The 67958-nt window shown below is 40.2% G+C and overlaps 1 protein-coding gene and 1 long non-coding RNA gene across 6 annotated transcripts; one reads left to right on the top strand and one right to left on the bottom strand.

Moving 5' to 3' along the window:
* Positions 1 to 7968: 7968 nt before the first annotated feature.
* Positions 7969 to 27113, bottom strand: yipf5 (Yip1 domain family, member 5). Of its 5 annotated transcripts, none has more exons than XM_060837250.1 (6): positions 27005 to 27113; positions 24696 to 24820; positions 20461 to 20621; positions 18314 to 18459; positions 15602 to 15783; positions 7969 to 10190 (listed from the first exon to the last, which is right to left on the bottom strand). In XM_060837250.1, exons 2-6 carry the CDS (start codon positions 24806 to 24808, stop codon positions 10028 to 10030), a joined length of 765 nt encoding a protein of 254 aa, XP_060693233.1. In that variant the 5' UTR covers positions 24809 to 24820; positions 27005 to 27113; the 3' UTR covers positions 7969 to 10027. The 5 variants fall into 5 exon arrangements, with proteins under 5 accessions (XP_060693233.1, XP_060693234.1, XP_060693232.1 ...); XM_060837251.1 differs by lacking the exon at positions 27005 to 27113 and adding an exon at positions 26792 to 26874; XM_060837249.1 differs by lacking the exon at positions 27005 to 27113 and adding an exon at positions 26773 to 26861.
* On the top strand, positions 26895 to 36911 carry LOC132823424 (uncharacterized). The gene is made up of 3 exons (XR_009645547.1): positions 26895 to 27165; positions 35727 to 35761; positions 36317 to 36911. It is a non-coding gene; the product is annotated as an uncharacterized LOC132823424 (long non-coding RNA).
* The last annotated feature ends 31047 nt before the right edge of the window (positions 36912 to 67958 follow it).

Here is a 67958-nt window from a genome sequence, read left to right as displayed (position 1 = left end):
CTAACAAAGTCAAAAATCATAATCACATCAGGTTATAGTCCAACAGATTCATTCGAAACCACAGGCTTTTGGAGCTCCCACTCCTTCTCCAGGCAGCTAGTGAGACAGAATACATCAGACACAGAATTTATAAGTAAAAGGTCAAAGGATCATACAACTTCTGCAAATACATTGAACAAACCTAGATGGCTGTTAAGTCTTTAAGCAGTTAGAATGGAGGTGCAGGTTGTGACTGATTTAATATGTAAATCCAGAAATAAAACCAGCCTGACTCCAGGTTGAGATAGAAACAGACTTGAAACATGACCTCACACCTAAAATGCATTGACTGACCTGAGGTGTCACCTTTATTCTCAAAAGCTGAAGTTACCTTGGGGCAGTGACTTGAAGGTAATTCTGGGACTTACATATTAATCAGTCGAAACATGCATCTCCATTCTTACTGATTGAAGATTTAATAGCCATCTAGATTTGTTCAATACATTCACACAAGTTGTATGACCTCTTGATCTTTCACTATAAATTCTGTATTCTCTCTCACTAACTGCCTGAGAAAGGAGTAAAGGCTCCGAAAACTTGCAGTTTCAAATAAAACTTCTAGGCTATGACCCGGTGTTTTTGTCTTTGTCCATCCCAGTCCAACACTGGCACCACCATATCATGGATTCTAACAAGGCAATCCTTGTGACAAAAATGAAGTTCATGAAAGGAGAACATTTTGATGTGAGAATCACAGTGCTATTTTTCTCATTAGTATTGATACTTCAATCATAGTCAAGGTTCTAGCTTCCTGAATGAATAATATTCAAAACATTCTGCTCAAGATAAGCAGACATAAATTTCAGGTGTCAGCTTTTACAAACTATGGATGTCCAATTTTTGAGCACAGGAGGACATTCAGCCCCTCGAGCCTGCTCCACCATTCAATAAGACCATGACTAGTCTGATTATGGTGTCAACTACAAATTCCACACTACCACTGAAGACTTTTTTTCCCTTGTTAATGAAAAGTCTATTTGGCTCTGCCATAGGAATATTTGATGAAGCTGCCTCCATCATACTTTGGGGAAACATATTCCAAAGACACTCAACTCACTAATGGAAAAAAAATTCTCATTTCTGACTTAAACAGGAAATTTCTTAGTTTAAAATCTATTCCCTTGTTCTACCCTACTTCATAAGGGAAACATTTAGACCCTTTTCTGCAGTGTATTACTTTTAGGGAATGCTATAAATCACACCCACAAGTGACATCGTACCTTTACTATTTTTCATCACTATCCAAAATAATTATATATCCTGATCTCCAGAACTAAAGTTATGTCTCTTTATTGTTATATGGATATGGCATTTATATGCCATCCTTAATTAATAGAGCTACACCTTTGTATTTTCCTTGTCCTTCCTAAATATTGTCTGCTCTTGAATATTCAGGTCCTAGTCTTTGTCATGTTGCAGCTGCATTTTAAAATGTCTACCATATCACACATTATTACTATTTGTGCTATTAATTAATCTGTTTTGTTGTGAATACTAATTGCATTCAGAAGGAGGATCCTGTCTTTTTACTAATCTTGTGAACTGTAACTTGATCTGCTGGTGCACTGTTAGGTTTGTCTGTTCTGTCCTTTCTGTCATTTTGCTCCCTTACTCCCTTGCCTTGCCTTCTCTATTTAGTTTATCACAATCATTTACACAAATTAGTTTGAAACTCTCTCTACAATCTTAGTTACATAACTTGCTGGTATACTGGTCTCAGACAGTCCAGGTGAACTGTCCCAACAACACAGCTTCCACTTTTCCCAGTACAGGTGCCAGTACCACAAATGAAAACTGATCTCTCCACACCAATCTGTAATCAGCACATTTACCTAATCTTACTTCTGCCACACCAATTTGACTATAGCTTATTGCCTTTGAGATTATTTTTTAGTTTTACCTCCTAGCTAGTCATACTCCCTCAGCAGAACCTCATTCCTGTTGCTACCTGCGACATTAATACCCATGTGGACCACGACATCAGATTGTCCCCTTTCACTGCAAGTTCCTTAACAGCCCAGAATACATGTTCCAAATCCTGACAACATATAGACAACACAGCCTTCTGGACTCTTGCTCTTTGCTGCAAAGAGCATGTCCCTGACAGGACAGTCCTTTACACCAGCCCTATAATTCATCCCTTTTGGTTTCCTGTATTGTGATGCAATGGTCAGTTTTCTTATTCACCCTGCAGCCCTTCCATACACGTAGCAGTAATCTCAAACACGCAACGCTGAGGCTCATCCATTTCAATTTTCTGGATCATCACCTTTCTCTCTCTCACGTTTCTATTGATCTATTCCTTTACTACATTGCTTTCCTGGTGTTTGAATCAAGGACATCACTGAATGGAGAAAGGTTTATAGTGGAGTTGCTCAGGGATTAGTGTTAGGACTCCTGCTCTTCCTGATGCATATTAATTACCTAAGCCATGGTGTGCAGGAAACAATTTCAAAATTTCAGGATGCTATAAAAAACTTTGAACTATTATTAACTAGAAGGATAGTGCAGAACTGCAAAAGGATGTGGAAATGTTGGAGGGATATCCAGTCAAGTGGCAGATCAAATTTAATGCAATACACTACGTCATTTATTTTGGAAGGAAGATCACAGAAATAAATGATAGAAAATAAAAAGGTATAATTATGAAGGGGATTCAAGGAAAGAAGAATCTGGTTGTTTATTTATATAATTTTTTTTGGTGGCAGCACAGGTAGAGAGTGTGATTAATTAAACTTTCAGTTTTTTGGGCTTTATCAATAAGGGCTCCCAGTATAAAGGCAAGGAAGTTATGTTAAGTTTATATTAAATATTGGTTCAGCCTCAGTGGAATACTGAATCCAGTTTTAGGCATTATACATTAAGGTCGGTGTAGAAAAGCTCACAAAAATTGTTCCAAGATGACAAACTGAGTTTACATATGAAGATTGAAGATTCTGGGACTATTTTCTGGAAGTAAAACAATTTAAGGAATTTGAGGTATTCAAAATTATCAGGGGTCTCCACAAAGTAGATAGAGAGAAATTGTCCCCATTAGTGGAAGGATCAACAACCAAAGGGGCACAAATAAAAACAATGTTAAAGTGTGAAAAAGCTTTTCCACATTTCAAGTAATTAATGTGTGAATGAGTGGCAGGGTGGCTCAGTGGTTAGCACTGCTGCCTCACAGCGCCAGGACACAGGTTCAATCCCAGTCTCAAGTGACTGTTCTGTGTGGAGTTTGCACATTTTCCCAATGTCTACATGAATTTCATCTGGGTACTCTGGTTTCCGCCTACAGTCCAAAGATGTGCAGGTTAGGTGAATTAGCTATGCTAAATTGCCCATAGTAATCAAGGATGTGTAAATTAGGTGCATTAGGTAGGGATAAATATAGGGTAGGTGGACTGGGTCTGGATGGATTACTCTTCTGAGGGTAGGTGTGGACTTGTTGAACCTCAGGGCCTGTTTCCATACTGTAGGGGCTCTATGATAAGTAGGAACTGAAATGTGCTACTTGAGAGTGTGGAAGAGTCAATTAAGGGTTCCAAAGAGTATTGGATCATAATTTAGGCGACAGATGAATAGCATGAGTTGAATTTGTCGATCAGACGGCAATCTCAGACATGACAGGAAAAGTGGCTCCTTTTTATGCTGTAGGCAATTAATGATTCTAGCTCATACACAGCCTGAAGAATTAAATTTTAAATGGAATGATAAAGCAGTAACGTGAGCTCAAGCCCCATGGAGCATACACTCCACACAAGAGCAGAATTTGTAGTAGAAAGTGGCAGAACACTTTGTATGTGTATAAAACACTCAGCATAAAGGGGCAGAACACTTGAAACAAGGGGACAGAACAATTAATATTGAAAACCACAAAATAAGTTTATTAAAATGAATGTTCTCTTTTTTCTCTCCACAAATTCAACCATTCTACAAAATGTTTTCGTTCTTAGTTTCCCATAATCATAGTATTGCTTTTGAGAGAACATCCATTAAATTAAAATTCAACATAGATGAACAAAATGCTTGCATAATGTAAAAAGTATCCACCATAAAATATGAACTGTTGTGCTTGATATTTAATTAATTAATTCATTCGTAGGATATGGGTATCACTGGCTGGGCCAACATTATCCATTGCGAGTTGCCCTTGAGTATGTGTTGGGAAACTGCCTTCTTGAACTACTGCAGGCCACATGGTGTAGGCGTACCCACAATGCTGTCAGGGAGAAGGGCCATGGTTCTGACTTAGTAATACTGAGGGACTAGGCAATACGTTTCCAAGTCGGGATTGAGTGTGATTTGGAGGAAGCTTGCAGGGGGTGGTGTTGCCATGCATTCACCACCATGTACTTCAAAATGGTAGTGGCCATAGATTTGGAAGGCATTATAGAGTCATAGAGATGTACAGTACAGAAACAGATCCTTCAGTCCAACTCATCCATGCTTACAAGATATCCTAAAGTAATCAAGTCCCATTTCAATGCATTTGGCCCATACCCCTCTAAACCCTACCTATTCATATATCAGTCCAGATGCCTTCTAAATGTTGTAATTTTACCAGTCTCCACCATTTTCTCTGGCAGCTCATTCCACACATACATCAACCCCTGCATGAAAAGTTGTCCCTTAGGTCCCTTCTCAACCTTTCCCCTCTCACCCATAAACCTATGTCCTCCAGTTCTGGACTTCCCCATCCCCAGAAAAAAGACCTTGTCTATTTACTCTATCCATGCCTCTCATGATTTTGGTGCATTTCTGCAATGCATCTTTTAGATGGTACACGTTGCTGTTACTAAGTGCCAGTGAGAGAAGGACTGTAGTGCCATGCTAGCAGGCTGTGCGGTCAAGCTTCTTGAGTGTTGTTGGAAATGCATCCATCCATGCATGCATCACACTCGTGACTTGTGCCTTGCAGATGACGGAGAGGCTTTGGAAAATAACTTAGTGAGTTACTCGCCACCGGATGCCTAGGGCTATCCTGCTTCAATAACCACAACCATCTTCCTTTGTACTATGACTTCAACCAACAGAGAGGAGCCTCCCCCTTCCACCCCCGCCCCCTCACTCCATCAAATTCCCATTGACTCTAGTTTTGTTAGGGCTCCTAGGATATTGAGGAATGACCAGGTAAAGTGTCTACATGTCAGGTTTATTAGTTATTGGATGAATTCTTTTACATAAACTTTGCCACAAAACTATACCAGACACTAACAAAAGATTACAGACCAAACTGCAGACATTAAAACATAAATCTGTTGATGCCCTTTAATAATAAATTCTTGTCTTTTCCTCTGCAGTGTCCAGCTCTCCTGGTAGGGCTACTTGAGGTTTCAGAGCTGTAATCTCTGGGGAAAATATCACATTCTGCAGCCAACAAATGGACCTTCATTTCACCCCAAGATCCAGGTCCCAAAACCCACAACAAAGTGCTTCTCATTAGGTCAGAACCCTGCTAAAGCTAACCAATTATAAGCAGTATTGCTAAGTAATGAGCCTATGTTCTCACTTTTTAAAAAAATCTATGATTGCTGAGGCCACAATCAGTAACTTACCCTTTACATGTTAAAAGTGATCCCAATCGTCATTCAGCATTATAACTAAAGGTTATTCTTGGAAATCCAGAAGAGCGAGCAATGAATGTGGACTGCTATTGAATTTAGAGATATTACGATAAATCATATCAAAAGTCTAACTCATTGGGTTTACAGTGATTTATGATAGTGCAATTCAAAATTCTAAGAGTCACTGTTTAATTGGAAGTAAAGCAGAGCAAAGACTTCTGCATGATGTGTGCCAATGATGTTGACATTAAGCCTAACTGCTTGTTTCCCATCTGCCAATCAACCTACCATTTCTTCTTGTTCCATCTGTCTACATTTTTGTAACTGGCCTCCTGTATATATATATTACTGAATGGTTTCTTCAGTCACGTACGTTTACCACATTCCTTTCATCTATCCTGTGTATTTTTCGATATTTTCTAATTGACCTGTTCAGAAGTATTACTACACACCCCTAGAGCAGGTGGGACCTGAATTTAGGCTTCTTGGCTAAGCGGCAGGGACATTACAACTACACCACACAATCTTCACAATGCCTTTCCCTTTTCTGTAAATATCTGGTTTTCTTTTCCTGCTATCCCAAATAGATTGATCCCATTGCAGTTCATGACTTTGGAACATCCCCGCTGCTGTTTTTCACCAGCTATAGGAACAAACTTTCACATTTTGCCCTGAAATGCGTAGAGGTGGGGCATATTCATCACGAGTGAATTCTTTTGAATCATCTCCACAAGCCATTCACACTTGCACTCAAGATCAATCAAGGGAAACAGCATAAATATTCTGGGAGCAAACCCATGGACGGAGTTTCAAAGGTCATATGGTTTAACAGGGAGCACAGAAAGATGAAAACACTGAAGAATGAGATGTCATTAGAAAGATTATTTTTAAAGAGACAATAATGGCAGTGATACCTGAAATAACTATTTGAAAACAAAATATATCTTGTTCCCAACAGCCTTTTAAATATTTGTTTTGAAGATATCTTTGAAATACTTAAACCACATTACAGAACACTCACAATTGAGAGTTTTTTACAAGAATGATTTTATGAAAGCACTGTGGCACAAATGTTTAGATTTATTTTATATAAAGAAAGCTAATCTGTCTTGAAAATGGACAACATATCTTACAAAATGACTCTCAGAAGTCATTTGGCACCTTCGCTGGATTTTTCTACAATCAAACAGATAGACTATATGTTAGTTTAACAGTCAACCGTAAAGGGTCAATAAATAATTCAAGGATTCCTGGTCAATCCACTCAAACGTCAAATGATGCAAAGACTCAAAGCTATTGGTTCGAGAAACACAAAACTGTAGGGACATCACAAGGAATCTCAACACAATTGGTATGCTTTGTGGAACAATAAATCAAAGTTAGCATTTGCAGTCTTTTGCTTGACTTACAAAAGTTGGCCAATTACAGCAATCAACAGGAATAGCATCTGACTTCACCATGAAAGACATTTAAATCTGTAACTGTTTCAACAGCTAGAGACAGGAAAACATTCAAAATAAACCCGTTAAAAGGGCTGCTTTTATAAACCAGTTACTGGGCCAGAGGTCAACACAGTTGCCTCCCTCTGCACCAGGACTCCTCAAGATTTTCTCAAAGGCTATGTTTTGATTCTCTGGTACTAATGTATCATATCATTTTACATTCTCACTCCTTTATCATTAGATGAAGTCATGTGGTATCATTAGATTTTGTGTTTGTATTGTCCTAATGAGGTACTTGGACTCATACAAAAGCAGAAGTGAAACGATGCACCAATATTTTCAACAGTAAACACACCATGACAACCTAAAGCCACATGTAAGTAAACACTAAATTTCTTATCGTTTAAATTGCAACAAGATAACAGCCAGTTTTCTTTTTAAATGATAACTGACACTTCTATGCACAAGAAGCTATCACTCTAAATACTTCTTCCACAGACTGAAGTTAGTTAAGTAGTTGCAAGTTTGTCTCCAACTGTCAGTACATCTCAAATAGATCACAGCATGGTGTGTTTTGGATTGTGATAATACATAAATGCAAATATTCATAGAACAGAACTGTTCAATATTGAATTATTCAATTGATAAGGTCTATTACATTGAAATTTATAATGCTTCTTCTCCCCCCATAGTAGTCCCTGAACTTTAACAGCCTTAAGCTAGAGTCTCCACAGTCAATTACCAGAAATTCATGATCTTAGTGTCTTCAAGATTTCCTAGTTTTCAGCCAGAGTATTCTTTTGTTAAAAAGTTTACATCTGTTTTACCCTTGCAAACTGACCTCATTTGCATACATAACCTACTGTTCCCTGAAATATTTGCATACAATTATTAACTAACTGTCATAATTTACAGAAATAACTTTCAGGAACAGTTGCTTAATAAATTAAGTTTTAACTTTATTTAAAACAAAACTGAGCTGCTTTTTAAAGTAAAGCACTCAAATTTTTAAAAAGGGACTCCTTAAAATACCCACATATCTATTCAGAGTGCATTGGCTACTGCATAAACACAACTGATTTATGGCGTAATATTCCACAGGTATAGACAGTCCTGCAGCATCTTACTCAAATGGTCTTTTATCAATGCATGATCTGAGATGGCGAATATCAACAGGCAGATATTGTGGATCAGGTAACAGCCAAAAACTACAAATAAATTTAAAGATTTCTATATAGACCAAAAGAGACAAAGTCTATGCTCTGAGACAATCACAGTCATTCTAAGTTTAAAAAAAAGAATTTTACCTATTAACACCAATGATTGGGAATTGGAATATATAGTAGTGGACAATTACATATCTCGAGCAAGATTGTTTTGTGCTGATTTACAGATTACAGGGACAAACTTTAATCAGATGTTGGAAAGAGTGTGCTTGAATTTTATCATGGACTTCTAGGTTGCTTTTAACATTCTGATGGACAAATTGCCTTCTGGTGCACTCTAATTATAAACATGTTTCATGATCAATTGCAACTTTTCATTAAGTTGATCAGGTCTGACTGATTAAGTCTCTATCGTGAACAGGGTTTGTATTTCAATTCAGTGCAATAAATTAGAGTTCTTGTTATTGGAACTTGTTCAAAATAGTAGAAATTTAAAACTTACAATGAGTCATAGAGATGGACAGCATGGATACAGATCCTTCAGTCCAACCCATCCATGCCGACCAGATATCCCAACCCAATCTAGTCCCACCTGCCAGCACCCGGCCCATATTCCTCCAGACCCTTCTTATTCATTCACTGCTCTACAATTATAGTAATTAGTGGCAGTAAGTTTTGTAGTGTGTATTTCTTTTATCAAACACTGTACACAAAGTAACAATGAATCTCATTTTACCTTCTCATAAGAAAAAATTTTTATAAAGAACCAAAATGTGCGTCAACACTGAATACTGAACGTTAACTTATGGTTGATAGAAATGCTTTCATTACTGGTACAGTAGTACTAAAATAGGATAGCCTTAGTACTTCCAACAAAGGGAATTCTATTGCCTAGGTCAGCAAAGGGTTCCACCAAAATAATTGCACTACTATGTGTTGGATGAGAGATTAACCAATTTATTACAAATGTACTGCACAGGGCAAGATGCTTAAACAGTAGAAACAAAATAAGCAGTCAATTAAAAAAAAACTAAATTATCTGTAATTGGAGCTGGAATGATTGTTTATTTCCACGGGCCAGATAAACACTGTGGTAAAATAATGTCTAGCTTGCAAACTGTAATTATGCTGTAAAGCAAGACATGAAGTTGCTCTCTTTACAATGGGATCTTACTTTGACAATGTCTACTTGTACAACACGTTTTCTAACTCCTCTCTTTCCTAGTATTGAATTTTGCTTGCTTGAGAGAAATTTATTATGGTTCATTGACCAAAAGTAACGGATGCCTATAGAATTTTGATTTAAATATTGAGTTTTGTTTTTTGGTATTGCACGCAGTTCTTGCTATAGATATAAATATCACAGGGTAATGTATATTTCTCTATTTACACTGCACGTGAAGGAACACTTTCCAGCGGTCCCAACATCCCAGCTAACAATAAAAGTAACTTGCATGCCTGAACCATGTGAAAATTTCATCTGAACTTCATAACTAAACTGTGTTTCAGGATAAAGGTAAAACCATTTAATATATTTTAATCCCCATCAGTAAAGCATGTTGAAAGCAAGACAAAACATTCAAATTAGCAATCTGTGCTTTACACACCTTCAATCAGTAAAATGGGTTTCTTTGTACAACATCTAAAGCAGGAATTTAAGAATGCAAGACATCTGTCCAATTGTTCCCCAGAAACTTGGAATCAAAAGAATTTCAACCACTTTGTTGGCAGGCAACTGGAAAGTTTTTAAACCACTTGAATGATACTTGAGACTTGCATCCATTGTCTTTTGAGTTCAGAACATGGACCCTTGTTCCATTCACAAAGACATTTAGAAAACGGAGATAAGAGCAAAAACTCCATACAACAAAGCACAAGGATATGCCACAAGTAATTGCTGTCCCTCCATGGCCAAGGCAGAGATGAAGATCTTAGAAGCTGACAAACTGCACCAGCCAATAATCATAGCAGCAATAATTACGCCCAGCATGCCTCTATTGGAAAAAGAACACAACAATATTAGTTGTTCCTCGTGAATTTTTTTAAACAATAATTGCCTTTCTGATTTAGCAACAATTTCCTGAAAAACACATCTTTATTTGCATATAATTTAATTTTGTTACAATATTAAGAACACATTTAGAGAACAAGATTTCCTATAATAAAATTGAACATAAGAAATTTAAATCCATTTCAACCAAAAAGGCAGCTCATGTAGTCTTGATCATTCCCAGCAGACTGCAGTGCAAAGATGGCATTGACAGGTACACAATTTTTCCGAATTTCACAGAAAAACTTTACTAAAAACATAGGATTGATAAAACTCCTCAACAGTATTCAGAGTTGAGAAAAATATTCAGATTTGTTATATTGTTAAATAATGATTGTATTTTACAATGGTACTAATGGGCTGAAGTGTGTTTATTTCAATGCAAGGAATATTAAAAGGTCAGGCAGATGAGCTTGGAACCTGGATCAGTACATGGAACTATGATGCTGCAGCCATTACAGAGACTTGCTTGAAAAAGGGGCAGGACTGGCTGCTCAACGTCCCAAGGTTTTGTTGTTTTAGACGAGACAAAAGATAAAAGAAGTGGAGGAGTTGCATTACTAATCAGAGAGTGTCATATCTTCACTCTGGGACATATTACCTCAGTGGCTGAGCCCTGTACTATGGATAAAACTCAAAAATAAGACAGGCGCAATCGCTCTGATAGGATTATACTGTAGCGCCCCCCCGCCCCCGCCGCCCCCCCCGGCCGCCCCCCCCCGCCCGCCCACGCCCCCCCCCGGCCACGCCCCCCCCCCGCGCCCGCCCGCCCCCGCCCCCCCCCCGCGCCCCCCCCGCCGCCCCCCGCCCCCCCCCCCGCCGCCCCCCCCCCGCCGCCCCCCGCCCCCCCCCGCCCCCGCGCCCCCCCGCCCCCCCCCGCGTTCAGGAACGACATGTTCTAGCAAGGAGGAAGGACAAGGATGACAAGGTAAGGGGTTCTTGGATAACAAGGCAGGTTATGATTTTAATCAAAAGGGAAAAGTAAGCAAATGCAAGGTTGAGGAAGCTAAAGGTAGGCAAGGCCCATGAGGAATATAAAGAAAGCAGGAAAGAACTCAAGTAGGGAATTAGGAGGGCAAGAAAGGGCCATGAAATGACCTTGAAAAATAAGATTAAAAAGAATCCCTATGCATTCTAAACATACATTAAAAATAAGAGGATTACTAGGGAGAAGATAGGACCACTCAGGGATAAAGGAGGGAACTTATGCTTGGAGACGGAGGTGAAATGCTAAATGAGTTCTGTGCGTCAGTATTCACCAGGAGAATGATATGGAGGATAATGGAACATGCTAATATGCTGGGGCATTTTGAGATCAATAAAGATGTGGTGTTGGGTCTTTTGAAGAGCATTAAGGTGGGTAAGTCCCCAGGGCCTGATAGTATCCACCCCTGATTATTGAGAAAGGCAAGAATGGAGATTGCTGTGGCTTTGACCAAGATCGGTGATTAGCTAATGTTGTTCTCCTGTTTAACAATGGAAATAGGGACAATTTAGGAAACTATAGACCAGTAGGTCTCACATCAGTGGTTGTGAAGCTATTGGAGAGGATTATTAGGGATACAATTTACCCGCATTTAGACAAACATAGCCATGCTGACTGTCCCTAATTTGACCTTGTTCAGGGCAGGCCATGTCTTTCTAACTTGACTGAATTTTTCAGGGACGTGACAACAGTGATTGATGAGGGTAGAGTAGTGTATGTTGTCTACATGGGCTTTCATAAGATTTTTGACAAGATTCCTTATGGTAGGCTCATCCAAAAGATTAAGATGCAAGGGATCCATGGTGTCTTGGCCATGTGGATTCAGAATTTGTTTGCTCATAGAAGGCAGAAGGTAGTGATGGAAGGATTTTTATTCAGGCTGGAGAAATGTGAGTAGTGTTCTGCAAGGATCCATACTAGGACTTCTTCTGTTTGTAATATATATAAATGACTTAGATGAAAATATAGATTGTTGGGTTAATAAGTTTGCAGATGATTAAGATGGCTGGAGTTGTGAATAGTAGAAGGGAATCAAAGGATACAGCAGGATATTGATCAGTTGCAGATATGGGCGGAAAAATGGCAGATAGCGTTTAATCCAGATAAGTGTGAGGTGCTGCACTTTAGGAGATCAATTGTTAAGGCAAAGTATATGGTTCCTGGCAGGACCCTGAACAGCACTGATGTACAAAGGGACCTTGGGGGTTCAAGTCCGTAGCTCCCTGAATTTGGCCACAGAAGCAGATAGGGTGGTGAAGGCGGCATATGGCATGCTTGTCTTTATGGGTCGGGGAACTCAGTACAAAGGTCAGCAGCTTTGTAAGATTTTGGTTAGGCCACACTTGGAGTATTGCATTCATTTTTGGTCGCCACATTACAGGAAGGATGTGGACATTTGGGAGAGGGTGCAGAAGAGGTTTACCAGGAAGCTGCCTGGATTGGAGGGTATGACCTATGAGGGGAGGCTAGAAAAACTCAGGTTGTTTTCTCTGGAGTAGCAGAGGCCAAGGAGACTTGATTAAAGCTGATAAATTATAAGATGCATAATAGATGGACGGCAGAATCTTTTTCCCTGAGTTGAAATATCAAAAATTACGGGGCATGCATTTAAGATGAGAAGGAAACAATTCAAAGGAGGTGCAAGGATCACATTTCTTTACACAGACAGTGGTAGGAATGTGGATTGCATTGCCAGAGGTAATGGTGAAAGCAAACTGGATAGGGGCATGTAAAAGACTTTTAGATAAGCACATGAATATGCAGGAAATGGAGGGATATGCACCAAGGGTCCACGGCAGAAGGGATTAAGTTTAAGGTGGCATCAGATTCGGCACAACATCATGGGCTGAAGGACGCGTTCCTGCACTGTACAGGTCTGTTTTCTAAAGTCGTAACGAGAGACATGGTGATAGATATTTACCACCTGCCTTGTGTGCCTACTGTCACAAAAAGCAGCCGCACAATAACATTAATGTCTGCAGCTTATTAGTTAATTAAGACACTAATTTGTGAAGTAACTTCAAGAAGAAATTAAATATTTAATTAAAATCATAGCTTGCATGAACACAGTTTCCTATTTTAAACTGTTCACTTTTATCAATAAGCTTTCTACATATGGAAATCAAACTCCCTTAAGCTGCAAATTAATTTTAAACAGTTGTAGTCTGATGGGTAGTTATAAGGTTTGGATATTTTTTCAAATAAAGTGTTTAATACCTCATCACATTGTGGATCTAAACCTGGATAGCATAGCTTTAGCAGTTTACAACAGAAGCTTTCATTTTGTCTTAGTCATTGCCAAAAAATGAGTCTGCCTTTCCAAGAGAAAATCATAAGCCATTCTTTGGATGTCTCATTATTATTCATTGACATTAATGGACATTCAATGACCCAATGTCTGATAGTGGAAGCTTAAATCCAAATAAATCCTCATGACACAATTAGTCATTAGTCACTAAAACCAAGCACATTCACAAGAACACTGCTTATGGCTGACCAATCAGATTGGATCAAAGATCGAACTTAAAAGCGAACGCAGAGGCCAGGATTCATCTAATTTGTCCTGATAAATCAACAAGTATAACCTCTAACTGACAAGGTGGTCTTAGTGGGACAAGAAGCAGGTCTGGCAAGCTTCCATGGATTTAGCTGGTTAAATTCTTCCAACAGTACTTTTGCACATCTGTTGGTCCTGAACTTTGGTTCTGCCAACCTACACACGAGCAATCTGTATTTGGCTTTCAATGTGAGGTGTCAAGATGAGATTTAGATTTATTGTCATATATATATATATATATATATATATATATATAACAGTACAGGGAAAAGTGTTTTCTTGCATGCAAAGCGCAAGGTGTCGTCATGCTCCAGCACCATCTTGAAATACTGAATATAATGCAAGATATTACTGATCTTTCCTCTCTCTCTTGACCTCTGCTACTCCTCAGTTTGCTGCTTGACATCGACCAGGGCCTATATAAAAGGGCTCCAGGATCTCAGTTACAGGCCCAGGCTGGAGGCATATGCCTAGTCTCATGCAGTTTGATCATCTCCGATAGAGAGAATCTCAGTCTGGAACATCTTTGGCATGAATATTACTCACCACTCAGTTGCTCAAGTCTGGATATTGTTCAAGTCTTGCTGGAATGGACCAGCTGAAAATGTGTTGCTGGAAAAGCGCAGCAGGTCAGGCAGCATCCAAGGAACAGGAGATTCGACATTTCGGGCTTATGCCCGAAACGTCGAATCTCCTGTTCCTTGGATGCTGCCTGACCTGCTGCGCTTTTCCGGCAACACATTTTCAGCTCTGATCTCCAGCATCTGCAGACCTCACTTTCTCCCCGGAATGGACAAGGATAACTTGCCTATTTGAGGAATTACAAACAACGCTGAACAATGTGCAATAATTAGGGAGCAGCCCACTTCTAACCTCATGACTGTGGAAGGGTCATTGATGAAGCAGCTGACGATCATTGGACTAGGGCACCATGGTGAGAAACTTTTACAGTGATGTCCAATGACGGAGATAATAGACCTCCAACAACTACAATCATCTTCTTTTCTGCTAGGTATGATGCCAATCAGAGAGCTTCCCACGTTTTGCTAGGGCTCCTTGATGCCATACTCAGAGGCTGCTTTGAAGAACAAGGGTAATCAAACTCAATTCACCTCTGGACTTTAAAAATCTTTTCCCATTTTTGGACCAAGACTGTAATGAGGCCAGCAGGTGAGTGGCCCTCGTGGAATTAAAACTGAGTATCAGTGAGAAGCTCATTTTGTTTGTGAGTGCCACTTTCTAATATTATCAACAATCACGTCCATCAGCTGATGATTGACAGTACACGTATTGGCCATCAGTGATTAGGTTGGGTTTATCCTGCAATGGCTTTGGACACACCAAAACAGTTTTCCATGCTATTGGATAGACATCAGTATTGTAGTTATACTGGAACAGCTTTCTCAGGGCACAGCTTGTTCTGCAACATATGCATTCAATACTATTGCCAGAATGTTTTCAGGACCCATCATGTTTGTAGTTTTTTGCAGGCTAATTTATCTGAAATGTTAAATCTGTGTATTCTTCACTTTAGCATACACCATAATGTATTTCACTATCCCACATGTTTTATTATAGCAAGACAATGTATAAACCTAAATATAAACAATCTCCATGCCTACTCTGTTCTGCAACAGAACTATGTACATATAACATACACAACCCCAAGATTTAATGAAACAGTAATGCTCACATAGGAATCTCTCTCAAAATCAGACGGACAGACATCATAAGTTTTTACATTTATAAGCGAAACATTATCTCTGGGAAATTACATTAAATAGTTTACGCTATTGTTCATATAGATACTTACTGCAAAGAGAAAATCACAGCAAAACTTGACAGGATAATCATTGGAAGCAGGCAATATCCAAGAACGCTGGCCACACAACCAAAGGACACTCCGGTCATACTCATCAAGTTCAACAAACAGTACATGCCGAGACACCCGATAGCACTGATCCCATACACATAACCAAACTGGATTTTGCCAACCTAAAAGGAATTAAAAAGGCGATATAAACTCTTATATAGAAATACTTTACATAATCACAAGGTAATGCAATTTAGTTTCTATATTATTTATTGGGCAATACTAAAACCATCAACTTGTAGGTTGAATTATCATATAATGTTGCAATTCTTTTAGACGAAAAAAAAGACGCTCAAAGCAGTATTAGAAGTTCACACGTGACCCTATGCTGCCCACAGTTGTCAGATTCAGTGTATATGATGGCACGTAAAGGACTGAAAGTTAACTACAAAGCAGAGGACAACCAGATTATTGATTAAAATGTTAAAAATTACATGCACTTTCTGCCATTAATTTTACTCCTTTGTCACAGTTTTTAGTTACATTTGACTGTAAATGAAATCATGAAGTCTGGCCATCGTGATTATCAGAAGGCTTTTCTCTTTGACTTGGGGATTTGCCCGAGGATTGCAACCATTGTATATATGCATAAACAAAATCCCTGGGCAGCATCAAAGGAAAATTACTAGCAAAGAATAAAACTGCTATTGTAAGTCTGTTTATGCAGTTCAGATATATGCTTTTCAGCACCTTAGAAGCTCTCGCTGTGACCTATTCACACAGCATCTGATCTTGAACTCAATGTTGAGAATTTGTGTAAAAATAATCTTATTTTCAGGACGACCGTCAGTTTCCTTGGCACACAAAATATTCAGTTTTTTCTTCTCTACAATTTCACTTAAAAAAACGCTCATGGCAGTAAATATTTGAACAATTGATAATTCTTCAAATGTGTATAAGCAACTTCTGACAAATGCAGAAAATATGAATTCAGTCACAGGGAATTAAGTATGGCCAAGTATGGCTACACATTTTGCCTCAGCTAATGTTCCCAGACCATTCTCATCAACAAGGGTCACTGGGTGGCAAACAAAAGCCTAAATCTTGGCTGGTTTCTCTGACCTTATAAAGACAGGAAATGAACAGTTGCTTTAGATGTCTGGGCAATTTCAGTCAGGTTAACAACAACTGTATTAAAAACGTCAAGGAAGTTCAAAACAGAATTAACGGTTGAAAAGCATATCCACTGAAGCCTGAATGTGAAGTCAGATCATATATCATTAGTACATTCTGAGATAGAGGAGCAGTTGCTTTTTTAAAATCTAAATAGCGTTTGGTTTAACTCTGGAATTACAATGATTTTCGCTTAGCGTTAACTATGCAATCCCAAAACAGGTACTGGAAGTGTGGAAAAATACACAGAATTTCCAATGTAAAAAAACACAAGACAAACTGCCTTTAACATAACACAACATCCCAAAACACTCGACTGGAATGTTGCCAAACAAAGTTTAACACAGAAACAAAAACAGAAGTTGCAGGAAAAGCTCTGCAGGTCTGGCAGCATCTGTGGACAGAAATCAAAGTTAACATTTTTAACCCTTCCTCAGAACTCTGCCACTGTCAGACCTGCTGAGCTTTTCCAGCAGCTTCTGTTTCTGATTTATAGCATCCGCAATTCTTTCCGTTAAAAATTTAACACAGAATTGCTCAAGACAAAATGCTGGACAAAATCTTAAAATGAAGGAGTTAAAGGAGCGAAGTGAGGTAGAGAAGCAGAAGATTTAGGGATGTAATTCTAGAGCATGGGGCTTGGCAGCTGAAGGAATGGCCATCAATGTTGGAGCAACAAAAGTCAGGCAAATGGTCAGGAGACCAGAATTGGAGGACTACAGGGATCTCAAATGGTTGTGAATTTAAACAAAGACTATAGAGAGAGGGAGCAGCAAAGCCATGGAGGAAACAAAGTCTAAAATATTACTATGAAGGCTCTTCTGCCTAAGAACTAATGAAGATCAATTAGTAGAGCAAAGATAGGTAAATAGGTTCAAGTTACAATCCACAGTTTTCAACTGACTTCAGTTTGTAGAGGGTGCAGATTGGAGGCCTGGTCAGGACAACACTGGTCCAGCTGAGTCCCAAGATATTAATACATAAGCATGGGACGGAGGCGTTGTAAAAGAGACCGAGGCAGGCCACCTTAGATATACGGTAGATATGCAATAGAAATTTAGGTCACTATCAAGTACACAGTTTGATTCAGATATTGACTAAGGAAAAGGATGGAATCAAAATAAGAATTGTCTGCATGCTAAAATTTTGAATAATGTAACAAAAATGCTGCAAAGATTCAATAGATTAGACAGGATGTACAGAGATAAAAACAGAATTAATGTCATAGGGCAATGGGTTCTGACGTAAGTCCACTATGTTAGAAGATTAACTCCTTTTTCTCCTATGAAGAGGCTGCCTGGCCAGCTCAATATTTCCAGTTTCTATTTCACAAACAGAGGTGAAGTTGGCATCAAGGGAATATTGTCTTCAATCTCTGCTGTAAGCTATATCTGAATATTTAGGTAGAGCATGTTTCTGTGTATTCACTACTGATTGTCAGACAGGCAAGATATCATCAGTATTGTGAACCTCTAGCCCAAAGGAAAACAAGATGAAATACATGATTAGTACCTCAACAAACAAACAAATATTGCATACCAGTAATAACGTGGCTCCAAATGCCAAACAGAACACCATGGGCCCAGCCAGGTCAGTTTCATTCATAATTGTTCCATCTGCTGCTTTCAGTGGATGGAGGACAGTCAGTGTTTTCTGCCAGATGTGGTCAAAATTAATTCCTAATTCTACAAAATTATAGAAAATCAAAGGCAAATAAGGCATTAAAAACACAAATTAAAAATTGCAGTAGCTAATTGATAAAAGTACTGTCAGATCAGATTATAGCTTGATTGCTACTTTGGATTTTTAAAAAAAACACGCAAGAAAACATAAATAAGATTCAAACCCATACTCTTCTCTGGACATTATGGTCAAAAGGTCTTACCAGTATTGAAAACCCTGTTTCAGACAAAAAAAAACACACTTGCATTTAACTTCTACTCTGGAAATTCTTGGACAAGGGTCTCTCCTGTTATGAAACAGTGAAGACATGTCTAGAAATAGTCTGAGCCAAAGAAGAAATCATGAAAACCAGGTCCTTTGTACAAGTGCTGCAGGCAAGCTATATTCTATGTTTAAACATCCAGAAGGCCATTTGATATTCAATAACTGGGAAAGGGCAGACAGAGCAAGGAAGCAGGGGCTGGGTTAGGGATCTCGAGGGCACTGGACATATTTGTTTTTTTTACCTGTAACTTGGATTGTGGTTTAGGCTCATTCTGGCCAGCCCAGTTAAAGACCATTGCTCACCTCACTTGTGACCGGGATTTCTCAGACCAGTTCATTGGGCTGGAAAGGGAGTGGTGGGTAGGTGGCCTGCTTTGACAGGGAAGGGGGTGCAGAGAGACAGAGTGCGAGAGGGACAGAGACAGAGAAGTAGGATGATTCAGTGGATTAAACAGGTGAGGGATAAGTAGCAATATGAACTGTCTACTGTTGTAGAAGTGGTCAGGTCAGGAAGATGTCAAATCAGAATTGGCTCAGGTTAATTTTTCACATCCAACAACAGAAAAAGGGTCAATTCTTTTGGGTGTGGGAGTGCTTATGTCTGTTTAATGCTTACCCTTGTGTTACAGCAGGCTTTTAATCTTCTCATTCCCACTGGGTAGTATTCCTTAAGTTTAACTTAGTTGCTGCCCTTTGAAATCTTTGACTTTGAGAGACTTGTACGAATATTTCCAGATGCAGGCAAAATGGCAATCAGAATTTCTCTAACAATTCCCTTGGAACCAGCTGCACTATGAATTCAGCAAAGTCCCAATGTCCAACTCCAATCTGAGCTGCTACAATGACCCGTCTGGTCATCAAAATGTCTGGGCTGATGTTGGTAAAGTAACCATTTAACAGAAATATTACTGTTTTATGGATTAAATTAAAAAGTTAAGATTTTATTCAGTAATGGATATGGATAAGAAGCCGAATCATATCTGACAACGGTACCATGTAATATATCCCTAGCCCAAGGCGGCTGAAGGTCACAAATTTAATTGTTAATCTACAATTGTTTGGTGCCAAGTTCAGTTTCTATATCTGATGTCAGCAAAGTGCAGCCTGAAACACACAATAAAATAGATATTCAACATCAAGGTCACAAAGATGAATGGGTGCTGTCCCTGTCCTGTAATTAAAGGTCTTATGTTGAATTTCAAAATTTCTTACTCAAAGTTATCAACTGCTAGTTTACAGAAGAATATTGGAAACAACTGCTTCCTTAGCTTTGGAATTACACACTTACATCAATCGAGGGTGAAGGAATAAAAATCAGGCAGAATTTTCAAGGGGTGCTCAAATGTTGTTTACCATTTTATAAAACAAATTTGTCAGACAATACTTTGTGCATCTGGGCAGAACTTTATGCCTGCTGCAATTTCATGTTCACTGTTCCCAGTGTTAAAACCCGAAATAATTCTGACATAACATGATGAAATTACAAAAGAAACTTAAGTACTCAAAAGTATTATCCAACTTCAGATCACTCCTAAGAAAAATGTTAAATACAGCATATTTAAAAATGATTGGTGAACATTATACCAATATGCTAAACTGAGGATCCACCCAATGGAATTTTGGTACATCCATCTGGATTAGTGAGCACAAAAGTTAAAATAAATAACATTCCAGCACATGTTTACAGCAATTTAATTTTTGTATGTTTCTTACATAGCACTAGAAAGCTGCATTTTTACCTTCCAATAATGGGGCTTCGTCTTCAAAACTGTTGCCATATACCGATTGTGGAGAGCTAGGAGTGAAGGTTGGTGTAGGTTGATAGATCTGTCCTGTGTATGGCTGTTGGGACCCTGTTGGATAAAAATATCCAGGCTGCTGAGTGTGACTGTCATACTGCCTGTATGCAAAAAAAGTTAAAACAGCATTAGAGGTCCTTGTTGTTAGAGCTTCTGGTCACTGTACCAAGAAGGATATTTGTCAAGTATTTAGATGCTGACATTTTCTAAATGTCCCATTTTTAAAAAGGTGGTCCATACCAGACTGTAACTTTGATAAATGCCCCTCTTGCTAAGAGATCACCTTTGAAGATTTCTACGTCTAACTTGAGATTTTAGGTGCAGAACCGTACCCAAACTGTCTTCAACTATAGAGAGATTGGAAAAGATGGAATTATGTCTAAAGAACAAAGAATATTAAAAAATGACTTGATAGAGGTGTTCATAACCATAGGGCTAATAAGGACGCATAGTTTGCTACAAGTAACCAAAGGACACAAATTTAAGGTGATTAGCAAAAGACTAGAGGTGCATTAGGACTTCTGCTTTTTTTTTAAACAAAGGGACATGTACCTGAAATGTATTACCTTAGAGTATGTGGGACAAATTCAATAACAGCATTAAAAGGTAATTTGATAAATACTTGAAAAAAAAACCTGCATGGCTCTGTGGAAAAATGGAAAAAATGGATTAACTGGGTGGCCATTAGATGAAGAAGAATTTCTTTTCTCAGAGTCTGGAATCTGTGGAATTCTTTATCCCAGAGGACGGTTGAGGTTGGGTTATTACGTATATTCGAGGTGGAGAGACAGATTATTCATCAGTAGGAGAATCAGGAGTTATGGGGTAAAGGCAGGAAATTACAGTTGAGGATTATCAAATCAACCATGATCTCGCTGACTAGCAGGGGAGGTTCAATGGACTGAATTGCTTACTCCTGTTCCTATATCTTATTCTCAAATGGCTTTCTGTCCTGCATCATACTATGATTATATTTTCAGCATCCTACGTCTCACATTGTTTTACTGTAGCTACTTTCCCCTTTAATTCTTTTAAATGTTTAACTTACTATAAAAAGAATAACAAAATTCTTTAATCAGTTTCACACTCCAAAATTATGCATCTTCTTTTTCATCTTCACATCCTTTTTCCAAAAAAAGAATGGTAATATGCAAATAAGTTAGCTCGCTGGGCTTGAAGGTTTGTTTTCAGACATTTCGTCACCATACTAGATAACATCAGTGAGAGTCTCCTGTGAAGCGCTGGTGGTATGTTCCGCCTCTCTATTTGTAGGTCTTGGTTTCTTAAGGTGGGTGATGTCATTTCCGGTTCTTTTTTCAAGGGAAGGCAGACAGGATCGAAATCAATGTGTTTATTGATGGAGTTCTGGTTAAAATATCGTGCCTCTAAGAATTCTGAGACCTTGTTTTGCCTGTCCTAGGAAGTATGTGTTGTCTCAGTCAAAGTGGTGCCCTTCTTTGCCTGTATGTATGTTACCTAGTATAGTGACACTCACTGATGATGTTAACCTAGTATAGTGATGAAATATCGCAAAATAAATCTTCAAGCTCAGCGAGCTAACTTATATATCATCAACCCGAGCTACAAATCTTCTCAAAAATCGCTAGAATAGAAATATCTCCACACTTTCGAACTTAACACAAAAACGGGAAAATCAAAAATTATTTTGCTCAAGGTTCAAAGTTCTCTCTGAATTTTGTTTTAATCCACATGTACATGTGGAAACAATGTAACATGTACCATTTCCAATGTTAATCATCTTTAGAAACAAAAATCCTACATGCATGCTTTTAAAAGTTACCAAAAGCATGGAAGAAATAAAGAATAAAACAAAGGATAATTAGCATGGTAGTCAAAATGATAATTCAATATGAAACCAAATAAAAACAAAACTAACATTGCAATATTTTCCATAGCCTTTCAAATCCTTCTGTACCTATTCCTTTGAGTACAAGACAAATTATCCATTCTCTTGTCATAGTTAAATACTTTAATTGCATTGACGCACAAGATAAGTTTGACACTTTCTTTATGCCAAACATGACAAATTGTTAGTAACTTACTTCCCTGTTTTGCACCTCACTGCCCCATTTGCTGCTTCAAGTCTCTCACACTCAGAAGCAGTAAGCAGGGAAGTCTGCAAGGCTGGAGGGTTTGGGCAAGGAACCAGTAAGTTGCGATTCTTTCAACCCAACCCAACCCGTCCGCCTTCTCTAAACAGTCATTTCTGTATACCCACACGCCCCTTACCCACACTAGATCTTTACCAGCCAATGTGAGCAGCCACACATCTAAAGAGATAAAAATCAGTCAAACAGAGCATTGTGACCCAAAAATATATTTACATCCAAAAAGCTAAGGATCCCTCAGAAATCCTCATTAGTTTACAACCAGACAAATTCCTCAAATGATAGCTCCTTTTTACTACCATCTCCTACTTTGAGAGCTTTCTGTATCCATGCACTCTAAATGAGCAAGCTGCCAATCAGCTATCATCTTGTGCAGCTTCAGACTTCCACCTTATCAACCTTCGCATAAACCAAATCATCCGCCGACATTTCTGCCACCTCCAAAAGACACACCACCAGGGATATATTTCTCTCCCCACCCCTTTCTGCCTTCCACAAAGACTGCCCCCTTCGTGACTACCTGGTCAGGTCCACACCCCCCCTGCAACCCACCCTCCCATTCTGGCACCTTCCCCTGCTACCACAGGAACTGCAAAACCTGCGTCCACACCTCCTCCCTCACCTCCATCCAAAGCCCTAAAGGAGCCTTCCACATCCAACAAAGTTTTACCTGCACATCCACTAATATCATTTATTGCATCCGTTGCTCCCGATGTGGTCTCCTCTACATTGGGGAGACTGGACACCTCGTAGCAGAGCGCTTTAGGGAACATCTCCAGGACACCCGCACTAATCAACCACATCACCCTGTGGCCTAACATTTCAACTACCCCTCCACTCTGCTGAGGACATGGAGGTCCTGGGCCTCCTTCACCACCACTCCCTCACCACCAGATGCCTGGAGGAAGAACGCCTCAGAACACTTCAACCCCAGGGCATCAATGTGGACTTCAACAGTTTCCTCATTTCCCCTTTCCCCACCTCACCCTAGTTCCAAACTTCCAGCTCAGCACTGTCCCCATGACTTGTCCTACCTGCTTATCTTCTTTTCCATCTATCCACTCTACCCTCCTCCCTGACCTATCACCTTCATCCCCTCCCCCACTCACCTATTGTACTCTATGCTACTTTCCCCCCACCCCCACCCTCCTCTAGCCTATCTCTCCACGCTTCAGTCTCTCTGCCTTTATTCCTGATGAAGGGCTTTTGCCTGAAACGTCGATTTTACTGCGCATCAGATGCTGCCTGAACTGCTGTGCTCTTCCAGCACCACTAATCCAGAATCTGGTTTCCAGCATCTACAGTCATTGTTTTTACCTATTCCATTGGAAGTTTGGCATTGCATGGTATCACAACTTCATGAAGCATCAATTGGTAAAACAGCACATTACTCTCCACAAGCTTAGAGAGCAACACTTATAACCAAGTGTGGGGCAGTTGGTGGACTGGTGTGCAGCTTAAAGAGAACTTGTCATGAAAAGAAAAAGGATCAGATGAAGTGATGCAGGTACTTAATTTCATAAAATGTCAAGGCATACAATTAAATATGACTGAAGGTGAACTATTTTATTTTCATAGATCCGATCTTTCTATGACATGGTAAGTTGCACACCAGTTCAGCTGCACTCCAGTTTTATTTTAATTTTCATGGCTAAGAACTGAAAGGTGTTTTGTTACTATGAAATACATTATTCAAATGAAATGGCTAATGACCCACAGAATGAGATAGCATGAGGCCATTAAGCATACAATACATAGGAGAGCATATTTATAAATTGGAATATGAAAAGCTTTGAAGTATTACAAAGAACACTGTAAACATTCAAACTGTCCTGCTTCATTGATACATCCTGTCTCTGTCAGCAGGTACAGAACTAGCACCAAGTCTAAGTGTCAACAGTGATGAGGATGCTCCTGTGCAATCAAGCCAATGATTTTAACTGCACATTTGTATTTACAAAAACCGGTCAGTATCAGCAGTAAATAGAAAGATACTGAAGCTTCAAATGAGCCTGTAACCGCTGAAAGGGGATTTCAATTGCTCACCTGTTTTGGAAAGGATCCCCTGCTGCATTGTAGTCATAACCTGATTGCCCTTGGTCATCAATGCTATAGCTTGATTGGAAGAAATCTGTGTTGAAATTATTAAACTCAGCCATTGCAACAATTCCCTTCAAGAAACAGAAACAAGTGTTTAAAACTTCGAATAAAATAATCAAGAATCTTCTTGATAGCTCTGACAAAATTGACAATATTGTTCACAATTCAATACCAGCTAAATATTAAAAGCACAAACATCTGGAATAGAGCAAACTGCATAAAAAACATCCACACAAGTATCTACTAAAATAAAAAAAGAGCTGCAGTCACATTCCTGATCAAGAGCTTATGCTTGAAACATTGACTCCTGTGCCCCTCAGATGCTGCCTGACCTGCTGTGCTTTTCCAGCACCACACGTTTTGACTCTGATCTCATCTGCAGTCCTCACTTTCTCCCTGCAATCTAGCATATCACTACCACTCTAATCCCTAATGCCTGGAGATTGAGGATGTGATAGAATAAAGATGTATTTTTAAGATACTGTGTGCTTATACATACAAGAAATCCTGCCATGTATGAAATAAGGTCAGGTATATTAGAAGGAATTAGAAGCTAACAATCAACACATCTAGTTACATTATAACACACCTCTGCCTGGCCATGTCATAAAATGAGACTTGAACCTGCCATAGGTCCACACATCATTTTAGCCACATACATTAACTTTATAAATCAACTTACATGGAATTTAGGAAAATGTTGCATGTAAATTTATTTGATAAACAACTACCACCAGGTTTAGAACCTTTGGCATAAACTGAGCACATCTCAACAAGGTTGGAAGTTTTTGTCATCTAAAGTCACAATTTTGATTTCAGAGTGACAGCTGAAAAGACAGACTTGAACAAAGATTCCATCTCCTCTTCATGCAGTTTGCAATTGAATGTTTTCCCTTTATCACAGCACTATGAATGTGCACAGCACTGGATGACTACTCAGAACTGCTTCCTTCACAGACTGGAAGCAGTTATTCCAGTTTGATAAATCAGCTCTTCCCCTCTCTATGTAGTGTACCAAGTGATTTCATGATGAAGTATGTTTTCACTAATTTTGTACACTATTTTAATAACTGAACAACATGTAGTAACCAAGAAAATAACTCACGGATATCAGTAACACTTCAATCGACTATTCACAGAAGTGAGAACAGGGTTCCACTGAAGTTTTATAGTTCAGACACAATTTAGGAATATTACTGCTCAAAATAAACATATGTATTCCTTATCTTAGCAGTAAATTACTGAAAGCACAAACACTGTGGGTGGCACAGTGGTTAGCACTGCTGCCTCACAGCGCCAGAAACCTGGGTTCAATTCCCACCTCAGGCGACTGACTGTGTGGAATTTGCACATTCTCCCCATGTCTGCGTGGGTTTCCTCCAGGGTGCTCCAGTTTCTTCCCACAGCCCAAAAGTGTGCAGGTTAGGTGAACTGGCTATGCTAGACTGCCCGTAGTGTTAGGTGCAGGGGTCAATGTAGGGGAATGGGTCTGGGTGGGCGCACTTCAGCGGGTCGGTGTGGACTTGTTGGGCCGAAGGCCTGTTTCCACACTGTAAGTAATCTAAGATATAAGACTAACTGCGAACTTGTGCTAACACCAATACCCACTGCAAAACTTTCACTGACATGGCATTTCCAGGACTCTGAGAAACACACTATGGCCTAAGTACACAGGAAAAATAATTCAAATCAAAAGGTTTATTAGACATATTACTGTCACTGACAACCCTCAGAGAACGCTTCGACGTAGTACATGCCTAAGACAGATTAGACTTTTCAGAAGGAAAAACCGTACAGAATAATGCGAGGCACTGAGTTGCCGCAGACAGAGCACTAATTCAGGGCACAACTTTGGGTTGTGAGATATTGACGTGGAACAGAGCGGCCTGTCTGAGTGCTGCAGTAAGGAGCAGAGAGAGAGGGGAGGGAAAATGCAGCGGTGCCTGTGCCTGGGTCTGGGTCTGGGTGGTGCAGCGGTCACACTAACAGGGACATCGATGAGTAGGCGCGGTGCGGCTCCTACCTGATCTGTATCCACTCACTTTGATACTTTGTTACAAACTGAGACAAAGCGCCCACAGGAAGCCGCTCGAGCGCTGACACCCTCACCACCACATCACTTCCGCCACTCGCGCGGCTGCGCAACAGCGCGAACCCACAGAGCAATGGCAACACCGGTCAGCCAACGTGAAAGACTAACGGCTAAAGTTTACAATTCACAGTCGGGTACAACTCCCAGCGTCGCAAGAACAAACCTGAAGTCTCCGTCAAGGATTGGGACGGAGGATCGAGTCACGCATGCGCAAGAACGGGCCTACAAGCAAGTCGACAAGTCGTTAGACGTGTCTATGTGGCGGCGGAAGTGACGTCAGATGTCCGAGCTCCCCCTCGTGGAGAGGACAGGCAAGGACACGAGGTGTCTCTTGTCAATGAGAATCTCACTGTCTGCCTTTCTGATGTCCTGCACAAGTCCATCCCAGTCTCTTTGAAATCAACATTACAACTGTCACACTTTTTAAAATATAATCTATTTTATATCCAAAAAGAATAACTTCACGTTTCATTAAGTACTCGCATCTTGAGTTTTACAGTTCAGAAAGAGGCACTTTGTCCCATCGCATTTATGCTCGTCCAGCTCTTCTAATCACATTTTCTAGAACTTTGCCCATAGCCTCGTATGATATGGCTCATCTAAATAGACCTTAAATATCTTGAGAGTTCCTACCCCACCACCGTTTTAATCAGTGAGTCCCAGATGCTCACAACCTCCAGGGTTGAAATTGTTTTCTTCAAATTCCCTCTAAACTCCTTATTGCTAATCTTAAAATTGCACCTCTTAGTTATTGAACTCTGTATCAAAGGGAAACCTGTCACTCTACCTATCCTATCTCTGCCCATCAGAACTTTATATATCAACCTCTTCAGCTGTCTCTGCTCTTAGGAAAACAACACCAGTCTATCTCGTCTCTTTTCATAGCCGAATCACTCCAGCCCAGGCAACAACCTGGTAAATTTATTCTGCACCCCCTCTAATACAATAATATCCTTCTTATTGTCATGGTGACCAGAACTGCACACAGCATTCCATCTAAAGCCTAACAAAAGCTCTGTAATAAGCTCTTCTTTTATTCAGTGCCTTGACTCAGTGGTTAGCACTACAGCCTCACGGCGCCAGGGACCCAGGTTTGATTCCCGACTCGGGCGACTGTCTGTGTGGAGTTTGCACATTCTCCCCGTGTCTGTGTGGGCTTCCCCCCACAGTCCAAAGATGTGCAGGTCAGGTAAATTGGCTATGCTAAATTGCCCATAGTGTTAGGCACATTAGTCAGGGGGGAAATGGGTGGGTTACTTTTTGGAGGGTCACTGTAAACTTGTTGGGCCAAATGGCCTGTTTCCACACTGTCAAGAATCTAATCTAATAGTTAAGTATTCCATATGCCTTATCTACTTGCATTGCTGCCTTCAGGGATCTATGGATATGCAGACCAAGGTCCTGCTGACCATCTGTACTTCCTAGGAACCTACCATTCCCAAAACTGTTGTCCTCCCAAAATGCACCATCTCACACTCTTCAGCTTTAAATTATGTTTGCCACTGTTCAGTCCGTCTGACCAGCCTGTTTATATTTTCCTATGGTCTAAGACTTTCATCATCATTAATTACCACACTATCAATTTTCATGTTGTCTGCAAACTTCAAGTTATACTTGCTCCATTCATGTCTAGATCATTAATATCCACAAAAAAAAAGCAAGGGACCCATACCTGCCCCTGAGATATGATACTTGACACAAGCCTGTGATCACAATAAACCCATCAACAATCTCCATTGCTTCCTGCCTCTAAGCCAGTTTTGGATTGGATCAGGTCTGGCAGGGATCTCAGAGAGTCAGACCTGATGGCAGAGGCTGAGGCCCATGTGAAAATTGAAGTGCAGGGGGGTTTGGGTCCTGTGGCGGGTATGTCAAGTTCCCAGGCTGTCAAATCCCCATAGGATTGTTGGGAGTCTGGGTATCAGGTCAAGAGTTAGTAAATGGTCTGTTGTGGAAGGTGTCATTTTGTGTGTGTGTTATCCCAGTCCTCTCTTGGTGAGCCTTCCTTCTACCAGTCCTCCATTCAGATATCAGCTATCAATAGCCTAACTTGACCTAGTTCCATTCATTCCTTTATTCTCTGACTTACAATGGCTCCTGATCCAGCAACATCTCAAATGTCAATTCTCATCCTTACTTTCAAGTCCCTCCTAACAGAGATAAAAAAAACAACAAGATGCTAGAGAGATTTGAAATCAAGGATGAAAATTTTATAATGAAGACGTTGGTTGTCAGAGAGCCAGCCATATGCCCACAAGGGCAGATGATAGGTGTGTTAAGAAATAAACAGTAAAGGTTTGATGATCTCTGCTTTGCAGAGAGTAGAATGAAGAACACCATGTTGTGCTTTTATTTAAGAATAGCTGCAAGGAAAAAACAAGGAACTATAAACCAATGAGTCTAATGACAGTGGTGGATATGTTAGATTAGATTTCCTACATTCTGGAAACAGGACATTCGGCCCAACAAGTCCACACCAACCCTCCAAAGAGTAAACCACCCAGACCCATTCTCCTACCCCATATTTACCCCTGATTAAAGCACCTAACACTATGGGCAATTTAGCATGGCCAATCCACTTGACCTGCACATCTTTGGATTATGGGAGGAAACTGGAGCACCCAAAGGAAACCTACACAGATACAGGGAGAATGTGCAAACTCCACACAGACAGTTGCCCATGGCTGGAATCGAGCCTAGGTCCCTGGCGCAGTGAAGTAGCAGTGCTAATCACCGAGCCACTATGCCTCATGGGAAATGCACAAAAGTTATGGTTTCGCTCTGTAGACTGGTTAGTAAAGATTGATCACATGGGATCCAGTGAGAGCTAGCTACTTGGATATAAAATTGGCTTGATGGTAGGATTCAGAGGATGGTAATAGAGGGTTGTTTTTCTGACTGGGGCCTGTGACCAGTACTGTGCCACATGAATTGGTCCTGCATCCCAATTTGTTTTTATTTATTCTTGTGTTTGTTAATTATATAAAGGATTTATATAATGGAAGCATGGTTTATGGATGGCATCAAAATTGGTGGTATAGTGGACAGTGAAGAAGGTCATTTAAGAGTACAATGGGATCTTGATCAGTTGAGCCAATGTGTCGATGAGTGGCAGATGGGGTTTAATTTAGATAAATGTGAGGTGTTGTATTTTGGTCAGACAAATGAGGACAGGACTTACATAGTTAATGGTAGAGAGTATTATTGAACATGCTGTAGTATTGAACAGAGAGAATTAGGGGGTGCAGGTACATAGTTCCTTGAAAGTGGTGTCACAGGTAGACAGAATGGTGAAAAAGACATTTGACACATTTGCCTTCATTGGTCAGAGCATTGAGTATAGGAGCTGGGACATTGGTAAGGTCACTTCTGGAGTACTATGTACAGTACTGGTCACCCTGCTGTAGGAAAGATGTTATTAATTTAGAAAGGGTGCAGAAAAGATTTGCAAGGCTGTTACCAGGACTGGAGCGTTTGAGTTATAAGGAGGTGCTGTATAGGCTGAGATTATTTTTCTCCCTGGAGCATAGGAGGCTGAGGGGTGACCTTTTGGAGGTTTATAAAATCGTACAGGTTATAGATAACATGAATAACAAAGGCATTTTCCCAGTGTAGGGGTGTTCAAAACCAGGGCGCAATTTTTAATGTACGAGGGGAAAGATTTAAAAGGGATCTGATGGGCAACGTTTTCACACAAAGGGTGGTGTGTCTGTGGAATGAGCTGTTAGAGGAAGTCATAGAGACAGATACAGTTACAAAATTTAAAGGACATTTGGACAGGTAGATGAATAGGAAAGGTTTAGAGGGATATGGGCCAAATGCAGGCAAATGGGATTAGTTTAGTTTCGGAATCCTGCTCAGCATAGATGAATTGTACCAAAGGGTCTGTTTCTGTGCTGTATGACTCTATGACCAACCAGGAATGCATTGCATAATGAAGTCTAGCGCTAACTATATGGATGGAGGTTTCAACAACAGCAAAACTGAGATGGATGAAATTAAGGAGATCAAAATTGGCAATCTTAGTAATGGCATTAACATGTTTTCAGAAAGTCATCTCAGCCAGATATCACACCAAGCTTGTCGACAGTCTGGTTCACCCTCAGACAATTGCCAGGGAGAGATTTAGTAGCTAGGGAACAGAGTTTGTGGTCAGGACTGAAGAAATGGCTTCAGTTTTCATAATATTTAGTTGTAGGAAATTTCTGCTGATTTACACTGAAGAACTTGGAGTTAGTGGAACAGTTGGGAGGGACAGTGATAAAGCAAAGCTGGGAACTGATACTGTAATTTTGGATGATGTCGCTGGGTGGCATGCAGCCAAGAAATGGGGGACAAATCTAAGTCCTTGGGAGTAATGTGGGATTTGGGAAAGAAGTAATTGCAAGTGAGAGTCTGGCTAGACTAGTTAGATTAGAATGGAACTACTCAACTGGATGATACTGGAGATACTGCCATCAACCATTACACAGGCATGTAGGTCAATCACACTAAACTGCATAAAGCTCCTCTGCTGTCAGCTGATTATTTTGTTCCAGTTATAACACTTCAGAGGAGACGAGCAATTTCCATTGTTGATGACGAGGCTGAAATTGAAAGGATATACTTCATTGCTGCAAGTTGGCACTGCCATCTGGTGGCAATGAGCACAAACTGCTCTGTTGGGAAAACACAACATGGCCAAGACATTTTTGGCAGGCAAATCTCACTAAATGCCCCGTTTGCTAGATTAACTTTCCTTACATTCATTTCCAATTAATTTTGTGCTACCAATTTCCAATTTGTTTATGGGTCCCTGGGACCTGATAAATTATGGACCTGCAAATCTATCTCCTCAATCAATAAACATATGAGTGGAAGTAGGCCGTTCAGCCCTTCCAGCATGCTCCTCCATTCTAGATCATAGCTATTAATCAATCACAACACCACATTACCACACTATCTCCACATCACTTGATACTATTAGTAACTGTATGAAATTTAACCATTCCAAATTAGGAACCACAGAAGATGGAACTGAGATTAATTTAAGTTAGATGAGATCTATAAAGAAAAATGAAAAGTCAGAAGGAAAGATTAGATGAACAGAAAAAAAACACAAAGAAATGAACAGTAGCACAAAAATGAAAAAGAAAACATAAATGAATTGACTGAAGAATGAGACTTCAATGTTTAATTTGTTTCCTTTCTGATCCAGAGAGGTTGAGCAGCACTGTAGGAACCTAAACCTATTAATTGAAAGGGCCCTTATGCAACCAAGTACATATCTAACTTTCTGTGGCAAGTGCATTTGAATGGCACCACTGATAATCATGGAGCAGTTGACTTTTCCAGCTTTAATCCAGTCATTGGAAGAGTGGTGCTTTTCTTATTATTTTTCTATGAGTTGTGGTATTATTTTGATGCACATCCCTAATTGCCCTGCAGGAGGCAGTGGTGACCCACCTTCTTGAAGTACTGCCGATGCATCCAAGGTGCTGTTAGAAAGAGTTCCAAGATTTGAATACAGCAGCAGTGAAGTAATGGCAGTGATATTGTTCAAAGTCAGGTTGATGTGTGGCTTGAGGGGAAACTTACATCTGGTCCTGTTCCTTTGCATCTGCTGCCTTCTAGGTGGTAAGGATCATTGGTTTGGAAGGAATTGGTACTGGATGTCTCAGTGGGCTGTGGTATTGTATGTTGGTTCAAACTGCTAACATTGTGTACAGGTGGTGGAGGGAGTGAATAAATAAGTTAATACGCAGTGTGCCTTTCAAATTATCTGCTTTGGCCTCGATGTCAAGCATTTTTACCGTTGTTGGAGCAACACTCAGGCAAGTGGAAAGTGTTCCATCACAATCCTGACTTGTGCCTTTAGATGGTGAACAGACTGAAGAATAAGAAGATAAACTACTCACTTCAGAATTCTAAATTTCAGGCCTGCTCTCATTTCCATAGTATTTATATAGTGGTTCCAAATCAGTTTCTCGTCAATGGTAACCTTCAAAATGTTGATGGGTGGGGAGTTTGGCAAAGGAAATGCCATTGAACATCAGGAGGAGGTGGGAAGATTCTCTCTTGTTGAATATATCATTTCTTGGCACTTTATTTGCATGAATGTCTAATGACACTTCCAGTTGTCAGCCAAGCTTGAAGGTTGTCCGGGTCTTGTTATATATGGACATGAACACCTTAAGCATCTGAATAGTTTTAAGAGATATGTAATCATCAGTGAATAATCTCACTTTTATGATGAAGAGAAGGCCTTTGGTGAAACAGCTGAAGCTGGTTGGACCTGGAGCACTATTCCTGAGGAGCTCCTGCAGAGATGTCCTTCATGATTGTCATCCAACAGCTACAACCACCTTTCACGTTTCTGTGCCAGACTCAGTCAACTGCCGCCTTGGTGTCAAATGTCGTCACTCCTCATTCTGTTTTTGAATTTAGGTCTTTCTTCCATGTAGAGACCAAGGCTTTAATTAATTCAGGAGTCAGAGCCCTGGTGGAACTGAAACTGAGCATTCATGAGTAGGTTATTGCTACAGAAGTGGTGCTTTATAACACAATTGACAATTGCTACCATCAGGTCGTGTTGGATTTGTTCTGCTTTTTGTGCACAGGTTTTAGTCCAACAGATTTATTTGGATTCTTTTGCTATAAATTCTATGACTTACGGTCCTGCTACACAACCACCTGATGACGAAGCCACGCTTTGAAAGCTAGTGCTTCCAAATAAACCTGTTGGACCATAACCTGGTGTTGTGTGATTTTTAACTTTGTACACTCCAGTCCAACACCAGTACCTCCAAAGAATCTGGTCAGTAGGGTCTTCCCATTTCTCCTTTTGTGGGAATCATTTGCTAGATCATTTGAATTGCTGTGATTTGTATGTTTGTTTCCAGTAATTATTTCAGCAGTGAAATAAATTACTTGTGCAAGATTGGTTATCTGAATGGGATTATTTTTGAATTTCACATCAGCTTGGCTCACTTTCAATCCAGGAGTATTTATTTGCTGTAAATCTTCTAATTTTGACTGTCAGCACTGTAAGATAGGGTTTCTTTTCCAATAATCAGTTTTGAGTTATTTATTTTGACAGAAACTAGCATGTAAGGAATTAAAATTGTAACCAGTGAAATACTACTGCCATCATACCATTTGGTTAAGTGGAATATGTCATTTGCTGTTGAGTCAAAATAAACAGATCCTTGAAGAGACCATTTTAATGGTTTTATTTGTCACAGGAAAAATGACAAATCATTTTGAACTGAAAACAACATTATTTTTCCGGACCCAGCTATATCCTAAGTTGGTTTAGTTTTGTAACCTATTCTGTAGCAGGCCGATAGAATACTTTGGAATTAAGTGCTGTAATAATTTTGGATTGCTATTTTGCCATTTATGTATTTGCTAATTCTTGCAATATCGTTTTGTTATATTGTGTAACACAAACTTTAGGATGGTGATAAGGTGTGATTCTTGTTAATGTGACTCCTATTTCTCTGGAGAACAGAAGAAGGAGGTAGTCTTTTCAATGTGACATTTTAATTAACTTAGTAAACAATCCTTTTTAACAATAGGATAGCTTTTGGAGTTTGGAGTTTTTCAGAATACTTTAATACATCAATTAGACATTTTGAAGAATGTTAATCATAAAGAGGTGAGAGTACATATTCTTTAGGCAGACACAAACTACACTGGGAGTGCCTCATTATCTTCAAAGATATCTTAAAGTTAAAATGCTAAGAGGAACAAGCTGTAATGAAAGACAATAAGTGACTGGCATGTCAGGGAACTAGTCAGGAAATAGTAGGATGTGATATCATCACTCTTAAAGTGACCAGTCTTGAATTGGGCATACAATATCAGGCCAATCTGACATTGATTGCGTGATGCTCATGCATTGGTGAGCCAATTAGAGTTCAGACATGCCACCGATAACATCGAGGGGGTAGTGGCAAGGGTAAAAAGGTCATAACTCTTAGCATTACAGTGTTTAGTAAGAAGACAAGACCAAAGGAGAACTTCGGTCAACAGAACAAGACCGTTTAGTCAACCAGAGATCACAAGTTGGTATCCCAAAGTGGATCGACTGAGGACTATTACCTTTATTGAATCTAATTATTTTCTAATTATTTTATGGTTAACTTGGTAAGTTCTGTGAAACTTGTGAAAACTTATTCGTAACGAGAGTGGTCTCATAGCTCATCGGGACTAGTAGACCTTTAGATTGGCTCTGTCGATGCACTGCTACGTTGTAATTGACTTAAAGTCTTACAATTAAATTTCAAATGCACCCCAAACTTGACAGCAATTTATAAATTACATCCTTAATATCAATTAGGACTATTAATTTGATTAACCTATCCTTGGGAATATTTTTGACTTCCTTTCTACTCTTTGAAAAGGATAGTAAGGCCATTGAGGTTAATTGCAGTATTTTTCAAAGGTCATTTCCAGAGAATTTATCCGAGAAAGCAATTTTAATTTACTACCAATGTTTGACTCATCTTTATTTTAGGATTAGTGGTGCCGGAAGAGCACAGCAGTTCAGGCAGCGTCAGGGGAGCAGCAAAATTGACGTTTTGGGCAAACGCCCTTCATCAGGAATTACCTATTTTACCTCATCTTTATTTTAGACCACATTTACATCCTGAAAGTATCTTGATTCTCCTTTCACATTTGGCTGCTTACCTTACACTATTTTATGTGTTTAGCTTCGGTAACACCATTGACTGTCTCACATTCCAGACATTTTTAAAATTAATATTACATTCCAAATTATAACATATCATTCAGTAAATGCAGTATGTAAGAAGCTTGCAAAAGATTTCTCTTCAAAAAGGTTTCACTGAAAGAAATATAATTTTACTTTGAGGATTTAACACATTTTCCTGTCATTTCAGATATTTTTCATGCGTAATATGGATTTGTGAAACAGGTATTAATCTCAATGCTGGAATTGCACTAAAATTAATCTTTTCATTAGTAATATCTTTTGAAATTTGTTAATGGGAACATTTGGTCATTTGCAGACACATTTTCTTATTTAATGGAAAATTAGACCTTTGTAACACTGAAGTTCACTGCTTTGCAATATATTTTCAGCCAGATCTATACCTAATATAAACCAGATCATTAAAATGAAGGAACAGTCTTTCAATTTTAGCATTTTAAATTACAATTGATTCTAATCAAACAAGAATTCCATGAGCAATTAGAAAATTAGTAAAAATGTATAAATTGACATGCAAAGCTTGACATTGGGCTGAATTTATTCTGAAAATTTTGTTACTATAATTTCTTTGTTGTAGAATAAAGTGTTGGATATCAGAAAATGAACAATGGCAATGTTTAAAACCTTGCTATCGTTTTCTCTAATTCAACTCATAAATATGGAACACAGCATTTTGCTTTATTAATGTTTGACAGAATATCCATTTCATATATGGTTTGTTCACTTTCATATTTCTTTTAATTTATACACTTTTTCTAGATATTAGTTTAGATTACTTACAGCATGGAAACAGACCCTTCAGCCCAACAAGTCTACACCGACCTGCCGAAGCGCATTCCCCTTCACCTGACACTATGGACAATGGCCAATTACTACAGACAATTTAGCATGCCCAATTCACCTAACCTGCACATTTTGGATTGTGGGAGGAAACCGGAACACCCGGAGGAAACCCACGCAGACACGGGGAGAACGTGCAAACTCCACACAGAGAGTCACCTGAGGCGGGAATTGAACCCGGGTCTCTGGCACTGTGAGGCAACAGTGCTAACCACTGTGCCACCATGCTGCCCATATTGGTTTAAGTAAATAATTTTGACTTATGTTATTTTAACATGTAGTTAAAATATAAGGTTTATAGTAGCCTATAGGAGTTATGTCATCTAATTTATAATTTGTGTAATCGAATAGTATATTCTTAATTTCTAATTTACTGGTTTTGATGTACAAAGGAACTAAACTTGTTAATCTTTTTTGAATGGGTGAAAAGGTTGTGTAGTGATAACGTCACTAGACTACTTATCCAGAGACCTAGGCTAATGCTGTGGAGAATGAGTTGAAATTCCACAATAGTAGATGGTGATATTTTAATTGAATAAATATCTGGTTAGTCTGATGGCATCATGTCACCATTGTTGATTGTTATATAAGTCCACCTGGGAGGATAGGTACACCAACGTCAGTGTCTTTGAAGTAGCCAATAACCCCAGCATGAAGACCATAATAATCTGAAAGCAACTCCGCTAGGCAGGTGACATGCTTAGGATGTCTGAGCTTCAAGTATCAAAACAAATCTTCTCCAGCTCAAGGAAACCACTTGAGTGAGAGGAGGACAATGAAAGCATTTCAAAGACACCTTGAAAGCTCCACCTTGAAATGCAAGATAGATGTCAATGCATGGGAGAACTTTGATCAAAAGACACTCACTTTGTGGAAGCTACTATATGAAAAAAACAATTCTTTGAGAACCTCTCAGCAAGAGAAATTATGGAAAAGGAACCAGAGAATGGAATGCTAGTGATCCCAACGCCAAGCACCGATTCCACCTTCGAGAAACACCTGCCAAATGTGTGGTCAGAGGTGTGACTGTAGGATTGGGCTAACCATCCCCACTAGAACCCACAGAACACGTGACTAGTGACATAGAATTTCTAAGGTGAACAATCATACGTGTTAGTGAGTGATTGCCAAAGACAAAACCCGTTTGTTTCACTAATGTCCGTTTGGAAAGAAATCTATCATTCTTGCATCTTTTACTCTACATGTGACTTCAGACCCACAGCAATATGGTTGAATCTTAGCTACCTCTGAAATCGCCACTAAGTTCAAGGGACAATTAGGGCTGTAATGCCTCGTAAACCAGTTATGCCCAAATCTCATAAATAAAAGAGAACTACATAAAATAGCAGATAAAATCAGCAATTGAGATACAAAACATACAATTAGCAGCAACATTAGTTTTGCCTTAGTGCGACAATACCATGGAGAAATATGACAAATTTTAACATTTCTAAACTGTAAAGAGGTGACACAGATTAGAAATGACAAGTGAGTCCAAAATAATACAAATTAAAAGACTTATGATTTAGCTTCTGAATTGTTTGTAAAAAGTAGATAGTAGAATATTAACAGTTGAGCAGTTGATTTCAAGGTTTTTAACTTTTCTGCTTACTTGAAATACTTCTGTCCAGTTTACATTTGACTGGCTTACTGGCAAGATACCTTCTAGCACTCAGACTGAAAACATGCTTTATTAGCAACACAGAGGTGACTCATGGTTGGATTTTGGCTGAGACCTTCATAGCACACGAGCGCTCAAGCCCAGGCCAGTATACAAGAGTATCTCATCTCACCAGCACACAGAGACCAAAGTTGAAGTGGCTTTAAGCAGTCTTCTTGTGTATTCCTGCAGGGAAAATAACTCAAACATGTCTGTCTTTCTTTTGCTATATTTGATGGATCATATTCACAGTCTGAGATATCTCCCAGGAGATTATAGATCTGCTTATAATGCTTTTTCTTTTTTTAAAATCCATCTCTTTGAACCTTCCTTGACATCTCACCAAGTGAAATATTTCAGTGCCTTTCTCTATCTATACTCCTCTCTCTCTCTCTCTCTCTTTCTCTCTCTCTCTCCCCTGTCTGTTTCTCCAGTCAGCCACTGAATTTACATCCACTGTATTTTGGCTGTATCAGTCATCTTTTAAAAACACATGTTGGAATTGAAGTTTGATGTGTCCATAGCTGATCTGGGGTTTTAATGCATGGTCATGACACTTCTCCCAGACAGTAAATTGATTGTTGATAAATTGATAAGTTGATAGATTGATTCGCATAGAGAATAGTCACAGCCTTGAAAGTTATGACACTTCAAGTGCTTATCCATGTACTTTATAAAGTTGTGTGGTTTCCCTCTCTACTACCTTCCCAGTGACTTCCAGATTCCCACCACCCTCTGGGTAAATCATTGTTTCCTAAAATCCCATCTAAACCTCCAGTCCTCCACCTTGTGTCCTTCCATTATTGACCCTTCACTAAGGGGAATAGCTGCTACCCATCTACTCTTTTCATGCCCCTTATAAGTTTACAGATCTCAAACAGCCTTCTTTACTCTAAAGAAAGCGAACAAAGCTTATCCGGCCTATCTTCAAAGCTAAAACTCTCCAACCAATATTCTGATGAATCACTTCTTCACCCCTTCCAGTGCAATGACATCCTTCCAACAGTGAGGCAACCAGAAGTGTAGACAGTATTCCAGCCATGTTCCAATGAAAGATTTGTACAGCTCCAACAAAATCTCCCTGCTCTTATAATCTATGCCATGTTGAGAAAAATAAGTGTCCTGTATGCCTTCATAACCATCTCATTAACCTGTCCTACCATCTGCAGGGATCTGAAGATAAGCATCCAAGATTCCTCTGTTCCTCTGAGCTTCCTAGTGCTGTGCCATTCATTGAGTACACCCTTGCCTTGTTACTTCTTCGAAAGTGCATCAACTCACACTTTTTAGGGTTAAATTCCATCTGCCACTGATGTGCCTATCTGATCCATCTATATTTTCCTTTAATCTAAGACCTTCTTCCTCATTATTAGTCACCCAGCCAACTTTCATGTCATATCATAACACCCACATTCTCATCTATAATGTTTATAAGGCACCCAACTCTGATCCCTGTTGTACTCTACAGGACACCAGCCTACAGTCACACAAATATCACCTATCAGTAAGCTAGATCAATCTTGCCCAATTACCCTGGATCCCATGTGCTTTTACCTTCTTGATCAGTTTGCATGTGAGACCTTGTAAAGGCTTTGTTGAAAGCCATATAAACTGCATAAATTGCATTACCTTCAACTGCACATCTGATCGTCGCCTCAAAAAATTCAGTCAAATATATTCAGCTTGACCTCCCTTTGATGAGGCCGTGCTGATTATCCCTGATCAACCCTTGCTTCTCCAAACGGGGATTGATTCTGTCCCTAGAATTTTCTCAACAGTTTCCCAACCCTCTTTGAAATAAGGGCCAACATTTTATTAGCCTTCCCGATGATCTGCTTCACCCATATACAAGTACCCCAAGTTCCTTTATGTTGCAGCTTTCTGCAGTTTTTCTCCATTAAATAATACTCATTTCTTTAGTTCTCTCTTGCAAATAAACAACTTCACATTTTCCCGCATTATACTTTGTTTGCCCACTTCCTTAACCTGTCAATACCTCTCTGTAATTTGTTTGTATCCCTCTTGCAACCTGCCTTTTCATCTATTTTTGCGTCATCTGTAAATGTGGCTATAGTATATTCGCTTCCTTCCTCCAATCATTTATATACATTGTAAACAACACTGACCACAACACTGATCCCTGTGAAACCCCACTGGTTACACAATGTTCTCTGAACATCAGCCAATTCTCTATCCATGCCAATATACTACCTCCAACACCATGGGCTTTTATCTTATGATTTAACCTTTTGTCAGTCATCTTATTGAATACTTTCTGGAAGTCCAAATACAACATATCTACTAGTTCCCCTCTATCCACTTTGGGTGAGGCATCCTCGAAAAATTCTGATAAATTAGTCAGGCACAATTTCCCTTTCACAAAGCCACACTGACTCTGCTTTATTAGGTTATGATTTTACAAATGTGCTGCTATTACTTGTGAGAGGGGAAAGATATAAAAGAGGCCTAAGGGGCAACTTTTTCATGCAGACAGTGGTACGTGTATGGAATGAACTGCCAGAGGAAGTGGCGGAGGCTGGTACAATTGCAACATTTAAAAGGCATTTGGATGGGTATATGAATAGGAAGGGTTTGGAGGGATATGGGCCGGGTGCTGGCAGGTGGGTCTGGATTGGGTTGAGATATCTGGTCGGCATGGACGGGTTGGACCGAAGGGTCTGTTTACATGCTGTACATCTCTATGACTCTATAATTGATTCCAAAATATGTCCAAAAATAAATGTTAGGCAAGGCAGCCTCCAGTTACCAATTTTTCTCCTCTCTTTTGAATAAGAGTTTTGCATTAGTAACTTTCCAATCCTTTGGTACTTCTCCAGAGTCCAAGAATTTTTGGAAAATTACAACTGATGTATCCACTATCTTTGCAGGTACTTCTTTTAGGATCCTAGGATGCAAAGCATCAGAACTAGGGGACTTACCTGCCTTTAGCTCCAATAGTTATCTGATACTTCATCTCTAGTGATGTTGATGGTACTTAATTCCTCCCCCATATTCATTAGTGATTATAGGGTGTTCGAAGTATTTTCTACTGAAAAGACTGACACAAAATGTCTCCAGTAGGCCCTCCTTTGACTTGCTGCCTTTGCATCTACTAAAAATTGCTCTTTTCTTTCTGACCTAATTCTGGATATTACTGGGCATGCAGAGTTCTCTGGGATTGTTGTTCCTGCATTTCATCCTGAAGGGAGCATGTTGGACCTGCATTTCCTTTTTGAATGTCCTCACTATTCTGGTGTAGATTTTTCCTCAAGTATCTGCTCCCTATTCACTTTGGTCTTATTTTAATAAAACTTGTCTTTTGTCATTCTAAAGTCTTTTTTGCAGACCATCTTTTTCTTTTTCCATAACAAACTTCCTCTAGCCTCAGTCAATTATATCTTTTCAGTTCTAACTGCGTTTATCTCGGTTCTGGATAGGGCATCTACAATCACACTTCATTTCTTGGTAATTTTGGTGATTTTCAAACAGTATGATTAAAGGGATGAATTAAATAACCAGGCATTCATGCTCATTCGCCACTAAATATTGACATCAACATTGACTGCGGTCTCATAGTAGCCTTTTCAGACATTTATTTCAAAGTGTTTGAGGCCTAGTTATAAATGAAGTTTTAATAAAAAATTAAACTAAGAACTACAGATGCTGGAGATCTGAAACAAAAGAAAACAGAAATTGCTGGAGAAACTCAACGTGTCTGGCAGCATCTGTGGGAGAAAACAGAGTTAATGTTTTATGTTCTGTGACCATTCTTGAGAACTGAAGGGTTTCTTTTTGTTCTGTGAAGTATCATCTCTCATGCTTGTTTGATTATTGAAGGAGTACCCACTGTTCTCTCTATTCCGGATTCATCTGAAGGAGGAAAACTTCTACCCCAATGTCATTGCACTAATATATACTTTAAAAGCTTGGTTAAAATTTGGAACTTCAAGCACAGACTCACTTATTAAAGTGGCTTCAACTTTTCATTAAGTTCTCTGATATTTCTCAGTCCATATGATCTTTGCTTTTGTTCTGCAGGGAGTCTATCAGCAGCATGGCAGGTGTGCTGAAATTTAGGTAAACTTTTAATCAAACGCACATAACTCCAAGAATGTTATGATTTATGCCTTGGTGTGGGAGTAGAGAACAATGCCAAAACTTACACTTCTGCAGCCCAAGTGGTACTTATCCTTGAACCATCATATGCCTGAGATATGTAACTTAAGCCTTAGTAAACTAATTTGTTGCAAGACTGAACAGAAGCTCAACTGACTGCATTTTCTGGAAAAAAAGTGCTCTAAGTGTGTTTGCCAGGTGTGGCTGTAGATCAGGAAGTTGTCGAAGTATGCTACGCAATTAGATAAGCCTGCCTTTATCTGTTTCATCAAGGTGGCTGCATTTCAGAGTCTGAATGGTATGACTCAATACTCATTTAACCTACCCAGTGTAATAAAAGCAAAAGTTTCTTTTCCCTAGGTAGTCAAGAAAACTTGGAGAAAGTGAGGACTGCAGATGCTGGAGGTCAGAGGCAAGATTAGAGCGGTGCTGGAAAAGCACAGCAGGTCAGGTAGCATCCAAGCAACAGGACGATCAATATTTCGGGCATGAGCCCTTCACTAGGAATGAGGCTTGTGGGCCGAGGGGCTGAGAGATAAATGGGAGCGGGGTCGGGTTTGGGAGAAGGTAGCTGATAATGTGATAAGTAGATGAAGGTCAGGGGGAAGGTGATAGGTTGGAGAGGAGGGTGGAGTGGATAGGTGGAAATGAAGATGGACTGGTCAAGAGGGCGGTGCCGAGTTGGAGGCTTGAGACTGGGATAAGGTGGGGGGAGGGGAAATGAGGAAATTGGTGAAATGCACATTGATCCCGTGTGGTTGCAGGGTCCCAAGGCGGAAGATGAGGCATTCTTCCTCCAGGCGTCAGGTGGTTAGGGTTTGGTGATGAAGCTTGCCAGAACCTCAGGATTAAACATATCTTAAAATTATAAGCTGCTTTACTTACTGTATCTTCGAGTAAAAAATGAGGTCTGCAGATGCTGGAGATCACAGCTGCAAATGTGTTGCTGGTCAAAGCACAGCAGGTTAGGCAGCATCTCAGGAATAGAGAATTCGACGTTTCGAGCATAAGCCCTTCATCAGGAATAATTCCTGATGAAGGGCTTATGCTCGAAACGTCGAATTCTCTATTCCTGAGATGCTGCCTAACCTGCTGTGCTTTGACCAGCAACACATTTGCAGCTTACTTACTGTATCTGCAATCTTCCAGGCAGGGTATTGGATAGGAATTGGCTTTAAACAATGTCTTAACCTTTCAGTTGTCAATGTGGATTCTTGTGAAGTCATCTAGCTTGGGTATATGCACAGTTGTAGGGCTCCAGCTACTGCAGCTAGGCTTATTAATTGGTGCTCCAACATATAATTAATCTCCATCTTAACTCTGGCCAGCTTCTCTCGTCAATAGGGGCAGAGGCCTCTCCCACATCCAATTCATGTTGAGCAAGAATGTGCATCCTGGCTTGTCTTTGTATTCAGGACACCTTTAAATCCAGTGAACAGCCTTGTTAGGTCTTCTCACTACTCTACTCCTAAGTGGGCAAAGAGGAAGTCAAAGCTTGCTAGTATTTCTTTATTGAATTTCTTTGCCCACTACACATCGGTGACAATGGATAGATCTTTACATGCTGCCCCCTTCTTGGTGATGGTATTGTTTTATTATCTTGATGTCCTGATTAGTTAATTCACTTCCTGAGCTTCTTGACTACTTTATACAGGTCACTGAACTAGGCTGTTAAAGATTGACCTGATATTGATAGGACCCACAACATAAAGGACAGATTTTTCCCAGCTTCTGAATGACATGAGCAATGGTGAGACGTTTGGGAAAGTTTGGTGAGAATGAGAAAATGAGATTTTCAATGTCAAGAAAATGGTCTGATTTCCCACTTAGGGTTTAATAGCTAGACGAGAATCTTTCCAGAGAGCATACATTCACACCTCATCATGATTAATATAACCTCATTTGTATGCAGATTGCTCTTCTCCCAGGTACCAATGAGAATCAAGATAGTGCCATTTCCTGAAATAAAAGTCAGAGCAGTAACCTCACAGCTACAGCTCTTCTCTGGGCCTTCATCTTGGCCAACGTTCCCCAACGTTTCAGGCTTTTGGACAGTGAAACATAGAAAATAGTTGCAGGAATAAGCTATTTAGCCCTTCAAACTTGCATCACCATTCAACACAAACATGACTGATCATGAAATCTCAGTATTCCATTCTCCCCCTCTCCCCCTCTCACTACAGCCAGGTTCTCAGGACCAAATTCTGGGGATTCAACTCCTTGACCACTTTCCCCGTTCCCTTCACAGGGTATATCCTGAGGACCTCCTGCCCATCCTGTGGGAATATGATGTCTCGTCTCTTTTATTCCACTTCCTGTTGTGCCACGTCAGAGAAACTGTGAGCACACTTGACCTGTTACTCCATTGGCAATTTACTTTATCCTGTCAAAGAATTTATTTCCACAGTTGCTTTAGCCAGTGTACACCTCCCTTTTATGAGAGATTGGCTGCCTTAAAGGAGAATAGCCTAATAGTAAGTTGGCTATTTTCATATGCACCTAGGCCTTCTATGGCAGAGGTATCTGCTCGGCAGTACATATTGATCTGCTTTGTATATAACATCATAGAGATGGACAAGCAGCAGGAAGTTTGTGGATAGTCTGGATTCCCTCAAATGAATGTGGGGTAATCAAGCACGTCAAAACCATGTCAGCTGATAGGCATAATTGAATTTTAGTCCTGAGAATTGTTACATTTTTTAAAATAAGAGCAAACAACGATATTATTTCATTGGGAATAACAGTTCAATACTCAGAATCAAATCACAGGCTCCAACTTAGAAGGACCTAGTACTGTAATCTGTGTACAGTATTTAATTTGTCACATTTGCACTAATTATTGTCCCACTGATTTTGTACTGGATTGAATCTGCCTGGATTTTATGAACCTGCTAGCTTAGATATCTGACTGAAGGATCTGAAATGCACATCCTGTGTAAAAGGGGAACAACGTGTTTGGGTTGCTTAGAAATAGACTGGAGCATTTCAAAAGCCATTTCTGAAGATTATAGCAGCAATAGCAAGATAAAGATAAGGTCACTGTCAGGTCATTGAACTGAGTGACCTTTTGTGGGATTTTGTTCATGTCTCAAAAACAATTAGAATGACAGCCAAATAAGGGACAAAGGCAATACAACAGTGAACGGAAAGGTCACATTTTCAATTAAACTGACATCCAACCCTTCTTTTAGGTGATTGACCAGAGCAGAAAGACAGAAAAAGTCAAATGTTAAATTTCCAGGGAAGAAAATCACACACAAAAAAATTTTGAGCTATGCGGTCAAAGCTGACACTCTTTTACAGTCTGTAAGATCCAGAATTAGAGCCTTTTGATGGCACATTCGCACCAGTGCTACCTTGATGCCAAGACCAATTACTGTCATCTGTCTTTTGGAAATATGCTGTCTTGTCCATATTCCAACCAAGGTTGTAATGATGTTTGGAGACAGATGTTCTGGATAGAATCCATACTGAGCACCAATGAGATGCAGACGGGTCGCTTAACTAAATGATTAAGAGTGGGCTATAAGTGTTAAGTTTTAAATTTTTTTCAAAACCTTTGATCAATCTCAGAAAAATATTTTGAGAAAGAATTTTGAAGTCATGGAGATGGTAGCGTTAACATGTAAATCCAAATAAGTTTGCTTATTAAATATTTCAAAAGTTTCAATTCACTGCAGACTCCACTAGGTGGTAGACTTGGCAAGGTTTTGTTTTGTGATTTTCCTTACTGAGCGATGTTACATTATAAATGTTGAAATCTTGTCCAACTGCTGCAAATAGAATTTTAAAGTTCGTTTTTCTTCTTTCACTTGATTATCCTATTGATCATATGCATTGTCAAAATAACATCAACTTATTTGAGTGTTTTAGTTAATAATAAATTATTCTTGTAGAAATTCCTTCCACTAAATCAAGTATAATGTTACACTAATTAATAAACAAAAGTATAGTTTCAGATGCTTTGTTCAAATTTCTAGGCTAAAATTCTACATTTCTTATAATTTTTTAATGATAGTGTAGTTTCTATTATTTCATGTAATTCACTGTACAGGGCAGAACGTTTGGTCTATAAAACCTGTTCTGTGCATTGAGGCAAGTATCAATATGGATGTGTTACATGATGAGAAGATAAGACAATTCCCCATCACATCATCTAACCAAAATTTGCTTCCACTGCACTTCAAGCAAGATTATCTCAAGTATTGATCAATGTTTTCATGAAGTTCTTACTTGCATCTGTACCAAATGTCTCTCTCAGCAGTAATGAACTGTGCCACCTTTTGTAGCAGGCAGTACGTCTTTAGTAAATGCTCTGCAATTAACTTATCCTATTCAATGTTTTGCATGCGGTTCCCCATCAGCTTTACTTTCTCCAGTCTTTGACAATGCAAATTAGACATTTGGATCTTAAGGTCTCACTTATGTCTTGATGACTAAACCTAAACAACGTTCCCATGAATAAGACTAAGCTTCAGCTTTACTATGATATCTTCCAAAATGACCCTGCAATATGATGAAATGTTTTATATCTTTATTGCTGCCCCATAGCTGTATGATATATTTAAGGTTAGTAGTACCCAGTTCATTTTCAGCTATTTCTACATTAACTGTGAATATTTTTATTTTATCCATTTTAACTAAGAATCATATAATGTGGAAACAGGCCCTTCAACCCAACAAGTCCATGTTGACCCTCCAAAGAGTAATCCACCCAGATCCATTCCCCTACCCCATGTTTCCCCTGACTAATGCACCTAACATGCACATCCCTGAACACTATGAGCAATTTAGCACGGCCAGTTCACCTAATCTGCACATCTTTTGATTGAGAGAGGAAACTGGAGCACGCAGAGGAAACCCACACAGTCACAGGGAGAATGTGCAAACTCCACACAGACAGTCGCCCGAGGCTGGAATCAAACCTGGTCCCTGGCGCTGTGAAGCAGCAGTGCTAACTACTGAGCCACTGTGCCACCACCTCCTACTGTACAATTTTGCATTTGCCTGCATTGAATTTTATCTGACAATTATTTCTCAATTGCAGTTCTTAACCAATTTGATTTGTTCATTAGTGGCTACTTCATTTGTACTTGACTATCTGCTTCTCAGTTTAGCATTGTCTGAAAACTTGATCAGTTTACATTAGGTTTTGTATTAATATCAATCATCATTCAGAACAACATATGCGCCAACAATGAACCCTGTTATATTCCATCTTGTACTACCCTTCTGTCCTCACATAAAAATGTAACAACACAAGAAATAGAAGCAGGAGTTGATGATGTGGTCCCTTGAGACTGCCCGACCATACAATAAAATCATGGCTGATCTTCAACCTCAACTCCCAATTCCCTCTTTGTCCATTTCTCATGCTTCCCTGAAAGATCAAAAATCTCTTTGTCTCAACCTCAAATAAACCAAATAGTAAAGCACCTACAACCCTCTGAAATAGAGAACTTCAATGATATATAACATTAAATATGAAGAAATCTTTCCTACTTTCAATCCAAAATTAGCAATCCTTCATTCTGAGGATGAGCCCTTGTATTCTGGATTCCCCAAATGAAATACCAAATTTCAGCATTCAACCTGTGAGGCCTCCTAAGAACTTTGTACAAAAGCAGAACTTGCTGGAAAAGCTCAGCAGTTTTGGCAGAACTATCAGTTTGGAGAAAGGGTCACTCAAGCCGAAACATTAACTCTGATTTCTCTCCACAGATGCTGCCAGACCTGCTGAGCATTTCCAGCAATTTTTGTTTTTGTTTCTGATTTACAGTATCTGCAGTTCTTTTGGTCATTATTAAGACTCTTATACATTTCATCCTACATGATCCAGAGAGAATTGCTTTAATTTACTGAGCCTTTCATCATGACAATTCTCTTATTTTGGAGGCAATCTAGCGAATCTTCACTATACTCTTTCTAGGTGAGTATGTCCTTCTTTAGATATGGAGACCATAACTGACCAATTCTCCATGTGTTGTCTCACCAAAGCCCTACATAGCTGTTGCAAGCTTTCCCTTATCCTAATATCACTCCACTGGACAATACATATTGTTAAGGATTTGTTCACATGATGCGGGCATTGCTGGTTCATACAGCAATTATTGACCATTCCTAATTGTCCTTAAGAAAGTGAAATTGATCAACCTTCACGCACTAGCAATCCATAGAGGGATAAGCATGCTTACAATGTTATGAGGAGGGTGTAGAATTTTGACCCAGCACTTGTGAAGGAATGTCAATTTAATCCCAGTTCAGGATGATGTTCCAATTCATCTGCTATCCTTATCCATTTAGGTGATAGAGGTCATGGTTTTGGAAGGAGCTGTTGAAGAAGCCTTAGTGAGTTGTTGCAGTGCATTTTGTAAATGTTACAAATTGTTAACACTATGCATCAGTGGCGGAAGGTGTAAATATTGAAGATAGTGGATGGAATGCCAAAAGAGCAATTGCTTTGTCCTGGTGTTCTTAAACTTCTTGTTTCAACTTTTGTTGAAGCAACAGCCATCGAGACAAGTTGTAAATATTCCATCACACTGCTAATTTTTCCTTATAAATGGTGGACAAACTTTGGTGAGTCAGGAGACAGATTCCCTACAGTGTGGAAACAGGCCCTTCGGCCCAACAAGTCCACACCGACCCTCCAAAGAGTAACCCGCCCATTCCCATTTCCCTCTGACTAATGCACCTAACAATATGGGCAATTTAGCATGGCCAATTCACCTGACCTGCACATCTTTGGACTATGAGACGGGGAGAATGTGCCAACCAAAGCTGGAGTTGAACCTGGGCCCACTGAGCCACTGTGCCTACCTCCCCCCCCCTTAGAATGTCTAGTCTTTAACCTACTTTTGCAGGTACAGTATTTACATTGCTCATCTCATTCAGTTTCTGGCCAATTGGAACCCAAAGTATTGATAGAGGAGGATTCAACAATGAAAAGTCATTGGATGTCAATGGGAATGTTTTGATTCTCTTTCATTGGTGATCGTCATTGTCTAGCCTTCATGCGATGCAAGTGTTGTTTGCCATTTGACAACCCAAGTTTGGGTACTGGCCAGGTCTTGCTGCATATGGACATAGACTCATTCAGTATCTGTGGACAGTTCTGGATGTAAGTTTGCTCGCTGAGCTGGAAGGTTCATTTTCAGACGTTTTGTCACTGTACTAGGTAACATCATCAATGAGCTTCTGGATGAACCACTGGGGGCATGGCCTGTTTTCTGTTTATGTGTTTAGGTTTCCTTGGGTTGGTGATATAAATTCCTGTGGTGACACCATTTCCTGTGGTGATGTCATTTCCTGTTCTTTTTCTCAGGGGGTGGTAAATGGGAGTTGGTGTGGAATTTGACCACACAGGTGTGTGTGTAGAAGGAATATAATAGGGGGCTGAGTATACTACCTTGCAGGGCACTGGTGTTGAGGATCATAGTGGAAGAGGTGTTGTCACTGATTCTTACTGACTGTGATCTATTGGATCAGGAAGTTGAGGATCCAGTTACTGAAGGGGGAACCAAAACTTAGGTCTCAGAGTTTAGCGATGAGCTTGTTTAGAATTGTGATGTTGACAGTGGAGCTGTAGTCAATATATGTGAGCCTAACGTATGTTTCCTTGTTACTCAAATGTTCAGGTTTGAGTGCAGGGCCAGAGAAATAGTGTCTGCCATGGAGTTGTTGTGCTGGTAGGCAAATTGTAATGGAGCAAGGCAATCTGGGAATTGAGTTGATGCGATTAATCTCTCAAAGCACTTTTTAATTATGGAGTTTAGAGCCACTAGGCTGTCGTTATCGAGGCACACTGCATAATTTTTCTTTGGGACTGGGATGATGATGGTCTTCTTGAAGCAGGTGGGGACTTCAGATGGTACTAAGAAGAGGTTATTCCTGCCCGCTGTCCGGACAGGATCTGAGTGCACAACCAGAGGTTCCATCCAGGCCAGTCACTTTCCATGGGTTCATTCTCAAGAAGACTGGTCTTCAGTGGTAACCGTGGATACAGGTGTATCCGAGGCTGTTGGGATAGGTGATATCATTTCACTGACCTTCTGTTCAAAGCAGATTTAGATTACATTGAGCTTATCAAGTAGGGATGGATTTTTGCCCGCGATTCTGTTCAACTTTGCTTTGTAACCCATTATGTCATGTAAGCCTTGCCACAACTGACGGGTGTCCATGTACTTAGTATGGTTCCCAAGCTTATTTGGTATTGCCTCTTGGTGTCTCTGATGGCTTTACAAAGGTCGTTCCTGGATTTCCTGCATAGGTCAGGATCACCCAACCTGAACACCTCAGACCTGGACTTCTGTATGGAGTGGATCTCCCGGTTCACCCTTGGTTTCCGGTTGGGGAGCATTTGGATTAACTTCTTTGGCATGCAGTCATCAACACACATAATAATGAAGTCTATAACAGTAGTGGCATACTCGTTTAGGGTGGCCGCTAAGTTGTTGAATGTAGACCAGTCCTGTAGAAGCCCCTTCATTGCCTTAGACCTACACTGCACCACTTTCTGTACTGGGTCCTTATGTTCCAATTTCTGCTTGTAAGCCGGGAAGAGAAGCACAGCATTGTGGTCTGATTTTCCAAAATGTGGACAGGGTTGGAGCGATCACCATCTTTTATAGTTGTGTCACAATTGCCAAGGAGGTTCCGACCTCTGGTGCAACAGGAGATGTATTGATGGTATTTTGGTAGCATTCTTGAGGTTGGCCTAGTTGAAGTTCCCAGCTACAATGAACAAGGCCTCAGGGAATTCAGTCTCAAAATTGTAGCATTGTATACAACATCAAGGGCACTGTTCACTTCTGGATGGGCTGGGATGTGGACCACTGTCAGTATAGTGGCTGTGAACTTGCATGGCAGGTAGTAGGGATGGCACTTTAGCGTAAGATATTCTCGATCTGGGGAGCAGTAACTCGCCAGGTTCACCATGTCTGAGCACCAGGAGGTGTTGATCAGGAAGGTGTTGATCTTCATTATAATAGAAGAATGGTTACTACTGAAACAGTTGAAGATATAGGACCCTCACCTGAAGAAGATATAAAAAGTACTTAAGGGGCAACTTTTTCACACAGAGGGTTGTGCATTTTTGGAATGCGCTGCCAGAAGAAATTGTGGAGGCTGGTACAATTGCAGCATTTAAAACGCATCTGGATGGATATATGAATAGGAAGGGTTTAGAAGGATGTGGCGAAGTGCTGGCAAAATGGGACTAGATTAGGTTAGGATATCTGGTCAGCATAGGTGGGTTGGACAGAAGCGCCTGTTTCTGTGCTGTACATCTCTATGACTCTAAATCCTACAATCATATCATAGAATCAAGATGTTTTACCTCTGACAACCACAAGCATTTTCCTCTGTGCTAAGTATGACTCCAAACAGCATTGATTTTCATTGACTCCAGTTTGGTCAGGGATTCTTAATGTCATACTCAGTCAAATGCACCCTCTACACATTCAGTTTGCTTTCTATCAACCTATCTCATACCCATGCCTAGGATTTACTAATAATTTCAGCTGCACTAACAGCTGAATGAGACGTTCTCATGAGATGATTTTTGGAAATCTCACCTACCATATCACTTCATTTTTTTATGATAACTCTTTAAAACCAACATCAGGGATGTTAGTCAACCATTATCTTTCCTTTTTAAAGCTAAGCTGGCTTTCCTTCATGAAATTACGATCGTACATGCACTCCTCAATTTTTCTTCTGATGCTTGCTTCTAGATTTTATGATGTATTAATTTTAAAGTATGACATTTGCGGTTGTCTGGATTAGATTAATTTACTTTTTGAATACAAGTATCATATTAATTACGTTCAAATCTGATAGGATGTCTGCAAATAGCATTGACTTGCTGATTTTTGTTAGTATTTTTCATTTATATTCTCCTTTCATATTCTGGGATTGATACAACACAACATTAATGATTTGTTTATTTTGAGCACTTTAAGCTGCTATAGAACCTCCGATGTAATGTCAACCCTCCAGAACTGCATTCATTACTTTTGTCATTGCAAAGCACATTGCGATAATATTCTCTAATCAAAACTTTAAAGAGTACTCATTTAATACACCAACCAGTCCTTATTGTTCTCAGTTTTATCTTAATTAGTATTTTATTTTTCTCATCCTGTTGTGTAATAGCTCAGAGAGACATTCTTCCTGTTACGATTAGGATATTCATTTCTGGTTCCTCTTTGCTCCTTTAATATGTTTTGACATGATTATGAAGGTATGTCCCCTTGGACACCATTAGAGGTCACTTTACAACAAACGTCATTTGGATAGCAATTGAGAATAGGATTCTTCTCCTCTGCTTACAGTCTGGAGCGTCAACTAGCAATCAAATTTAAGATTTCTGCTTTTTGTAGCTAGTATCACACTAAGTAGTCATTTTAAAGCTGCTGTAGATTAAAATCATGTGTTTAGGTATTCATCCAATGCAAACAGTTGTTATCCCTGCATCTACAAACCAACCCTCCCCCTATGAGAAAACCATCCCCATTTCCCTGCTCATTCTTCAGCATTCTCAATTGATGCAAACAGGCCACATCAAGGAACAGTCTTCTGATCCTACAGTGAGGCATCACTTTCAGTTCCAGTCAGTCTGACCCACACTCAGTGTACTATGTGCAAGAGAGTTGTGAAATGCTATGAAATGGGCACGGCACGGTGGCACAGTGGTTAGCACTGTTGCCTCACTGTGCCAGAGACCCGGGTTCAATTCCCATCTCAGGCGACTCTCTGTGTGGAGTTTGCACATTCTCCCCGTGTCTGCGTGGGTTTCCTCCGGTTGCTCCGGTTTCCTCCCACAATCCAAAAATGTGCAGGTTAGGTGAATTGGCCATGCTAAATTGCCCGTAGTGTTAGGTGAAAGGGTAAATGTAGAGGAATGGGTTTGGGTGGGTTGTGCTTCGGCGGGTTGGTGTGGACTTGGTGGGCCAAAGGGCCTGTTTCCACACTGTAAGTAATCTAATCTAATCTAAATCATAATGAAACAAACTCTTCTGGATTCAAATAGACTGTCTATTGATGGTTGAGTGTGTGAAAATTGTAGTTTAAAAATATTAATTATAATTTATAAATCATAACTGCATGTTTAATTCTTATTAAAGATGTGACAGTATTTGTTGCACAGCTAAAAATCTTCTTTTATTGCTTTCAGTAACATTAGAAGATCCTATAGATGGAAGTGTAAACCATTATATATAGAAAAGTAAGAACAGTTTGAAAAGAATTACTTTGTTAATGAAGCATTTATAACTGAAGGTTAAAAATTAAATGCTCAGCACTTACCAACAAATCAAATGGGTTTGGGCCATCCGACTCAACTACCTAGTGCTTGGTGCCAAAATATGCCATAAAAGAAATTTTGTTTTTGGTCAGGCTGACCATTGCATGTCATGTTACCACTTAAGATGCAAGCATGTTTTCAAATTGTTATTAAACTGTTTGGCAGAAGCAAACTTAACATCAAGGCGAACATGCCACAATGAGGTGTTTGTTACAGATGGGTTTGATTCACTGTTTTCTGACTGACAAGGCTGCTGCCATCTCACCAACCAGATATCTGGTTGCACCACAACAATACAACACTGGTGATAGCCTTAATTGGACCATTCTGGCATTTATGCAGTCATCAGAGAGGCAGTTCAGATTATGGGATTGTCCATGAATTTGATTGGCTGACAGACCTATTGTCCCACAGCATCACAACTGAGCAGAGGCTGTTGCTAGGACTAGACATCCAAGGAAAGAAAGATGATGGATCGAAGACTTTAGGTAAGTCATGAATGATGGTCAGGTTTGCTTGGCAGCATTGGATGTTTTCCATATGGAAAAAGAAGCTTTATGCTTCCTTTAGGACCCTAGCTTGAAAATGGATGGCACGGAGCAACATCTCAGTATTAGCACAACAAGTGACAATGAAATGAGCTTTCAACCTTATTTTCACATTTAAACATTACATTTTTTTAAAGTAATGTGTGCACATTGGGGTGAATTTTACATTCCATCGTCAGCATATTTAATCATAACTGCATGTTTAATTCTTATTAAAGATGTGACAGTATTTGTTGCACAGCTAAAAATCTTCTTTTATTGCTTTCACTAACATTAGAAGATCCTATAGATGGAAGTGTAAACCATTATATATAGAAAAGTAAGACCAGTTTGAAAAGAATTACCTTGTTAATGAAGCAAAGGGTGGGAGAGGGAGAGATTAGGTTTTAGAGATTAGGGAGGCAGGAGAGAGGGGTAAAAGGATGGTAAATCGTGGGACAGGGGTGTGGTGCTTCCAGTGGGCACAAGGGATCCACTCGAAGCAGCCAACCACCAACCCCCACACCCCACCTTCCTGCCCAACAAGAGCTGCTGGGCACTTGCCTCTGCTCCCCTTCTCTACATGTAAAATTGTGGTGGGTGCAGAAGGAAGACTTTAATCATTCTCTAATAAGGTTGATAAGTCAGAAATGGGCACAAGGTGGCAGGCAGGCCATCCATTTATTTTTGAGGACTGGGGCCATTTAATATGCTGATGATGGAATGTAAAATTCACCCCAATGTGCACACGTTACTTTAAAAAAATGTAATGTTTAAAGGTGAAAATAAGGTTGAAAGCTCATTTCATTGTCACTTGTTGTGCTAATACTGAGATGTTGCTCCGTGCCATCCATTTTCAAGCTAGGGTCCTTAAGGAAGCATAAAGCTTCCTTTTCCATATGGAAAAGATCCAATGCCTGTTTCAGCACCCACTTGAACATCTCTACTGCAGCCTTTCTCTATATGACAGGCAATGCCAAATCAAGAAGTGAAGATTGTGGTGCTGGAAAAGCACAGCCGGTCAGGCAGCATCTGATGAACAGGAGAATTGACACTTTGAGCATGAGCTCTTCATCAAGAATGAGGCTGTGGTCCAAGGGGTCTGGGAGATAAATGGGAGGGGGGTGGGTCTGGGGGTAAAGTAGCTGAGAAGGCGATAGGAAGATGGAGGTGTGTATGAAGGTAATAGAATCAAGAGGAGGGTGGAGCAGACAGGGGGGTAGGAAGATGGACAGGTAGAACAGTTCAAGGGGGCAATGTTGAGTTGGAAGGTTGGATCTGGGATAAGGTGGGTGGGGGAGGGGAAGTGCAGAAACTGGTGAAATCCACATTGATCCCATGTGGTTGAAGGGTCTCATGGCCAAAGATGAGGTGTTTTTCCTCCAGGCATCAGGTGGTGAGGGTTTGGCAGTGGAGCAGGCACAGGATCTGCATGTAGTTGGTGGAGTAGAAGGGGAGTTAAGGTGTTCAGCCATAGGGTGGTGGGGTTGTTTACTTTGGGTATCCCAGAGATGTTCTCTGAAACAATCTGCAAGTTGACGTCTGTCTCCTCAATATAGAGGATGCCAAAACCAGTCTAGAATGTGCTGACATGCTTTTCACTACATTGGGTGTTACACACACATTTTTAGTGGACAATTTCAATTTTCATACATTGAGTACAAGAAGCAGGAGCATGCAAGCAAACCAACAATGAGATTTTGCATAATTCTAAACAAAAATAGTATTTCTGAAGGTAAACCCACATCTTGGTAACCTATTTAGTGTGAGTTTAATCAGATGGAAAGATGGCATTGCAGCTTGCGTAGTGGAAAGAATGATCTCTTCCTGTTTGGCTTATCAAAATTTAAAAAGCCAAATGAGACTTTTGCACTGGTATGACTTATGCAGCAGATTTAGGTGGTGCTTGTGGAAAGCAGTCTGGTAGCTGTGTCAGTGTGCTGAGTCAAGCACAGATGGAGGTCATATTTGGTTTCAGAACTAGTTGACACAAAGACATGTTGTGACAAACATTTGTCAAACAAATGCATTCAAGAAACAATCAAATCACTCCCTGACCCGAGCAGTATTATTTCATGTTGTCTTAATTTTGCAACTGATATGTTTTTAAAAAGATGTTCAGATTAATTTAGAATTCTCCGTAACTATCTCCTGACATGCTCCTGGAGGAAATGCATCAACTAACCGAGGCATGAATTCAAGCCATGCAGAACCCATGTTCTGGACTCATGCAGATAAACAGTTTAAATCAACAGCTGCAGCCTTTCACATTAAAATACCAAGTAAACATCCCTGCATCAGAACAGCTCCTTACAAGATTTCTAATTTATTTTGTGAATAGATACACATTTATGTGTTTGTGTCTGATTATGTGCACTTATTTGAATATTTGAGTGTCTGCCATACAACAGTGAATGTCCAAAAGTGTGAATTCAGACAGTTGGAATCTACATTGTTGCTTCCTGTGCTGTAGTCTGTGCCACAGTAATTTAAGCAGCAGTGTTATGATTTAGCTTTTTGAAGCAGGAATTTATTTTGAACTTTTCCTCCATGCTCATCTTCTATTCTAATAGTGGTTCAGCACTGGACATGTTCCATTGGACATTCAGTAAATATTTCTAAACGATTTGAAAAGGCTTAAATTGTCTTTCAAGATTCTTCTTCACAATGAGAGAAAAATGTGTTCTGAATATGTGTTTCAATAAAACCCGTTTTTCTTAAAAAAAAACGTCATTTGTGCTATGTGACCAAGCTGAAACTTATTGAGTCATTAGTTAATAATCATATTTCATGTAATCCAATTAGTTGAATTGGGCTAGTTTGAATGCAGCCCATGACAAAGACTACCTTAATTGTGAGAAAGATGTGTCACATCGGTCTCCTGATGACGACGTATTGAATTGTGATTCCTCATCACTGATGGTTGAATGTAAACTAGACTGATTTATGTGCCCATCAAAATTTATTATCCCTGATCCCACCATAGTTTACTGGTGCTCTGGAGATTTAACAGGAGGTATTGGGTTATCCAATAGCTTATCAAGGTGGGGAGATGGAAATTGTCTACATAGTCAGACACTCTGCCAATGATCTTGGATCTCTGGTGGATGCAATACCACCAATGACTACTGTTCTTGTGGGCACTAGCTGTTCAGCTGGCCATTCTTAGTTGGCAGGACTGTTTTCAGCAGAATCCTTAAGCATGGAGAAAGACTGAATGTGGACAACTGAATGCCTGATGGGCTGTTGATTCCATCACGCCATCCCACAGGACTGTCTGGGTTTCAATGCCAGTTCATCAACCTATGCACAAGACACCCACCACCTGATAGAATCCAGGTGTTATCTCACCATGGCAAGCAAGCACTAATCCCCAGTGACATCAAGCAGAGGAGGTAATCAATATGCTCAACTTTACTTGGTGTCAGAAAATTGGGTTTGACTTCCAGCTAAGTTAGCTCAAATCATTGTCTGTAGTTCTGTTCGACAGATGGTTTCCTGCAGCATTTCTTGTGAGAACAACATAAACTGTTCCTCTTTTTTTAAATAAATTTGTGTGTCATAATAACTATCAAAAAGTATGACATGTCAATTATGGTTACACCAAGGGGCTATGGTGATAATAGTTGAAGAAATGGTTATGACCTTAGAACAGATCCATGATACAGAGTAATTTCTAATAGCCCAGAAACACATGGAAAATATATAAAGCTAATTTTCTGCTGCAATTTGCAAGTGATTGAGTGCTCCATCCAAGATGCATATATATTTAAAATAAGACATGTATCATCAGAGGACTGTTGGTTGAGTGTTGATAATGACCACAAGCGTCTATGAAATGGAAACATGTTAGAAGTACTTTCCTTACTGTGGAGAATGCTTTCCATAAAGGTGTTTTGTACTGATTTCTGATATAGTCTTGCTTTTTATATGGATATTCTGCATGCAGAAGCCATTTCTGCCTCTTGATTCAACTAAGTATGACTTAAATTCAGCTCAGCTAAATGAATTAAATCAAAATTATGTATTTTAGTTTACAATGCTCATGGTCAAGTAAATACCATTGTTAACTTAGAATGCATAGAAAAGCATTGAAACAAATTAATGGGCAGAATTCATAAAGTTATTGGATTAATTTTTCAGAATTAAACATATATAGGAGATCTCAGTTATCTGTAATGTTTGTAATAGGGCCTGGAAAGAATGCATGTTAGGAAGATGTTTCCTTTGGTAGGAGAGACTAGGGCCTGAGGGCACAGCCTTACAGTAAAGGGAAAACCTTTTTGAACAGAGAAGAGGAGAAACTTATTCAGCCAGATAGTGGTGAATCTATGGAATTCAATGCTTCAGAAGGTTCTGGAGGGCAGGTCATTGAGTATATTTAAGAGTGAGATAGATAGGTTCTTGATTGTCAAGGGGATCAAGGGTTATGGGGAGAAAGTGGCAGAATGAAGTTGAGAAACTTATCAGCCATGATTGAATACCGGAGCAGACTTGATGGGCTGAATGGCCATTATGGTCTTCTGGTAGGGGATTTTAACCTTCCAAGCATAGACTGGGACTGACATATGTTTGGATGGAAAGAAATTTGTTTAGTGTGTAAAAAAAACTTTCTAGTTCTGTATGTGAATGTATCTACTACAGAAGGTGCAAAACTTGACCTACTCTTGAGAGATAAGGCAAGGCAGGTAACTGAGATGTCAGTGAGACAGCACTTTTGGGCCAGTGACTATAAATCTATTAGTTTTAATATTGTGGTGGAAAAGGGTAGACCAGATCGAAAAGTTAAAGTTCTAAACTGGAGGAAGGCCAATTTTGACAGTATTAAGCAAGAACTTTCAAAAGTTGATTGGGGGCAGTTTTTGCATGTAAACGGAAGCTGAAAAATGGGAAGCTTGAAAGATGAGATCATGAGAATCCAGAAACAGTATGTTCCTATTAGGGTGAAAGGCCAGGCTGATAGGTGTAGGGAACGTTGGATCACTCGGGAAATTGAGCTTTTGGTCAAGAAAAAGAAGGAAAAATGTATCAAGTAGAGACAGCAAGAATTGATTGAATCCTTAGAAACGTAGAAGGCAACAGAAGTATACTTAAGAGGGAAATGACAGCAGCAAAAATGGAACATGACGTAACTTTGGCAAATCAGGGTAAGGAGAATCCAAAGGGATTCTACAAGTACATTAAGGACAAAAGGGTAACTAAGGAAAGAATCAGACCACTTAAGGACCAGCAAACTGCCTATATCATAGAGTCATAAAAATGTACAGCATGGAAACAGACCCTTAGGTCGAGGTCGTTCATGCTGATTAAATAACCCAACCCAATCTAGTCCCCTTTGCTAGCACTTGGCCCATATCCCTCCAAACCCTTCCCATTCATATACCCATTCAGCCTTTTAAATGTTGCAATTGTACCAGACTCCACCACTTCCTCTGGCAGCTCATTTTATATACGCACCACCCTCTGCATGAAAACATTGCCCCTTAAATCCCTTTTATATCTTGCCTCTCTCACCCTAAACCTATGGCTCTAGTTCTGGAGTCCCCCAACCCAGGGAAAAGACTTTGTCTATTTATCCTATCCATGCCCCCTCATGATTTTGTAAACCTTTATGATGTCACCCCTCAGTCTTCAATGCTCCAGGGAAAGCACCCCCAGCATATTCAGCTTTTTCCTATACCTCAGATCCTCCAACCCTGGCAACATCCTTGTAAATCTTTTCTGAATCCTTTCAAGTTTCACAACATCCTTCCGAAAGGAAGGAGAGCAGAATTGTAGGCAATATTCCAAAAGTGGCCAAACCAATGTCCTTTACAGCTGCTGCATGACCTCCCAACTCCAATATTCTATACTCTGAACAATAAAGGAAAGCATACTAAACACCTTCTTCACTATCCTATCGACCTGTGACTCAACTTTCAAGGAGCTATGAACCTGCACTCCAAGGTCTCTTTGTTCAGCAACACTCCCGAGGACCTTATCATTAAGTATATAAGTCATGCTAAGATTTGCTTTCCCAAACTGCAGCACCTCACATTTATCTAAATTAAATTCCATCTGCCATACCTCAGCCCATTGGCCCATCTGATCAAGATCCCACTGTAATCTGAGGTAACCTTCTTTGCTGTCCACTGCACCTCCAATTTTGGTGTCATTTGCAAACTTACTGACTATACCTCCTATGTTCATATCCAAATCATTTATATAAATGACAAAAAGTAGTGGAACCAGCACGGACCCTTGTGGCACTCCACTGGTCACAAGCCTCCAGTCTGAAAAGCAACCCTCCACCACCACCACCCTCTGTCTTCTACCTTGCAGCCAGTTCTGTATCCAAATGGCTAATTCTCCCTGTATTCCATATGATCTAACTTTGCTAACCAGTGTCCCATTGGGAACTTTGTTGAACGCCTTACTGAAGTCCATATAGATCATGTCATCCATTCTGCCCTCATCAATCCTCTTTGTTACTTTTTCAAAAAACACAATCAAGTATGTGAGACATGATTTCCCACGTGTGGAACCACAAGAGATGGGAGGATACTAAATGAGTATTTTGCATCAGTGTTTACTGTGGAAAAGGATATGGAAGACATTGAACATGGGAAAATAAATAGTGATATCTTAAGAAATGTCCATATTATAGAGGAGGAAGTGTTTGAGCTCTTGGGAGAGGCTGAATAGACTGGGGTTATTTTCCCTGGACCATAGGAGAATGACGGGTGACCTTATAGAGGTTTATAAAGTCACAAGGGGCATGGATAGGGTAAATAGACAAGGTCTTTTCCCCAGGGTGTGAGATTCCAAAACTGGAGGACCTAGGTTTAAGGTGAGACAAGAAAGATTTAAAAGGGACCTAAGGGGCAACCTTATCACACAGAGGGTGATGTATGGGATGAGCTGCCAGAGGAAGTGGTGGAAGTTGGTAAATTACAACATTCAAAAGGTATCTGGATGGGGTGTATGAAAATGAAGGCTTTAGAAGGATATGGGCCAAATGGGACTAAATTTATTTATGATATCTGGTTAGCACAGACAAGCCCCCCAGAATTATAGAATCCCTACAGTGTGGAAACAGGCCATTTAGGCCCAATAAGTCCACACTGACCCTCCGAAGAGTAACCCACCGAGAACACTTGGCAATTTAGCATAGCCAATTTACCTAACATGCACATCTTTGGATTGCGAAAGGAAACCAGAGCAGAGATGGGGAAAACGTGCAGACTCCACATCGAAGGTTGCCCGAGGCAGGATTTGAACCTGGGTCCCTAGTGCTGTGAGGCAGCAGTGCTAACCACTGAGCCACCATGCCACCCAAAGTTGGGCCAAAGGATCTGTTTCCATGTTGTGCATGTTTGTGACTCTATGACTCTATATGTGAGAATATTCTTGTAAGATACAAAGTTAGTCCTATAGGCTAGTATAGCCTGAGCAGCTAATCAGCAAATTGGCAATAAATGCAGGAATCCGTCACTTAAAATTCAAAAATGATGTTAGAGTCATGTAGTATGATCTTTGAACAGAGACACATTCCAGATTTGAAGATAAAGCTCTTGTTAAGTTATTTGGGGCAATCTCCAGGCAAAGCAAGTTTAAGCACGTATTTATGATGACTTGTAGTATCTTAACGTTCTATATCGTATTATATGGTAAAATTACAAAAGACCATTATTGCCTTTATGTTGTGAGCTTGGGCACTGGCAGTAAGAATGATAAATAGGAATAAACAAGGATTTTTGTAGAAAATCTGGCAACTATCGCATCTGATGTGAAAGCAAAGTCAGTGCTGGAAACATAAAATAAAAACAAAAGAAGTCCTGGAGAAAATCAGCAAGTCCAGTGTCGGTGAAAAGGGAAACATTTTCAAGTCTGATGTGATTCTTTTTCAGCATTTCAGTGTTTCGAATGTATTTCTCTCTATTTGATCACATGCTTTGAAATTGTTTCTGCACTTAAATTGGTCACCTCATTTAGCAATGTTAGCCATGCTTCTTAAAGAGGGAATTCCCATGAATACCTTCTTCATGTTTAATGAACAATTGGAAATAAATTGTAAATTACAGCCTAATTTCCTAATGTGCAAATGCCAATTAAAGCAAACCATCTGCTATCCTTCCAGCAAACTAGGCTATGGACTGGTTGTGCGTTATCCTTGCTGCCTGACTGCAGGGCACTTTTGCCTGGGTGACCCATGGCATGCAGATCCAGCCTTTAATCCGTCCATAAAGACAGTGCTTCCCAAACGTTTTGTTGTTGTGATCCCATTTCTATCCCAAAGATTTTGGTCCAGTGTGGAATCTTGGGGTTACCAGAATTGCTGTTGGGGAAGGGGAATCTTCAAATGCGGTGGTGGGGAGTTTTTCAGCTGCTGTGTGGGGCCAGGAAACAGGAGTTGAAATTGGGGACAGTTGCTGAAAAGACAGGCAAAATTTATTTCAAAAATAAATAAATAAATACAAGCTTCGACTATGATTAGTTCCTGTTGCCTTGAATTGTATGCTGCATTATCTTGTAAGAGAACTCAAACTGCATTGGTGAATTATAGAATCCCTACAGTGTGGAAACGGGCCCTTCGGCCCAACAAGTCCACACCAACCCTCCGAAGAGCAACCCACCTATCCCCCCACCCCATAACTACCCTAACCAATGCACCTAACCAATACATCCCTGAAACACAATGGGCAAATTACCATGGCTAATTCCCCTAACCTGCACATCTTTGGATTGTGGGAGGAAACCGGAGTACCTGGAGGAACCCTACACAGACACAGGGGGAACTGTCCACACAGACAGTTTCCCAAGGCTTGAGGCAAACCTGGGTCCCTGGTGCTGCGAGGCAGCAGTGCTAACCACTGAACCTACCATGCCACCTCTGTGAGCCACAATGAGTTCCATACAATGTATTTCAGTGGTATGGCTATCCTGATTGAATAATTTGAAATTGTGAGGTGAAATATACATGAAAGACTTTCAGTGTGTGAGGCTGATGTGAAGCAAGGGAGCAAAATAACTTTTCCTTTTTGAGGCCTCCTCCTGAGTTTTTCTCAGGGGCTGGTTTTGGATTTTTGAGGCTACTTTTTGGTTTACAGGGATTACTTTTTCCTCCTCACTAACTCAATTATTAGGAAATGCTGTCACACAGTAACAACTCCTTCTGAATTTTTGTTGACAAAAGGGGTATTTGAACTCACACAAGTGGAATAATTCATCAATGCCCCGAATAATTATTAACTGTCCATTAAACATAAAGCCACAACATGCAAGGAAAATATTATTTTTGTACACAGCACCATATTTAACTTTGTAAATGGTAACAGATTTAAGTTAACAAAACTTTTTTCACAGTATCTGACACTGTCTTCACACTAGAAGCAACCACCCTAAACATACCTTCTGTAAACTGGAAATATCTGAGCTAATGGGTCTCTATCTCATGTGCACACAGTTGGGATATTTTCACCAGGCAGTTACAAGCTGATTTAATTCATCTCTGATCTCATCTCAGATTTAATTTTAACAATTGATTGTGTTCATTTAAATGGGATCCACTGCTTTTCCAAATCTGGTAGGTTCTGAGCTTACTCAGCCCTAAACAAGACATTCCACATTAATTTGGAAGGAACTCATTACCTCAAACAATAGAAGTTTTCTTGACTCCCATTCACTGGTTCTTTCTTCTATTGACAGATTTAAAACTGTTCTCCCTCCATTGAAGCCTTGACATCTCATGCAAACTCCTTGCATGCCCCCAAAACCTCTTGCAGCCTCTCTTGTCCTCTGATGCCTTTTGCAGTCTCCTTGTCCCCACAAATCCTCCTGAAACTGCCTCCTCCTCCCAATCCTGCTCTCCACTGACTCACCCCTCCACCCCAAGAAGGTGGAAATCCTGAATCCATGAAAAGAGCCTTCCAGCTTTGCCAAAGACAAAGGTTCCTTTTGGCCAATGATGCCTCTTGATGGCTCCCAACTCTTCCTCCATCACCTTCCAGTGTTCGCTCACAAATCAAATTTAGAATGAATATTCCAGGAATCTATCAAGGTAACTTACTAAAACAATTATAGATTCATAAATTGATTTGTCTATATAGACTGGGGAAAAATTGTTAGCCTGTATGTGATGTTAATGCAAATGTTCTATTACCCATAAAGAAAAGTCAGCACAGACTCAACTGAAAGAAGTTAGCCAAAGTGGGGAAGTGATCAAGTTCATGAAGGACAATTACATTATTTAATTGAGTAATAGTAGTTTGGAGCTCACCTAATGCGATGTCGCAGAAACCAATATGTCACAACTGTATAGGATAGCGCAAACGTAAACACACTAACAAAGGCAGATTCATAAAAGATTCCACAATTGGTGGACCAAATTAAGCAGACTGAACAAACATGGCTCATTGTAAAAACTGACTTGTTAAAGGATTACAAGTTCCATTGGTTGATACAAAGAAATATCATCATTTGTAACTACAGGTAGGCTTTATTAATGTAATGCTATTTGTGATGTTAAAAAATGCATCAGCGACTTTGTAATGACTTGCCAATAAGGTCTTTGAAGGATTATGCAATTATGCTGTGTGCATGAATGATTTGGTTGTGTTCAGCCAAATTTGGGAGGAACATTCACAATACTTGAAAAAACTGATAAGTTACAAAGAACCAATTTGGTCATAAACTTATCTAAAATTGAAATTCCCAAAGTAAAAGTAATTTATTTGGGCTACACTCTGTAGCATTGTCATGAATGGATTTTATCAGATGTTTCTTCCAAATTTCAGCATTGCCATGGTCCCTTTGAGAAATTTGAGTGGGCAAATGAATGTCTGAGTGTCTTTGACAATTTAAAAGTTGTACTGTCTACCACTCTGGTTTTAGAGGCACCAAATTATGTTAAATCATTTAAGCTAGCTGCTAATGCCAATGATGTCAGCATTGGTAACATTTTATTGCAGAAGGATGAGATGCAGATGAAAGAATCAATCAATTATTATTCACACAAGCTAGATGCAAGTCAACAGAAATATTAAGCTGTGGAGAAAGAGACTTTGAATTTGTTATTGATTCTACAGCACTTTGAATTCAACATGTCTAGCTTACTTATATGACATACAACATATGAACAGAAGCACGCCATTCAGCCTATTGAGTCTGCTCTGCAATTCAATGAGATCATGGCTGATTTGATACTCCTGAATGTCACTTTCCTGCCTTCCACATCCACCCCACTCACACCCTTGGTTCCTTTTACTGAATTAAAAATGTGTCAATCTCTGGTTTATCCTCACCACTTGCCTTGCCACCTACTTTTGTGTCATCTGCAAACTTAGCTACAGTACATTTATTTTCCTTATCCTAGTCACTGGTATGTATTGTAAATAACTGTGCCCCCAACACTGATCCCTGTGGCACTCTACTAGTTACAGGTTGCTGTCCTGAAAATGCCCCTTCATCCCAATTCTCTGTCACTTCTATTAGTTAGTCAGTGTTCCCATGCGATCTTATTAAACAGGCTAATGTGTGATACCTTACCAAATGCTTTTTGGCACGTATATGGATTACAACCCTTTAATATTTCTATCGAGATTTCATGCCAAGGATTTGAGGCTGTTTCATTAACACGACAGGTGTACTTTTTGAAATTAATTCACACCACAGGAAAATATAACAAATGGATCTTTTATCAGAGGCAAATCTGGAAGTAAATAGGTAGTCAATAGGGGTGAGCCACTCTTGATGATGGATGTTGAAGTCCCCCAGCCAGAGTACATTCTGTGCCCTTGCCACTCTCAGTGTTTCCTCCAAGTTGTGTTCAATATGGAGGAATACACCTGATTCATCTGCTGGGGGAGGAGTGAGGGTGATACATAGCAATCAGCAAGAGATTTCCTTGCCCATGTTTCCCCAGATCCATCAGATTTAATGGAGCTCAGATTCAGGGTTGAGGATGCCCATGGCAACTTTCTCCCGACTATTGCACCATCTCCTCTGGATCTGTCCTGCCAATGGGACAGGACATACCCAGGAAGAGGCAAAGTAACAGGCTGGAACATTCCTTATAAGGCATTATTCCATGAATATGACGATAGGCTATTGTTCAATTAGTATGTGAGACACGGTTCTCAATTTTGAAACTAACTGCAGACAAAGAAAAAGAAAGATGCTGCCCCTTGCAATCTGGAAATCATCTGCCTCTATATTGTTCACATTCAATCTGACGTGTAAAAAGTGAGGTCTGCAGATGCTGGAGATCAGAGCTGAAAATGTGTTGCTGGTTAAAGCACAGCAGGTTAGGCAGCATCCAAGGAACAGGAAATTCGACGTTTCGGGCGATGGAGGAGTCCAAGGACCTGCATGTCTTCAGTGGAGTGGGAGGGAGAGTTAAAGTGTTGAGCCACGGGGTGGTTGGGTTGATTGGTCCGGGCGTCCGAGAGGTGTTCCCTGAAGCGTTCTGCAAGTAGTGGCCTGTCTCCCCAATATAGAGGAGGCCACATCTGGTGCAGCGGATGCAATAGATGATGTGTGTGGAGGTGCAGGTGAATTTGTGGCGGATATGGAAGGATCCCTTGGGGCCTTGGAGAGAAGTAAGGGAGGAGGTGTGGGCACAAGTTTTGCATTTCCTGCGGTTGCAGGGGAAGGTGCCAGAGTGGAGATTGGGTTGGTGGGGGGTGTGGACCTGACGAGGGAGTCACGAAGGGAGTGGTCTTTGTGGAACGCTGATAGGGGAGGGGAGGGAAATATATCCCTGGTGGTGGGGTCCGTTTGGAGTTGGCGGAAATGATGGCGGATGATACGCTGTATACGGAGGTTGGTGGGGTGGTAGGTGAGAACCAGTGGGGTTCTGTCTTGGTGGTGGTTGGAGGGGCGGGGCTCAAGGGCGGAGGAGCGGGAAGTGGAGGAGATGCGGTGGAGGGCATCGTCGATCACGTCGGGGGGGAATCTGTGGTCCTTGAAGAAGGAGGCCATCTGGGCTGTACGGTATTAGAACTGGTCCTCCTGGGAGCAGATGCGGCGGAGACGAAGGAATTAGGAATATGGGATGGAGTTTTTACAGGGGGCAGGGTGGGAGGAGGTGTAGTCCAGGTAGCTGTGGGAGTCAGTCGGTTTATAGTAGATGTCTGTGTTGAGTCGGTCGCCCGAGATAGAAATGGAAAGGTCTAGGAAGGGGAGGGAGGAGTCTGAGACAGTCCAGGTGAATTTGTGGTCGGGATGGAAGGTGTCGGTAAAGTGGATGAACTGTTCAACCTCCTCGTGGGAGCACGAGGCAGCGCTGATACAGTCATCGATGTAGCGGAGGAAAAGGTGGGGGGTGGTGCCAGTGTAGTTGCAGAAGATGGACTGTTCCACATATCCTACAAAGAGACAGGCATAGCTGGGGCCCATGCGGGTGCCCATGGCAACTCCTTTAGTTTGGAGGAAGTGGGAGGATTGGAAAGAAAAGTTATTCAGGGTGAGGACCAGTTCAGTCAGTCGAAGGAGGGTGTCAGTGGAAGGGTACTGGTTGGTGCGGCGGGAAAGGAAGAAGCGGAGGGCTTTGAGTCCTTCGTGATGGGGGATAGAGGTGTACAGGGACTGGATGTCCATCGTGAAGATAAGGCGTTGGGGACCGGGGAAGCGAAAATCATGGAGGAGATGGAGGGCGTGGGTGGTGTCCCGAACGTAGGTGGAGAGTTCTTGGACTAAAGGGGACAGAACCGTGTCGAGGTACACGAAGATGAGTTCGGTGGGGCAGGAGCAGGCTGAGACAATGGGTTGGCTGGGGCAGTCAGGTTTGTGGATTTTGGGCAGGAGGTAGAAACGGGCGGTGCGGGTTTGTGGGACTATGAGGTTGGAGGCGGTGGATGGGAGATCCCCTGAGGTGATGAGGTTATGGATGGTCTGGGAGATGATGGTTTGGTGGTGGGAGGTGGGGTCATGGTCAAGGGGGCAATAGGAGGAGGTGTCCGCGAGCTGGCGTTT

Source organism: Hemiscyllium ocellatum, chromosome 16 (genome assembly GCF_020745735.1).
Source record: "Hemiscyllium ocellatum isolate sHemOce1 chromosome 16, sHemOce1.pat.X.cur, whole genome shotgun sequence".
In the NCBI taxonomy this organism is placed as follows: Eukaryota; Metazoa; Chordata; class Chondrichthyes; order Orectolobiformes; family Hemiscylliidae; genus Hemiscyllium; species Hemiscyllium ocellatum.
Note: the sequence above shows the minus strand (reverse complement) of the source record. Positions and strands in the feature narration are given on the sequence as shown.

Excerpts from the sequence above, each read along its gene's own strand:
- yipf5 (XM_060837250.1), bottom strand. The coding sequence starts at position 24,808 with ATGGCTGAGTTTAATAATTTCAACACAGATTTCTTCCAATCAAGCTAT. Across the intron at positions 18,460-20,460 it reads CGAAGCCCCATTATTGGAAG|AATTAGGAATTAATTTTGAC; the intron begins GTAAAAATGCAG and ends ATAATTTTGTAG. Across the intron at positions 15,784-18,313 it reads TTGGAGCCACGTTATTACTG|GTTGGCAAAATCCAGTTTGG; the intron begins GTATGCAATATT and ends AATTCCTTTTAG.